This window comes from Thalia democratica, chromosome 3 (assembly GCF_965202585.1).
Source record: "Thalia democratica chromosome 3, ktThaDemo2.hap1.1, whole genome shotgun sequence".
NCBI lineage: Eukaryota > Metazoa > Chordata > Thaliacea > Salpida > Salpidae > Thalia > Thalia democratica.
In genome coordinates this window covers 50,564,705-50,636,793 of record NC_139167.1, presented here as the reverse complement: position 1 = coordinate 50,636,793, position 72,089 = coordinate 50,564,705, and the positions used below count along the sequence as shown (strand labels likewise).

Genomic DNA, 72,089 nt, shown 5'->3' with positions numbered 1-72,089 from the left:
TGAAATATAAATTTTTAGGCTAAATTTATGGTTAATAAAGATATCAAATATTATATAATTTCAGCTTAATATTGGTGCTACATCATTCTAGGTAATAGCTGTAAAAAAGAAAATTTGTACCCTAAAACAAGGGAATTTACCTTCAGGGGTAAATTTACCCAAGGTTCAGAATTGCTGCACTAAGCTCTTTGTCTGGTGATTCAGGTGTCAAGACTACAAAACTAATTTATTTAAAAAGCTTTGTTTAATCATTCTATTTCTTAAAATTTATTTCATACTCGAAACAAACTGAATACACATTAGGTATACAAATTACTCAATTATAATTAAAATAAGCTTTCAGATAAAAAATCCTGAGCCAGAGCTTTAAAAATTAGCTAATAATTAAAAAAAATACTTTCAAAAAAATACATTATAATTTTTTTTTTACACTGTTAGAGATCTTTAATAACAATTAAATTTTGTAAATTGGTTTTAAATAATAGTGAATCGGTCCTATTGATAGATGTGAAAACTCTGGAGTTAACAAGCCCAAGTTCAAGCAATGTGGTTGACACATTTAAAAAATAATGAAACAAAAATTTTAGCTTTAAACATACCACCAATATTTATTACACTAAAAAGAACTTTTTTAATTCCATTAATTATTGAATGCTAGTTAAAAAATAAAATTACTTAGTTTTAAAAAAATAATCAAGTTTAAAAAGCTTACAAACTACCATCTAGAAAACTTTTAAACAAACATATTAGTTATTGAATTGAACTGTAAATGAATCTTTAACTTAGCTTTAATTTGAGTACATCAAAATCTCATAGTTTTAGGACTTATCATTTCTTTTGAGCTGTTGTAACTGGATATGTAGTAATAAGTATTAGTCTTCTGTTTATTGTTTCGGGTAGTTGTTTTAGTATTTGTCGGGGGTGGTTGGAGTTGTAAGAATTGTTTGCCTATTTTTGAACTTATATTTAGACTGAATGGTGGGTTGAAATATATTATGTCTCTTTTTCTTTGTTTTTTATTTCTTTCTGGTAAAGTGGTTTTATCGTATTTTAAGGTGTTTTTATAATTGGCCGAATTTAATGCTTTTTGGTATTCATTTTTTACATTGTTGAAGGATTCTTCGTTATTAGATAGTTTTATTAGTCTTCTGTTTATTGTTTCGGGTAGTTGTTTTAGTATTTGTCGGGGGTGGTTGGAGTTGTAAGAATTGTTTGCCTATTTTTGAACTTATATTTAGACTGAATGGTGGGTTGAAATATATTATGTCTCTTTTTCTTTGTTTTTTATTTCTTTCTGGTAAAGTGGTTTTATCGTATTTTAAGGTGTTTTTATAATTGGCCGAATTTAATGCTTTTTGGTATTCATTTTTTACATTGTTGAAGGATTCTTCGTTATTAGATAGTTTTATTAGTCTTCTGTTTATTGTTTCGGGTAGTTGTTTTAGTATTTGTCGGGGGTGGTTGGAGTTGTAAGAATTGTTTGCCTATTTTTGACCTTATATTTAGACTGAATGGTGGGTTGAAATATATTATGTCTCTTTTTCTTTGTTTTTTATTTCTTTCTGGTAAAGTGGTTTTATCGTATTTTAAGGTGTTTTTATAATTGGCCGAATTTAATGCTTTTTGGTATTCATTTTTTACATTGTTGAAGGATTCTTCGTTATTAGATAGTTTTATTAGTCTTCTGTTTATTGTTTTGGGTAGTTGTTTTAGTATTTGTCGGGGGTGGTTGGAGTTGTAAGAATTGTTTGCCTATTTTTGAACTTATATTTAGACTGAATGGTGGGTTGAAATATATTATGTCTCTTTTTCTTTGTTTTTTATTTCTTTCTGGTAAAGTGGTTTTATCGTATTTTAAGGTGTTTTTATAATTGGCCGAATTTAATGCTTTTTGGTATTCATTTTTTACATTGTTGAAGGATTCTTCGTTATTAGATAGTTTTATTAGTCTTCTGTTTATTGTTTCGGGTAGTTGTTTTAGTATTTGTCGGGGGTGGTTGGAGTTGTAAGAATTGTTTGCCTATTTTTGAACTTATATTTAGACTGAATGGTGGGTTGAAATATATTATGTCTCTTTTTCTTTGTTTTTTATTTCTTTCTGGTAATAAGTATTATATTTTTTAAATAGTTGACAATAATTTAATAAGATCTTAGTATTGGTTTAAGTGTGTAATAAGGGTTTTTGAAAAACACTAACTTAAAGCTTCAAATTATCTTAATTATTATTTTTTTACTTAAAAACACACATTTTACTAAAAAACACTAGATTATCTTAAAAGTTAATCAATGAATCTTAAAAAAATGTCAATTTTATAACAAAGTACAGTGAAGTTTAAAAGATAATATTTTGTGTTTAAGCAAAATGGTTTCAACAAAGTTAAATTTAAAAATAAAGTGTACTCCTATAACCTATAAGCTTTTTCAAGCAAATCATATCACATTAAGGGCATAGTGGGGGTCCGACATTTTTTTTCACTAAAAATAACATTAAATCTTTAATAAAAGCTTAAAATGCAAACTACAAGCCAGTCTTTATAGAATAAAAAAAGTCTTATTTAACTTTGAGATATTGTAATTTTTATAAGAAATATCCAATACAAACATATAGACTGCAAATTTTTTGAGGTCAATTTTCTTGAAAACTACAAAAATCACTAAAAATTTATCTACTCCTTCATTTTTTGAGCTAAAGACCTCTAACTTTTAGGAAATGTTCTTTTTATAATTTAAAAGACTTTTAATGTTGCGATTTAAAATATTAAAAAATAAAAATTAAAAATAAAAAGACAAAAAAATAAGGTTTTTTTCAATAAATATTTATTTTTCAAAATTAGAAAAAATTATGCATTCAGTCTTTTTAAAATTTAATAGTTGACTTTCTGTAAAACTTTAAAGAAGATTGCTTAATAAATGAAGGAGAAATATTTTTAGTTAAATGGTCTTTTTTAGCGTTTTTAGTTTGTGCCTTCCATTAGGAATGTATTGAGGTCACCAACTTTGATCACTTATTTCTAAATAATTACTTTGAATTTTTTCAAGCAGTTAAGAATATCAGATAATTCAGATAAAACTCTATAAAACAAGATCAACTTGTAAAAATCAAGGTGGAGACCCCTATGATCTTAGTATGTAATAGAATTCATTTATTGTTTAGTAATTATATTACACATAAAAAGAAAATTTTGGATACAGAATAAAAAGATGTATGTTTTGATCAAAAACTAAAGAATTGGTTAGTATAAAAGCTTTCCACAAACATTTTTCTATTACTATAAAAAGTGAATCATTTTAAACAACCACAAAGTATTTTCTGTTTTAAAAAACATTAAACTGAGATCTCTACTTCAAGAGAAGAATTAATATAATTTGTTCTTTCAAAATTTTTATCAGTAAACAAAGTTTTGCTTAATGATCTTGTCAGTACTTACATTAAAATCTGGAAATATATGTAAAAACAGTATGTAAACAAAATTCAAAAAAATAAAAACAAATCTTTACCTAAAAAACATAACAAAATCAAAATATTATCTTAAGGTCTCAACACTGTTGAAGCCTAAGCCAGCACAATATTTGTAGTACTTTTATACTTGAAAAAGTTAGATTGTTAAAGCGGACAAAAGGGACAAACTAAATAAATGATGCAAATTCTGTTATTCCTGCCCCCATTTTAAAAAACTACACTTCAAAACTTAATTCCTAAGATGTCTGTAATGTTAGTAATATGCATATTTAAAAAAGATTTTGTGTAGTTACTGTTTTTAGAAAAGTAAAAAAAGTTTTCAAATAGCCTTCAAGCTGAATCTTAAATTTTGATAGTAAGTACAAACAAATACTTTTTTTTTAAATTTCAATAACTACCTCTATTAAGATTTGCTTTAACTTATTATTCTTATACTAAAAAGAACTGTAATTGTTTTTAAAAAGCTTGCAAGATGATAAAAAGAAGCCAACATCCAGATTTTTGTGATATTCTAATTGTTGTTGGCTAATTATTATGCAGAAACTTCTCAAATTTAAGTTTTAATATATATACATTTAACCTTTCAATGATAATTAGATTTTGTTTTGTTTTTCAGAATAAAATATTTTGTAAATCTATTTACAAGCTAGTATTTTCAATGACTTTTAAGCATATTTTCTAGATTTTAATGTAAGAACTGATGAGCTCATTGAGCAAAACTTTGTTTACTAATTAGAATTTTGAAAGACTAAACTACAATCACATAGTATTCAATAAGTTTTAAAAATAGGTAAAGCTCCAAGCTTATTGTTTCTAAATCAAGATATATTTATTATTGAAGTATAAAATACAAATCATAAATTCATATTTACTTCTCATCTAATTTATTTTTCTGAAATCAAAAAGAGGATCTAAATATAAAAGCTATATTTGTAAAAAAATTAAATATTAAGGGCATAGGGGGGTAAACACCTTTTTTTGGTTTATTATCTTATTTTATATAGTATTTACTAAGCTACAAGATGCTTTTTACAGAATTTAAAACTTCAAAATAATTTTAGGAGGCATAAACTAAAACGGCAAACATAGACTATTTCACTTAAAATCTATCTTTTCCTACGTTTTTTGAGATAACTACCTTAAATTTTTAGGAAATGTTCCTTGATATATTAAGAAAATTCTTTCAAAACTGAATTTAAAAATATTAAAATATTATATAAAAAATAAACAAAAAAAAAACAGTTTTTTTTTAGTTTATTGTTATAAAATTTTTATTTTTAAATTTTTTTAAATTCTATTCTAACGGATTTTTTTAAATATTGCAAGGAACATTTCCTAAAAATTTGAGGTAGTTATCTCAAAAAACGTAGGGGGAGATAGATTTTTAGTGATTTCTAGTTATTTGCCGTTTTAGTTTGCGCCTCCCATAAAGTTCCTATTGTTGCCTCCAACTTTGACCGGCTATATCTCAAAAATTATTTTGAATTTTTTAAATCTGTAAAAATCATCTTGTTGCTTAGTGAAAACTATATAAAATAAGAAAAAAAAACCAAAAAAGGGTATTTACCCCCCTATGCTCTAAAGTAGTGGTAAAATGTTTTTTTAATTCAACTTCTTCCTAAGATGTTATCTTTGTTTTTTAGCTAAGAACTGCAAACTTAAAAAAACATTTTATCTACAATTGTTACTTACCTGTATTACACATAGATTTACTACATACATCTACTAATTTGTATTAAACATCTTTATCTGATAATATGAAATTAAATGAAATAAAATACAAAAAATGCTAATAAAAGATTTATTTTATTTTTTACTTATATGTAGTACATTCTAAATGTACAAAAAACTTGACTTCTATAAAGCATACTTTATTAAAAACAATTTAAAAATATTTAACATGCAATACAATTTTGCATTTTAAAGTTTAAATTTACATAACTATTTAGGTATAAGCTCTCAAAGTAGGCTCGTAGGCTATTAAACCTGGAAGAACTTCAAAATTTAGAAAAAAGCCTGAGAGTTTTGAACAATATTTCTACATAAGATAATGAAATTTAGGTAAGATACAAAATATCTCTTATATACAACACAATTTTTCTGTATCGTTTAGAGTTTCACTTATCATAAAACATATTTATACAGGGTGGCCAAATGTTTTTGAGAATTTTCTTCTAGGTTTTCAAAAATACAAGTTTTGGGTCTATTTTTAGTCTTAAATCAAGTTTAAGGTAAAATGCGTCATAAATAGTAGAACAACATTGAAAAGATACTGTAAAGCAACTTTGAATGTATTTTTTAATTAAAAATGTTAATAATAACAAAAATTATCTTATTGGTAGATTTTTGGAGTCAAATCAAACTTTCATTACTATACATGCAATAATTCTTTAAAATTACAGGTTTTTCTAGATTTTAAAATGATTTTTGTTCAAAATTCCAGGTTTTTTATAAATTTCTCATCTCCAGGTTATTTTAGCTTAAAATGTCAAATTCCAGGTTTTTTGGCAACCCTGTTAATAGTATCATTAGTTTATTTTCATTATTTTTATATTATTTAAAATAGTATTTTCAATTTGATTTAATTTTATACTAAAAATTAACAACAAAACTTGAAATTTCAAAAATATTGAAAATATTCAGAAAACTAAAAAAAACATTATCCAGTACCTGAGTACAATAGATTTCTTTGGAAGATGCAAACTAAAAATATAATTCTTCTTCAATATTAAATTAAAATTTCTAAAACTTAACAGTAATTTAGTTACTATTACGTCAGTATTCTGCTGAAGTTTTTTTTTTCTTATGAAATTTTTTATAGTTCTTTTTATATTAAAAAAAAATGAGAAAAGTAGTATATTTTTATTGTTTCTTTAGTTTTATTAATTAAATTTTAAATATTAAAAAAAATTCAAGATAAGATATTTACAAACTGTTTAAGCTTTAATGTCTTCAGCTTAGAAAACAATTAGAATTTTTTAAATAATTTGTTTTAATTTCTGAGAAAACTGATCTAAAATTATATGGAAAACTTTTACAAAATTTACTATGTTTCTTAAACTATTCAAATGTTTCATATTCTATAAATATTATACTGACTTATAGCTTTTATTTATTTTTTTTAATATTGCAGATTTCTTTTAAAATTTTTGAAGTACAACTTCTTAAATAATTAACTACGATCAAGAAAAAATGAAATCCAATAAAGAAAAGTACACTGTGCTGGAAAGATTTAAGGTAATTTTAAACTTAATTTGTATTCTTATAGCTTTTATAAAATGACCATACGTTAAGATATTTAAATTTAAATCTGGGTATATTTTCTACAAAAGTTTAAGCCAAAAACTTCATTTGTTTCAAATTTATTTCAACTAGATTCCACAGTTTACTTTATAATATTTATAAAAAAGGCAAAAATTTTAAGATACCTTTTTTTCAAATGTATCAATACTATTTTTGGCTTAAGTCATAACATTTATTGTTGTTTATCTACTAAAGTAATGTGACCAACTTATATATGTATTTTATTGATAAATTTGGTTTTGAAATAAATAAGTTTTACAGCCTACTTAAAATACATTAATTTTTTGCTAAAACTAATTTTACAGTTTTTGATATGGAAAGGTGGGAAATCAATATAATATATAATTTAAATTGTGTTTTTAGCATAATTATTAATAAACAATAAAATGTTACTAAAAATTTTAATTTAATTATATATTTTTTTATTGTATCACTTTCAAATTTAATTTTCCCAAAAAAGCTTTTTAAAATTTTTAGCCCTTAAAAGATGTTTCCTAGTATTTTGGGCTGTATATAAAAAGTTACCAATATTTTCTGTAGAGCAGAAATTGACAACTTGACATTTTTTAATATTGCAGGTAATTTAATATAATTTTAGTAAAAAAAAAATCTTTAAATGTTTAAATTGTCTTTAAAATAAATTTTATACATAATAATTTTGAGTGAAAAAAATAGTAATAAATAGTCTTTTTAATGCATATTAAAGTTTTGATTTGCAGAACCCTACTGTAGAGTAAACTTAAAGTTTTAATTGTTTGTATCTTATATTTTTCTAAAATTTGGTTGAGAAGCTAAAACTAATAATATTGAGTTCAAATATTTTATAAAACCTTAGTTTTGTAAGTTCTGTTTTAAATCTTTCTATTTAAAAACTTTGAAAGTATAATTATGAAGCAAGGATAATAAGAACAATGTGTAAAAAATATGCTGGTATGCTTAATTTAGTTAAGGCCATAGGGGGGGGGGGTAAACCATGTTTTTTACAAGTTAATCTTAATTTATAGAGTTTTTTCTAAGCTTCAAGATGCTTTATATCGTTTTAAAAAATTCAAATTTTTTTTTGAGATATGACCAGTCAAAGTTGGGCCGCATAATAGGTTCCCTATGGGAAGGGAAAACTAAAACAGCAAAAAAAGACTATTTCATTTAAAATCTATAATCACTAAAAATCTATCTCCTCCTTCATTTTTCAAGCAATCTTCTTCAAACTTTCACAGTCTAATCTTTATACAATAAAAAAAAAACGTTACTTTGGAATTTAAAAAATTTTTGTAAAAATATTTTTTTTTGTAAAAAAAAAACACTTTTTTTTTTAATTTTTGTGATAAAATTTTTTTTTTTTTAAGTTACTAAAATTCTAAAGTAATGTTTTTTATTTTATTATAAGGAACATTTACTGAAAATTTGAAGAAGATTGCTTGAAAAATGAAGGAGGAGAGAGATTTTTAGTGAATTTTTAAATTTAAGAGAAATTTGACCCCAAAAAATTTGCGATCCATACGTTTATATCAGAAAGTTTTTACAAAAAATTAAATATCTCAAAATTTAAATGATATTTTTGAAATCTATAAAAACTGGCTTGTAGTTTGTACTTAAAGCTGTCATATAAAAGCTAAAGTTAATTTTTGTAAAAAAAAATGTTGGACCCCCCCCCCCCCCCTATGGCCTTAAGGGCATATGGGGGTAAACACCATTTTTTGAAATTTGATCTTCTTATTTCAAATAGTTTTTACTAAGCTACAAAATGCTTTTTACAGATTTAAAAATTTCAAAATAATTTTAGAGATATAACCGGTCAAAGTAGGAGGCAACAATAGGATCCTTATTGGAGGCCCAAACTAAAACTACAAACAACTAGAAATCACTAAAAATCTATCTAATCCTACGTTTTTTGAGATAACTACCTCAAACTTTCAGGAAATGTTCCTTGCAATGTTTAGAAAACTCTATTGGAACAAAATCTAAAAAATTGATAAATAAAATTTTTTTAATAAAAAAACAAAAAAAAAACTACCCCACCCCCCTATGCCCTTAATGCAATTTAATTTCTTACTATGGAGCCAAAGCTATTTATTGCCTTAAAAAAGTCTTTCAAAATTTATATTTATAAACATTTTATTTTAAGAAAAATTACTCTAAGGCTAACATTTGTTGTGCATGTTTATACAGCACTCTGCTATACAGTTGTGAAACATATACAATAAATTGCAGGTGAAGAAAAATAATACATTGCACCTATAATGCCTCTGTTGTATCCTTAAAATTAGAAAGAAGCAAAATATCACCACAAGGAAGTTTTGATAATTATTTCAACTAAGTTAGCTTCAGCTAATACCGGCTTTGCTGGTTTGGTCATGTTCTAAGGTTGAGCAAAGAGAAAATTATAAAGTCTTTGTTATTCAGAGAGTTGTTTGTTGGCAAACAAAACCATGAATGTCCAACACTGTGTTTAAAAGACATCTACAAGCACAGCCAAAGGAGCTTGAATTTCAGCATTGATGAGAGGAAGGAGCTTACAAATGACCTCAATAAATGATAGTATATACAAAAAAATACAAGAAAAAAAAAACAATTTAAGAAAGTGAAGCAGACAAAGAAATGAGAATAATAATATATTTTGTCTTGTTTTATTTATTAAATGTTGCTCTACTGTGTTTATAAATGGTTATGCTATATTATATATGGTAAAGTTATTTTTTACTCATGTGCATAGCTGATTTTGGCTGATAATTACATCTTAGCTCTTAATAATAAGAAAAAAAGTAATAGTAAATAAATATACAGAAAGTGAGTAAAAAAATAAAATCTTTAGTTTTTTACGTACTTAAGAAGTTTTTATAAGTCTCAAAAAAAAATCATTACTCTAAAAACTAAAAAAATAATGATATGTTAAAAAAAACACCTTAGTTTCCTGATTTTTACTGACCGTTTATTTTTAAATTTCTCATTTTACTATCAAAAAGTATTCATCATTATTTAGGGTTGCCATTCTACCTAAAACTTTGAACAAAAATTGGGTGGTAAAAACAATGGCGAGTAATTATTATTTTGTTCACTAGAGGATCTTTCAGAACTATTTAAAAATACTTTTCATGACAGTTTGGTAGCTAAAAACTACCAAATGAAATTTTCAAAGCTGTCATATGATTTTAATTTTGTCTTTGTTTCAATATGTAAAAAGTATTTTAATTAAGAAAGAGCAGATTTTATGCATTTTATTAGATGAAAGCTTCAATACACAATTAAAAAAAACTCAGATGGAAATTTTTGTCAAATACTTGAATTATCTGTCCATAGCAAATAGTTTTCATTATATGCTATAAAAGATACAACATAGTCAGAAAGACTGTGAAACATCAAACTCTATTCTATAAAAGTAAATTCAAGAATTCTGATGAAAACATTACAGTGATATCAACATATAAATTGATATTAGAAATTATTTTAAAGAAAAAATGAAAAAAAATTAACACTAGCTTGATATAGTTTTCCTCTAAAACCATCTACTGATTAAAAAACTTGCTAGATATTTTTGCTACTTTTAAATAGATTTCCATTGAGGTTTTTTTTGCAGTTTAGATTGAACCCTGTTAAAATTAACCAAACCAAAAGATTTAAAAAAATCATTATTTACTGAAACTAAATGCCACGCTTCAATCTAGTTCAAACTTAACTGTCAGAACTGTTTTAGTTCTAGCTTTATTTTTTATTACAAAAAAAAATATATTGTATAATGTTTACATTTACAGATTAAAGGTATTTGAAATTTAAGTTGTGTTATAATTTACATTTGATAAGAATATGTAACCGCTAAGTAAGATAATAAATATAGCTAAATAACTTAAGGCTCTTTTTTTGGTCCCATATATCTTGCTTTTTTAATTTTAAATCAACTTAGCTTTCAAAATATTCATGAAATATCTATTGATAAAAAAATATGTTAACACTCTCTTATATTAGAATATATTAAAGTTATATTAATTTCAGACAGGAGCTACTAAAATAAAAATGGACACCAATTCCCAGAAGATAGATGTAAAAGAAGATTTGCAGTAATAAAGGATTAGCTGATGAAAGAAATAAGGAAAATTTTAAAAGATATGGGGATAAATTAGACTGAAAACATAAAAAAGGTCTTCTATGAACTAAGGTATTGGCTTATAGGTCTTTAGAGCTTGTGAATAAAAAATTGCTAAAAAACAAACAAGTTAAAGATAGAGTTACAAGTCTTTAGTTTTAAAATTAATTAGACCTTTTTTATGTTTAAAATAAGTTTTAACCTTGAATTTTTTTTTATGTTACACTTATCTTAAAAACAACCTGTGTAAAATTTAACATGGTTTAAGTAAACTTTCACATTGGTTTTTTGATTTTATGTAATGTTTTGTTATTTTGTAATTTTAAGGTTTTATCAAAAAGTTAAGAAATGCCTTCCTTGATTTTTTTTCAAACTCTTTAATTTTATTCACCTTGTTTTTATGATAATTACCACATTAAAACTATTTTAAGCTAAAAACTTGAAGGCTGCATTTTTAGCTCCAAAGCAGTTTACATTTGGGCTTATTTAAAAAAAGGGTCTGGGTAACAAGCTTTAGAAATAATCTAACCCAACCAAAGTTATTTTTTTTTGTGACCTTTGAACACAACTTGAAACCAGGAAATGTATTTTAAAAACTCCAAAAAACATGCTCTGTAAAGTTATATTTCTGTTAATAATTTTACAAAGTTAATTGTAAAAAAAGAAAATATATATAAATCCTTCATTTAACCTTTCTAAATAAATAATATATACATAAGTTGAAATAAAGAAAAATGAAGAAAATGTTAGTTATTTTTTGTATTATAAAAAATTGTTTATTAGTCTTTGAGATATAAATTTTTTGTTAATATTTTTACCACAAATTTTTGTTATTAATTTTCTCAGAAATTTATAATATCATTACAAACTTTGCTAAATTTTTATTTTTTGAGCTCTACAACTTAATTTTTCAGGAAACATGCCTTAAAAAGTTTAAAATAAATTACAGTATTTGTTTTTTAAATATAAAAAAATAACATGCAATGTGTGTAAAACCAACAAAAAGGCTGGTTTAAAAGAAAAATTTAGTTGAAAATTATTTTTGAAGTAAATTAGTAACAAGTTAAGTATAAAAATTAAATTAAAAAAGTAGATTTTTATTTTTTTTGTTTGCACCTTGCTTAAGAAACCTGTAAAAATCACCCAGTTTCATGCTTATATTTGGCAAGTTAAAATAATGCATGAAAAAATATACACTATTTATAAAAGTAAGTATTTAATTATAAAGTTTGAATCATGTATCAACTTTTTTGTTTTTATTTCTATGTGATAAAACTAAGAATTTTTGTAAAAAAAAAAAACTATGCATACCTATGCTCAACTGTAACTTTTTTTTTTATTAGATCCAGTTCTAGTCTTTTTGTAAAAATGGGTTGTTCAACATTCAATTTTAATCTATGATGAACACAAATGAGTGAATGCAGCTGTGAAACTAAAAATTACAATTTTAAATATATTGTTGTTAAAGTTTGTGCTTGGGTTTTTAAAACTATACTTAATAGTAAATCTAAAGTAAGAACATATCTTAAACAACTATACTAATAGTTAAAAATACTTAACATTTTTATCTATTTTAAAACTGCATTTTCTTATACAGGTGACTTTTTTTTAAACATGCACAAACTTAAAATAGATTAATACATTGAACCTAGCTTTAAATAAAAGATTTTAAGAAGTTAAACCCTACAAAAACAACAAATTTTGAAAAAGTGTGCAGAATTTCCAGAATAAAGATAAAGAATTTTGAATACTGAATAAATGCTTGTCTTAATTTAAAATGTTATGCTTGAGTAGTTGAGGGGCAGTTTGCTATGTTCTGGTTTACCTATGACATGTTGTCAACATATTTAACAGTCACATTTAATTTAGTATAATAATGTTGAAAACCATATATACTATCATTCTTACAAGTTATTTTGTTTCAGTTATTGTACCATCTGTTCTTATACTGTAGTCTTTAATCACGCTACAAGTTAAATTTATTTATTTATACAGGGTTGCCACACACTCAGGGAACTCAGGGAATTTTCAAACTGTAGAAAATCTCAGGGAATCTCAGGGAATTTTGGCATTTTTCTTTTAACTCAGGGAAACTCAGGGAAGTTTTGATTTTTTATCTAAATTTCAGGGAAGTTTTTGAAAATCTCAGGGAATTTTTTTCTAGATCTAGAATGAGGTTTAGTTAATCCAGTTTCAATATTTTGTTCAAAAGTAGTAATTTTTATTATTTAAGTGGTTAATTAGAATTTTTTTAGCCTTGCGGCTAGTTCTTCAATATTCTTAGTATTAACAATGTAGTTTTTTTAAGTTTTAAATTTATATTTACTTAAGTAAAATAAAACAGTTTAGAGAAATGAAAGTTGTTGTTAACTATTCATTGAAAAATTCTAATAAACTTTTTATTTTAGTTACTTATGTAGTTTAAAAAACACTATGTTGTACTATTAGTTCTTATTTTTAAATATTAAAGTTATTTGTTATTTGTTTACATACTTGTTTTCAGTAAAAAAAAATAATGAATACAGATTAGTGTTGTATTACTTTTGTTAAAAAAATAGAGGTTAAATTTTTGTTTATAAATAATAATTTCAAAAGTAGTAGCAGTAATGGTAATTAATTTTTTAGTGTGAATGTTTTAATAAACTTAACAACTTTTTTGCAATGAAAGAATTATTAGCAAGAGGAATAGCTGCTAAGGACAACGCAAATAAACTTGAAAATAAAATTAAAACTATTGATTTAGAAATTGCATACTTAAAAAAACAGTATTAAGATTTTTATATTAGGTAATGTGAAACTGTTTTAAAATCAAAATTATGTTTTCAGTTATTTAAAATAGATTGTGTATGAACATCTAAAAGACATAAAAAAAAAATTATTTTAGATTATTTTGTATCAGTTGTTAGGTATTAAGTTGTACTTTGATATGAGATATTTCTTTAGCTATTTCTTTAAACTTTCTTTTTGCAGGTTTTTTTACAATGATGTTAAGCTTTTAAGTTTTATTTACTGCATTCAGAACAGTTGCTAGGAAAGACATACAAGTCATAATGAAGTTATTATGTATGTCAAACAAATTAGACTTTATTCTTTTATGTAGAAAGTTAACTAACAAGTTTACACAAAGTTGTGCAAAAATTTAGTTTGTAATTTTTAATTGGTTTAAACCTTTTAAGATTGAGTTTTTGAAAACAGTTTTTTTTCATAAATTTAATGCAGAAGCATACACATACAACCTTCCTTTTATTATTAAAGAAGAAAAATGAGAATGAGGTATTAATAATTTATGTTAGAAGAAAAAATTTTTTTTTTAAGATTTGAAAAATACTCAGGGAAATTTAAGGTTACTCAGGGAAATTTTTGATTACTCAGGGAAGATTTTTTAGCTCAAAGAGTGGCAACCCTGTTTATAGCTCAAAATAATTTTAAACTATACAAGATAAATAGGCTCCTTATAAAAGGTGCAATCTAAATTGACCAAAAAGCTTATTTCACTAAAATGTACTTTCTTCTACAGTTTTAAAGCAATTATTTTTAATTTTCTCAGTTTAAATAAAGTATCAGAAATAGTTTCAGTATAACTTTTAAATTGTGCTAAATATATAATAAATATCATTTTTGAAAGTAATTTTATAAAACTAAACTATTCAGCCTATCAAAAATTTATGATCATAAGAAATTTAAGACCACTTTTTTTAGAGGACTATTTTTTCAACACTGTTAAAGTAATAAGTAGTGATCTACCGAACCCAAGATTCGGACTCGGATTCGGCAGACCACTTTAAACTTTTGGATTTTACTTAATTGTTTGTCAAAAGTTATATGAAAGTAAAACTAGTTAATAATTCCACGCTTGAGTGGATAAAAAAATGGGCCTTCTCACTTATAAAAGCATTATCAATTTTGATTAGAGTTTTGCACACAGTATAAAACTATGATATATTGTTTTTGTTAGACTCTCAAATAAAATTAAGTAAATAGTTAAGGCGTTTAATTTCAGCCTTTGGATAACTGCTCTAGTTTATTTATCATATGTTTAGTTTTTTTTATGTTTGCTCGTAGTCATGAACTGCTGCATTATTAAAAAAAAATGCAACATAAATATGTAACATAAAAGCAGATGCTTGAATTCTTTTATCTATATACTTTTTGTTAATTTTTTATTATTTGTTTAACTGATAGTTTTAATTTATGATATATATGTTATAACTTCAAACACTTTAATAATTATTTTAAAAACAATGTTCTAAAAGTAAAAAAAAATATGTTAACAATAAAATCTCAACTAACTTGAAATAAACTGCTGCAACTACTTTCATTATTTATTGTTGAACTCTGAATATCAAGAGAATATTTAGACCTTGCTGCAATTATGAGAAGTAAGGCTCAAAATCAATAATGCAACATTTCATTAAAAAACATTTTCCTAATGATTTATTAAAGGTTTGAAAGCAGCTTATATTTCCGAGTAAGAAGTTTTATAAAATTGTTGCGTGGTTCTTTTGTATAACAGATACTTCACCCATACTATACAGCCTAATTTATATAAAGTAGTCTATAATAGTTTTCAGTAATGATAGCTAAAATTCACTGATACATTATATTAAGTTAGTATAAAAGAATTTAATTTTTATTATGTCTAATTTAAGTATACAAGTACCAAACTGCCTGCAGAGAGTCCTAAGGATAAACGTGCTGGGAAGTCACCCCATCTGCAGGAAAAACATAGGCAAAAAGGTCAGGTTGACAGTCAACCAGACCCAACTGAGACTTTGGATGTTGGTCCACCAACATGCATAGCTCACAAACTTATAATATTTTTTTTATTTGATGTTCAATTTTTTGGAGTAAAAGATTGTTATGAAAACAAATTCTTAAAATGATTAAAGTTATAATCATTCTCTTTACAGGGTTGTCAAAAAACCTGAAACCCTGGAATTTAAAAATTTAGACTTTCAAACCTTGAAAATCTTAAATTTGTGAAATATAAAAAAAAACCTGGAATTCTGAACAAAAACCACTAAAAAACCTGGTTTTTTAACAATTTTTAGATGTTAAGTAGAAACATTTTTATTTGACATTATAAAATCTATCATATAGATATTTTTTTAGCATCATAACATTTTTTTTATAAAAAAAAACAGTTTTAAAGGAGCTTTACAGTATCTTTTGAATTTTTGCATACAATTCAACACATTTTTTAACCTAAAAATAAACTTTAAACTAAAATAGACCCGAAAATAAGTACTTTCGAAAACGTGGAGAAAATTAGCCCAAAAACATTTAGCAACCCTGTCTTTAGCAATAAGTGGAGACCTTTATTTGTTATATATCTTTAAAGACAACAGCTTTAAACAAATGATATTGTAATATTTTAGGCTAATTTTATATTGTTTTTAGTGCAGAAGTATAGTTTACAAAAACCATACATTTTTAAATAATTTATTTGTTATCTTTTATTAATTATAGCAATCAAGGGTTGCTAAACACTCACAGTACTCAGGAAAATATAGGGTATTCTAAAAGTTTAGAAAATCTCTTGAAGTCTGAGAAACTCATGGTAGTTTTTAATTTTTAATAGATACATCAGGGTAGTTTAATATTTTCAAAATTTAATTTTAGGCTAGTATTCACATATATTGAATGAGATTTAGTTGAGTTAGTTTCAATACTTTGTTTTATAACCAATATTGTTAAAAATTTTATTTTTATTGATGCCAAAAAGATGTTAATTTTTTTAAGGGTTTAAAAAGTCTTGAGATGACTCAGGACAGTTTAAGGTCACTCAGGACAGATTTTTTGACTCAAATATATTTTTTATCTGTTCTGACAGTTTTATAAAGCTTATTTTGTTAATTTTTCCATTTCGGAGATCTGTTAGTAGATTTTAGAAATGTTTTATTTATGTTTAAAGTTTTTTTTTTACTTAATGTCAAACATTTATGCCAAGAAAAGTAAATAAATTATCATTAAAATAAGAAAAAAAAAATATTGAAGTAGATTTTTGCTATTTTATAACTCTATATTACTATGCTTATATTTAATTATTTCTATTTTCATTTTGTTAGGAGTGTAAATACCTTCAAATGCTAAAATACAATGTAAGTAGTTTGTTGATTTCATGAAATAAGTTTGACTCACTAGGTCAGTATAAATAAAGCTTGAGCTTTTTGTTAGCATAAGCTTTATAATTAATTGAAGATATATTGGTTTATATTTTGTAATATCATGTTTGCATATTAGTTTAAAATACTGTTTTTTTGTATCCATAAAATGTTTTGTTTATACGAAAACATAATTTCAGAACAAAACTATTACGACCTATATTATCAGCTTTATCAAAATATAGTTTACACAACATAGAAATTAAATTACTATTTAGAATTAAGATTTAGTTGATTTTAATTTTATAATACTATCATATTATTATTCTATAGTTATTTTTGTTTTACAGTATTATTAATGCCTTCAATAGTTTGGCAATATTTTACTATAAGATAAGAAAATAACTCCGTCGCAGTATGCAAAATCTGCGAAGCTAAGATAAAAAAGAAAATAACAAGTATAAGTCCTATATTACCTCTTCAAGCACAATCATTTGAAAACTCACACAGTGAGAGTTACAAAAAGTATCAAAGTGAATCTTTAGACAAAGATAGAATTTTTACTGCACCTGAACCTCCGAAAAAGAAGGCTTAAAGCTATCAGGCAAACTAGTCTTGATGGTTATAAGTCTATGAAACTCTGGGACATTAAGGATTTAAAAGCAAATAAAGTTTATAAATATCATTAAAATATTTAGACTTGGATTCGGCCGAAATCAAATTTCAAAATTGAGATTCGGACATGGTCGAATTTTAATTTGAAAATAAGATTCGGGTTTGGACTCGGCCGAATCCTATTTTGAAAATAAGACTCGGATTCAGATTCGGCTGAATCCGAAATTTTTGAACTCGGTAGATCACTATAAAAAAGCTGTATCTATCATTTTTATTTCAAATATAAGTCTAAAAATATTTGATATATTTTTAAACTTAATAAAAGAAAAATTATATTACTATTCAAATAAACTTTTTTTTCATATAATAGAAGTGTTTAGTGTAATGAAGTATTAGCTTTCAATACTTCATTACACTAAACATTTCTATTATATGCTATAGCTTCATGAAGTAATAGCTTTTAAGAAAATGTATATGTTTGTTTTGTTTTCATCAATTTTAATTGATAATCTTAGTTAAGCAGAAAATACTAGTTGAAAAACTATTTAAAACATGCTAATTTGTACTGCACAGTAGTTTTTTGTGTTGTCTGGCATAGTCTAAAATAAAAATGTAAAACACTTTAACAAAAATCTATCTAACAGGAATATATATAAATAATTGATGCATGGTCGAATCAGAATTAAAACTACAGCTCAGAAGGCTGAAGAAGAGCGGCTGAGGATGGCAGGAAAAGTTAAAAAGCTCAAGTTTGCAATGTCAATAGTTTTTGAAAAGGTTTCTACTGAACATTACGATGAGTTGGGAATGAAAACAACCGCAAAAGTTCTAGCACACAATTCGGATTTTTATTCTTTCTGGAATTACAGGAGAAGGTATTTTGACAGGCTTAAAAAAAGTGAAAGTTGTGATGAAAAACAGTTTGAACAAGAGCTGTTGAATGAGTTAGAGTTCACAACAGAAAGGCTGCTCCAAAACCCCAAATCTTACCCTACTTGGCATCATAGATGTTTTATTTGTTCCCTTTTTACTAAATGCAACTGGCGGAAAGAACTTGATCTTTGTGATCAGTATTTAAGTAAAGATGAGCGTAACTTCCATTGCTGGGATTACAGGAGGTTTGTTACCTCTCACATGTCTGACAACGATTTGAAAAATAATGAGCTTCAAAAAACATTAGAGTTGATCAGTGAAAATTTTTCAAATTACTCTTCGTGGCACTACAGAAGTAAGTTGCTTGAGAATGATATTAAAAACGAAACAGTAATGCAAGCTGAGTTTGACAATGTGCAAAACGCGTATTTTGTTGACCCAAGCGACCAAGCTGCTTGGATTTATCATACGTGGCTGGTTAACAACAAACTCAAATTTAAAAATGTACTGCTCAGTGTTAATACTATTGAAGGAAAAGTTTATTTTACATTAAGTGAAAAATTAACTAGCAAGAATGTAACAGATTTTGTTTTTCTTGGAGATGGTGAAAAACTAGATGTAACATTTGATAAAATTAAGAAAATCAATACTTTTAACAAGAACTTTTTGTATGCAGTTGATAAAGACATATTTTCCACTCACAAAATGTGTTCAATTTGTAACAAAAATCAAAGCTCCATCTCATTAAATTTGAAGTTTGGAATTTGGAACGTGTACATGCAGAACAAAGAAGTGAACGAAGCTTCCAAAGAGTTTTTGTTCGAGCAAGTTGAACTCCTAGAAGAGCTGCTAGAGGAAAACCCAAATCACAAGCGGGTCATGCTGAACTTGGTCAACGTCCTGCAAAAGCTTGAGCCAAAAAGCAAACGCGTCGGTGAGTTGATACAGAGCCTCGGTGAAGTCGACAGTAAGAGGAACAATTATTACAAAGACCAATACAGTAAATACAACATTGAACTGAGGTTGAGCAGCATCAGCAACAAATGCGATTCGTTCAGCCTTAAAAATTGCAGCATGACCAATCTTTTTCATGGCAACTTGATGATTAATGTAGTCCACCTCGATGTTAGTAATAACAAGCTGAAAGAACTGAACGAAAAGTTTTCAGTTCTTTATAACATGAAGACTATTGTAGCAATTGATAATCTAATAACTTGTGTAAGAGGACTGTATTGCTTGACAGGACTCACTTCAGTTAATTTGTGTGGGAATTTAATCAGTGATAAAAGTAAGATTTTAAAACTTAAGCAGACTTGTCCAGGGTTAGAAGTATTGAATTATACTGAAAACCCTTTAGTTTAATATATATTCTCAAAATTAATTTATTACTTGTCGAACTTATATAAATAAAGTAAAAAAATTATGAACAAAAAGCTTATTCAAAAATTCTATCAGCTTAAAGCAATTTATTAATGTTTGGATGAAAACCAGGATATTATCAACTTACTCTAAAAAATTTTTTAATACATTTTCATTTACTTGTGAAAAACATCTTAAGAAATTACAAACAGTGAATTTAAACTGAATTTACTGTAAGTTTTTTATTTAATACTTATAATTTGAAACTTTTATATTTTCCAGTATTAAATTAAATAAAATTTAATGTTTCTGTTAGCTTAAAAGTTCATAAAAAAGTTTACTAGGCCAAACTTTATAATTTATTTCTCAGAAAAATTGAATTATAACCTTTAATTTAGTTGTTAATATTTTTTTATGGTTGTTTTGGGAAAATGTATGTTTTTTAAATCTTTAATTGTGTAAAAGTTAAACTGTGTTTTTTAACTTGAAAATTTAAAATTGTGTAAAGACATTTTTAATTCTTTTTGTGTAATATTTACGAAATTACTTTACTTCTAGAAAAAATATAAATGTTTCTTGATTTTTTCACATAGCTTTATTAGAAAATCTAAGATACTCTTATGTATTTTAATGCGTGTTGTCTTATCTAAGATTGAAAATGTAAAGTTGAGTAAAAACAGACAATAAACTTGTCCATATCTTTTCAATGTTAAAAGTTATGACAACTTTCTATCTAAGTATTTTATTCTTTTAAATTTATTAGAAGTGTCACCATTTAAGCTAGATACTAATTTTTATTGAGCGTTTAGCATTTATGTGCTAATAACTAAAAAAATGTTAATATTAAAGTCAAAGTTTAATTAATATAGTGTTAGTAAAGCACTAACAAGTATTTTCATACAAAACTAAAGGGTAAACTATATTGATAAATTTGAAGTTTTGATAACAATTTTACTTTTGAAAAACCGTTTTTTTCATCCATATTATTTAAGAAAAGTTTAAATTGTGTTAACAACTTTTTATTCTCATGTTTTACTTTTTTAAATTAGTTTTTAGCCTTGTTGATTTTTAACATGTATAAACATAAATGCAATTAATTTAATAACCTATATCTTTAAAACTATAATATTCATATTGTTGTTAATGAATACGACCAACTAAAACAATTTTAGTAATGACTTTCAATTTGAAACTATGTGTTTGTTGTTTTTCTTTAACACAAGTTTACATATAAAAAAACGCTTTAAAATTATTTTTCTCAATAAAAATTTCAAACTCGTACATATTGTCCTATAACTAAAGCTAATATAGTAGTACAATTTTATTACACGCCCACTAGTTGGTTATCTATTAAACTGACAAAAACAGATTATTTGCATTCTTTCAAGTATATTTTAGCAATCTTGTATTTATTGTTAATGTTTTCTTTGTATCTTTATAAAAACAATTTTTGCTGATACTAACACAATTGTGTCAAAACTCTTTTTTTTTTTAATTTTGTCCTTCTATTATTTTGCATGATTTTTATCCTACAGCAATCTTTAACAATGGAGTACAAGCAACTGGGCGATTCAATTCACAAGGCTTACGAGCGTATAGCGCCTCACGTGTTCAAAACCCCGTTGATGCATTCGCCCCAGCTGTCGAAAAAGTATGGTTGCCAGGTGCATCTCAAGCTCGAGTCAGAACAGAAAACAGGTGACATAACTGTTTGTTTAAAACTATTGTCGCCCTTTAGAAATATTTAAAACTATTTCGAAAAGATTTGATATTAATTGCTTGCGTAGCAGATTGTTTGTATATTAATTTAATTATATTTGCAGGCTCGTTCAAAATTCGCGGTGCCTTCAACAAGCTGCTCACCTACCTGGAAGAAAACGGAGGTCACGGGGGGAACCCCCAAACTTTTGTCACCGCGTCCACGGGCAACCATGGAATGGGCGCTGCCCTCGCCTTTACCACCCTCCAGCAGAAGGGTGTCGTTTTCGTCCCCAAAAACGTCGACCCAGCCAAAGAGAAAACCCTCCGGCTGTATGACGTCATGCTCGAAAAGTACGGCACGGACTGCGTGGAGACTGAAATGAAAGCTCGCAGTTTTTCCGACGACAACAAAATGGTCTTCATATCGCCGTACGCCGATTACGACGTCATAAAGGGGCAGGGCACGATCGCCAAGGAAGTTCTGGCCGACCTGCCGCAGCTCGACGCCATCTTCGTGACGGTCGGTGGCGGCGGCATGATAAGCGGGATCGCCGCCTTCCTCAAGAGCGTCAAGCCGGAAGTGGACGTCGTCGGCTGCCTGCCTCTGAACTCGCCCGTCATGTACGAGTCTGTCAAAGCGGGAAAAATTATCGACATGGAGTGCCGGGACACGCTCTCGGACGCCTCCGCCGGCGGAATCGAGGCGGGCAGCCCCACCTTCGACATCTGCCGCCGCCTGGTGGACAGGTGGGTAACGGTGACCGAGGAGGAGATAGGCAGGTCCATGTACGAGCTGCTCGACACCCACCACAAGGTGGTCGAGGGTTCCGCCGGCGTCGCCATGGCTTCCGTGGCCAAGACGTGTGAGGATTACAAAGGGAAGAACGTGGCGGTGGTCATATGCGGCGCCAACTTGTCCATGAGTAATTTGAAGAAGGTGATAAAAATTGGTGAAAAGGGCAAAAAGTAAATAAATTATTTCATCAATCTAAAGGTTAAGTTTATTTTAAACTGAATTTTATGTTTTTAGCATTAAAATACTTGTAGTTGAAGAGTGTGTGCTCTTATAGCTTTTTTTCAGTGCTTAATCAAGTTTTCATACATCATTTATTCCTGCTTTGCTTCTTTAAAAGTTTAATTTTTTATTTAGTTCTTGCAATCATAGTAAACCCTAGCTAATTATTTGACTTAAAACAGTTTCAAAAAGCTCTCTTTATTTAAATCATTTATTTTAATTATACTCTTTATTTTGTAATTTATTCAAGTTATATTTTATATCTACTTAGTTATTTTAATATGGTTTGAACAAAACTTAAATTTTAAATAATTAACATTGTATAATTAAAGGTTTCTATTATTCGTTTAATGTATTAAAAAAAAAGTAGAACAATATAAAAAAAAGTTAATAATAAATAAATTTTTAACGAATTTATAATAATTGTGTGTTTATTCAGGGTTGCCACTTTACCTGGAATCCTGGAAAAACCTGGAATTTGACTATTTAGGCAAAAAAAACCTGGAAATAAGAAATTTTGGAAAAAACCTGGAATTTTGAACAAAAAACCTGGAATTTTTAAGATTTTTATCATGTTCAGTAGTAAAACTTCGGTTTGACTCAAAAAATTTACCATACAGATAAAAAAATCTTGTCATCACCAAAAATTTTTTTATTAAAAAATTCATTATAAGTAGCTTTACAGTATCTTTTCAACCTTTTTATACTGTTGAACACAGTTTCTTACCTTAATTTAACTTTACACTAAAAAATAGACCCAAAAATATGTACTTTTAAAAACCTGGAAGAAATTTGAAAAACCTGGAAAGATTTTGAAAAAACGAGTGGCAACCCTGTTGTGTGTTTATTGCAATATGTACTAAAACATTTTTAGTCAATAATTATACTTAAAAAGCATCATAGATCACTATTTACTTATTTAGTTTTGCTAGATTTTTACTTTCCGTGGGTAAAACTATGCTTTCAACCCTTCAAAAATATTCAACTTAAACAAAGATAAAACATATATATAGTTGTCAATTAAGTTGAGCCTAAAATAAGGGTGTAATAATAAAGTTGCATTTTTTACAATCGAAGTTTCTAAGCTGTAGCATTTAAACTTAAAATATTGAAAAAAAAAACGAAAATATAGATTATAATAATTGTCAGTATAAAACACAACAAAGTTTTAAATTTAACCTGAATTTATAAAACTATAGTTATTATCAGTTAAAAGTGATCATATTTTACTAATATATCAGTTATTAATTTCAGTCATCCCTGCTAGAATCTTAGTATACATTTTATATATAATTATAAATAAATAACACTGAATATTCTTGACCAATATATCTTATAATGATGACAACAAAGTTGTATGTGTTAATTTTTATCAAATTTGTCTGTTTAACACGGTTTTCTAATCAAAGTAAATTGTTTTTAAATTAAAACTTTGACTGTAACTTGAAAAACTGTAAAATAATCATTCTAAGTTATTTTAATATTTTTAAATTTATTCATCCTTTAACAATGTATATTTTTAAACATTAAAACACATCCTCTAAAATAAGTTAAATAATCAAACATTACTATTGCGTTTCTATAGAATTCAATTTATTTTATAATTATTACTTCAAGTTTATTTATTGCAGATTGTCTAAGCGAAAACTATGCTAGTCATCTCCTTTCTGGCAATCCTAATTTTTTTAATCGATTAAATTACAATTAGACAGAACTTATGTTTGAACGACCAAATACTATAAAAATGACTTAACAAAAATACTATTTTTGTAGATGTTAACTTCATTTACTAATAACTGTAAAAATTATCTGTTCAATTTTGCTGTTCAAAAGACTGAATGTAGATGTATAGGCTAGAAGTTTGAGATCAATTCTAAATTTGTATTTTACCCATGTTTAACTTAATGAAAAACAAGATAATAAATGTGTAAAAATTCTAACTTGTTATCTAATCACCTTGCTTTAAAGCAAAAAGATAGAAAAGGTAAATGATTGCCATTCAAGAAAAATCTGCGAAAGTCTATCAGGCCAAAGCTTGAACTTACGTGTGTTGTGAAACAAACTCAACTTAGCTTTTAGGTTTGATCGAAATGGTATTATCAAACCTTTACGTTAACTTAATAATTTTTTAGGAACATCTTTCACTAAGATATTTATACCAAATATATTTTAACATGTTTGTTTTTTGGCTGCTTTAAATTTTTTGTCAATACTAATCTACAACCCACAAAACAGTAACTCGCCATATATCTCTTAAATATGTGATAATTTCTAACGATTATATATAAGCAAAATTAAAAGTTCTAAAATTAAAGTTTGTATAGTATTCTTGGGTGCACGACTATTTAAGTTTGGACAATACAATTTTTTTTTTCAAATGTAAAACAGCTACAACTAAAAAAGTATATTTTTTTTAAATACGTATGTAGGTCTTATTAAAATCAACTAACTAATTTATATTTTTGCAGAATTATAAATATAGTTTGAAATACGGCTAAAATAATTTGTAAAATATTGTAATTTATATTTATCTCAAAAATAATTAAAATTTTGCAAAAAAAAATTGGATATTAATAAGGAGTAAGTTTCAATTATGCACGAATGGACACTACTACACGAAGAGTTACTTTTGCACGAAGGGAGGGACATTTTAGCACGGTGTCAATTTTGCATAATAGGTCACTTTTGCACGAGTTGGAACTTTTTATTTTTACTATCACGGTTACCCTCGGTCGGTAACTTTTTTTAAATTTTCTGTTTTTATTATGAGTTTATTTCCATCAGTAGTTTTTAATAGCTATTTCATTTCTTTTTACTATCACTGTTACCCCTTACACTTGGTAGGTGACTTTTTTTCTTTTTATTAATTTAGTTTAAAATTTTTTGTTGGTAATAATTTTATTAGTTTTTTTTTTAATTTTTATTATCACTGTTACCCATAACCCTCGGTCGGTAACTTATTTTTTGTTTTTTATTAAATTATCTTTTTGTTTTTCTCTTTTATTTTTAATAACTTTTCTTTTATTTTTTTTATCTCGTGCAAAGATGACCCTTTGTTCAAAAGTGAGCCTCTGTGCAAAAGTGACCCTTCGTGCAAAGAGCCTTCATGCAAAAATGTCTTTTCGTGCAAAATTATCTTCGTGCATATCTGTTCCTATTAATAAGACTTACATTAGGATGCTTATTAATACGGCGCACTTTAATTTTTCAGCTAATTTTTTTTTTATGCTTAGCGAATACCACAAATACACCATGTGCAAAATTTTAGATGATTTGAAGAAACTTTCAACTTATAGGAATTAAACTTTCTGAAAACTACCCCAATACAAACTGTATGGGACCCAAAAAATGTGACCTAAGAGTTTTCAGCTGGAATTAGTTTTTTTACAAGTGGCAACTATCACAAAAACATACAGTGCACAATTTAAAAAGGTTTTATGGAGGCCCTTCTTAACTTTAATTACTTTTTGTAAGTTTATTTAATTTACAGTTTTTTTTTAATCCACCTCAATTGACACAGGTAAAAAAAAAATCCAGCTAAAAACAGTTTGGGTCCATGCAGTTTGCATTGGGGCGGTTTTCAGAAAATTGAATTACTCCAAGGTGAAAGTTTCTTCAAATCATCTTAAAATTTTGCACATGGTGTTTTTGTGGTATTTGCTAAGTGTAAAAAATTCTAGCTAAAAACTCAAAGGTCGCTGTATTTATAAGCGCCCTAAGCCTAACCTACATGTGTATTTTTTTAATTGTTTAATATATAATACTTTTTTAAATATGTTCTCTTAAACATTTTTTAAGAATTTAAACTTTCATGTAACCAACATTCTCATAACTTGTTCATTAGTAAGTAGATTTAGAGCTAATATATTTAAAAAATATTATCTTTAGTCAACCAAAAGACTTAAGATATACTATTAAATTTGACATTTAATGTTTATTTTAAGTTAAACTATGTAAAAATCATAACAATTCAAAATTGCACAGTAATACTGTTTAATCAATCAATGCCTATATCGGATACAAATAGTCTTCTCCAATATCTTACTAATAAAAAGCTCAATTTCACTAATCTTCAATAGTATAAATGGCATTTAATGACTTTTATAGAAACACTAATAAAACTATATAAAAAGTAGTATAATTAGCAAAACTAAGCCAAGTTAAGAGTCTCAAAGAAAGTTGTGTAACTTCATACACTGTTATGAACAATAAAGTCGATCATAAATGATTCAACATGTCTTACCTGAAAAATACTTCGTACACAATATATAGTGTATTTACACGATAAAAAATCAACGCTCAAAGGACTTTGTGTATATATATGTGTATAGAAAGATTTTTTGGTCATCGAGCTACACACTAACTGTTTTCTTTATCTTTTTTGTGTAATAAGAAAAAAGAGAAAAAATAATCAATATTAAGAAAAACCAATTTTACAAAAATTAAATATATAAGAAGAAAAAAAAAGCGCATTAAAAGAGAAACAAAACACAGTAAGATATTATATTCAGAATAACTTATAGTCAAAAAAGTAAATAAATAATGGCATTTAAAGGAAGAATAAGTTTTGGCTTAGAACAATAATTTAGGTTTATTGAATTATTTTAAAAAAACTTTTACAACTGTAAAAATATATCTAAACCTTTAAGTTCAACTATAACATGATAAACTACTTTTTGAAACAACAGAAGAAACAAATTAATTTTTTAATACTATAATTTTATTTAACGAAGAAAACAAGTACAAAAAAGCTAAGATGTTATTTATCTATTTATTTACAAACATTAATTTAGTTAGTTATTTAACCATTTTAAAGCAATTGTATCAGATGACGTTAAATGATGGACATGACGTTAAAATGTATCCAAGTGGTGTATAACCGAAAGGTTTTTTGTGCACCAGGTCCTAGGACCAAATATTTTAAGCGCTTTTTTTGTCGTTCAATAAACAGTTTATTCCTACCTATATTGAACCTATATAATAGAAATACTAACATATTAAATGAAATGTTAACAGTAATCCAAATATAATTAAATATATTAGTATATGCTAAAGCCTAGACTCGATCAGTGTCATCAGAACCTAACTAACACACTTAGCATGAATTATCTTTAGGTGCAGTAGTTATTGGGGGTGCACAACAATTCAAATTCGGACAATTCAAACTCCGACAATTCAAATTCTTTAAAAAAAATCAAAAAACCTTTACTCAAAAAGTAAGGTATACTTTAAAAAAAAAATGTGTGTATGTATGTTTTGTTAATATCTACAAACACTTTTTTAATTTTTGCAAAATTTTAAATATTTATTGAGATATGAATAAAATAAGCTTAAAAAAATAGTTATTTTTAGAAAATTTATAGCCACGAATGAAGTCGAGTTGAGTTTCAATAACATAATGTTCTGTCAAATTGATGGAGTTGCAATGGGATCCCCTCTAGGACCGACATTAGCAAATATCCTTATGGGATATATTGAGTATAAAGTGATACCCAAATTCATAACTAAGCACCCAAACACCAAATATATGAGGTATGTTGATGACTGTTTCATAATAACAACTAGTGAAGAAGAAAAAAAAAATTTTATTCCTAGAACTAAACAAAGCACACTAATCCATTAAGTTTACCAAAGAATCTGAAACAAGTAACCAATTAGCTTTTCTCGATTTTCTGATTTTTAAGAAAGATGGAAAATTCACAACTACAGTATACAGAAAGCCTACTTTCAACAACAACTACTTAAACTTCCAATCATTTTGTAGTAAACGTAGAAAAGTTGGTTTGATGAAGACTCTATACAGTAGAGCACAAAAAATCTGCTCACCAGAATACTTATCCGATGAAGTTAACAATATAAAGTCAATTCTTAAACTCAGTGGGTATCCCGAAATGCTGGTAAACCGAGTAATTTAGTCACAATCTACCAATTCAAATATAGCCAAACCTTATGGACCGGATAAATGCCCAATATTGTTAAAACTTCCATATATTGGTGATGAATCGAAACTAATTTAGAAGAAAATAGTGGATATAACAAGTAAAACATATCATGCGGTAAATCCTAGGGTTCTATTCATGTCAAAACCAATACTTCAACGTTCGGGAAAAGACCTAATGACACCTCAAGAAAAGAGTCTTGTAGTTTACAAGTTTAAATGCTGCTGTGACAGCAGCTACATTGGTCAAACTTCTCGACACCTCACAACTAGAATAAAGGAACATGTTCCCAAGTGTTTCACTTCATATATTAAAGACGAAAAAGACGAAAAGAGTATTGCAGTAAAAAATGCAATAAAGAAATCTGCGATAGCAGAACACCTTGTGAATAATCCAAGTTGTGGAAAAAAGTTTGCATTATCTAATTTCAGTGTAATGCGACAATGTTCAAATTCATTGGAATTAATTAGACTTGAAGCCATTTTAATACATTTAAACAAACCAAATTTATGCAAAAAAAAAGAATTGATTACACCCTAGCCTTATTTAGTTAAGACCATTTTGTGTTGATTTTTAAAGTTTTGTTGATTACATTTTCGTTAATTACATTTACGTTTACTTAATTGATCAATTAATTAATTTGTAAAAAAAAAAATTTTTGTATATATACTTGTTTATTTTTTTGTTTCAATTGTAGTTTCCCTGAAGAGAATTTGACGAAATATATTGGAATGAAAAAATTTGAGTGTTCTTTTATTCATTAAAAAATTTATTAGATCTAAAAAAATATTTAAAATTGTGCAAAATATAAAAAAATGGCCTGTAGATATTAATAAGACCTACAAACGTATTTTTTTGATTTTATCAAAAGCTCTTTACTTTTTGAGAGATGGTCTCTTAAATATTTTTTTAAGAACTTTAATTATCGGAATTTGAGTTGTCCGAACTCGAATTGTCATGTAACCAGTTATTGGTACTATCTTAAAACATGTAAAAATAATATCATCGTTTTAACCTTTTTATACTTTATCCATCCTTTTAGTAAAAAGTCTCTCAGGTCGGTCTCACTAAATGAGCCTAATGTTTTAAGTTATTACCAATTACTCCACATTTTACTTTCCTGATATCCTAGAAAATTGTGCCTATGTCTATTACTGCTTGGTAAGAATAAGTTTCTTTGAGAAATTCTTGTTGAATTCTTAAATACTTTACTTAAATGGTAAAAAATAATGTACGAGTTTATACATAAAGACGCCTAGCTAATATTGAAACAAATTTTCAAGATTTAATATTCTTTCTGTTGTTTTTAAGTTTTTTACTTATTTAATGTCTTTTGTAATAAATACAACTAAGAGTTTTATTCGTAAGTAAATGTTGTTTATTGAACGATAAAAAAAGTGCTCAAAAAGTTTGGTCTAAGGACCTGGTGTACAAAGGATCATTTCGATTATCGAGTCGTACATCACATGCTTATAAAGTTTCTTACGAGCTATTACACATAGTTTTTTTTATCATTTAAATCTTTACTAATGAACAATCAGTTAAACGAAAAGAAAAATTAAAGAAAATAAAACTAAACAAAAATTAACTGAATTTTGTGTTTAATAATTTACTATGAATCTTGTTTAGTAACATAAGAACTAAAAAATGTATGTAACTTAAAATTAGCTTTTAAAAGAAGATAAACAACACTAATAACAAACCTGTGAATATATTAGATATGTTCTTAATACTGTGAATACTTGAATTATAGGTTACAACTTCTTTAAAGAAAGTAAAATGTAATACGCAGAAAAAATTTTACGAAAGTTTTTTTTCAAAGTATTTTGTGCTAAAAAGGTAATTTTTATTTTATTTAATAATTTAACTTGAACAGTAAAAGCAATTTTACATTTGAATAGTTAAATAAACTATTAAATTTTTTTTTTAGAATTTTAAAGAAGTGTTTTTTACAATAACTGAACTTAACTTTTATAAATGAAAATATGAAGATAAGTACTGTGAAATTTATGCTTTTATTGAGAAAAAAAAAAACAATAATAATTTTAACAATAATGATATTAACAACAACAAATTTCCTTCTATTTTAAAATACACTTTTTTCCCCTTTTTTGAATACTTGTCCAAGTCTAGAACTGTAATAATAGAAAGCAAGCAACATTTGCAAACAATTTTGCTTCCTTAAAAAAAAAGAAACTTTTAACTTAAGTTTGCTTGATACAGTCTCTTAGCTTACTATTTAAATACTTTATTTTCTGCTAAAGTAAAAGTATCTGTAACTATTTTTTACATTTTCATGCTAAAAAAAAGTTTGTAAGCATAAAAAAAAATAGTTTGTAAATAATCTGAAATAAATTCAAAACTGTAATCTTAGAAAATAATCTTAATAAATAACTAGACAGAAAATGCTAAAATCTAGACTAAACAATCGTTACTGTAACCAAATAAATCAGATTTCAAATAAAAAAAAAGAAGAAAAAAATTTGGATATTAAATGACAAACACTATTAACTCCTTAAACAAAAGTAAATAGACGAGTAGGAATGATCACTAATGACCTTGGGGATCACTATTTAAAAGATCATTTTTAAGTTCATCCTGGAACTTTCCAAAATTACTTATATTTTTTAAACATAATGGTAGCTTAATCCATAACTTACTTCCTTGGTAGGATAGCGATTTATGACCTTTTTTGCTGTTGAATCTAGGTAGGAAAAAATTGTTTCTGAAGACCTCGTATGATAGTTATGGACATTTTATACACTTTTATAGTAATTTTTAAAGTTATCTGGTAACAAGTTATTGTTAAACTTAAACATAAACAGACCTATTTCATATAGATACAGGCTTTCAACATCTAATATTTTTTTCTGATTTTTTAATTCTCTAACACTGTCATCATATTCTTTATAATGTATGCATCTAAGTGCTCTGTTTATGAGAATATTGACTTCAATGAGTCTTTTTTTTTGCTTTACTCTAGCACGATAACCGTATCAAGTTAGCTAAAAGTTAAATACAAGACTGGACATCACGTTAAAAGGTATCCGTGGTGTGCGACTCGATAACCGAAAGGTTCTTAGTGCACCAGTTCCTAGGACCAAATATTTTGAGCGTCTTTTTTTTCTGGTTATGCTGTAATAAGTTACCGCTTTCCTTTTTGGACCTAAGTGGTATAATCAACTGCAAACTACAAAATTAATTGATTTTTTTAGTTAGTGTGTTATCAACACCATTGCTTCATACTCATATGGCTTTTAAAAAAAATTGAATACAATACTTCAATCAGTTGCAGAATAATTTTGTTATACAAAGCTTAGATATTTTAAATGTAAACGATTTCGTATTATTTGTTTAATGATTAAGTCCACAGAACAAAAATATTAATTTATACACCAGAAGAAGTTTTGCGAATACGAAGCAATCAACTGTACTTTTTTTTTCTTGACCAAGAGTTGTCAGCTTTTCAAAAACAGCTGATCAGATCTACTTAAGAAATCTTCAAGGACCAAACATGTAAGAAAAACTCTTTGCGGGTCGCCGTAACTTTGAAAATTTATACTAAAAACTGTTTCACTAGTTCAACTAAAAGTTGCTTACAAACTAAAAATACAGTAAGTCTTCTCTTTACGGGCCGAATCTTTTGCGGACTGAAACTAAACATGGCCTTTAAAATAAAGGATTTTATTTGCTTCCTCAATAGAAACATACTTTTTTTTAAACTTTACCATATGAAAACGTACAATAAGGCTCTTTATTTAACATTTACACTTTACTCGTGCTCTACTATTGCATAATTTATAGCTTTTTTTAATAATAATTTTTTACTGATTACAATAGCTGTTTTAAAATAAATGCGTACCGCGAGGGAATCGTTTCTATACAGTGCGGCCCGCGAGCAACTTTTTCTAGTAAAACAGTTCCGCGACTTAAAAAAGGCTGCCCATCCCTGGTTTATTTAACATATTACTATAAAAATGTTATTATGACGTATGGACTTCGGTTTAAAAGTGTAATTCAACAAAAAATAATTGATTAGTAAAAAAAGTTGTTTGCCTTAAGAAAGAATTTAAATTTAACTTATTACACTGTCTTGTTACAAAGCCAAACGCAAATTTTTATCATGTATATGAATAAACCTATACAGCCTGAGCAAAAGGCAAACTTTCAGACAGATCAAGAAGAATGCAAAAGAAGTGGTTACATTTTGTCTCAAAAGTTTTTAGGAAAGGGAGCTTATGCCAGAGTTTATGCTGGTATGCCTACTAAAGAAACATGGAGAAATAACTATAAGTTAAAAGCATTGAGCCCAAATGACCATAATTTTAATGTTTGTTTAAGTGTCTCTTCTTTATAACAACCTTACTCACTAAATTTACTGCTATATTTTAGAAATGGTACTGACAGTATAAAAAAACAAAACAAACAATAGTCAATTATATTTTTAGTTGTATTTTAAGAACTCTTAGCATAATTTGAAAATTTAAACTATATAATAAATATCGTTTATTTAAATCTAGGTTGCTATCAAGATTTTCGATGTTGATTCTGCACCAGAAACTTATATGAATAAGTTTTTACCAAGAGAAATTTCTACTATGAGCAAATGTTGTGGACACACCAATGTTGTAAGTTGTAACTTTAGTTTTTATTTAATTAACTACAGAATAGATAAAATTACTAGAAAAATGTAAAAATCAAAAGTATTGTTTTATAAGAAATTAAACTAAAAATTTCCTTAAAAGCTCAAAAGAAACTTATGAATTTAAAAAACACAATACTTTCGAATGAGCAATATGTATTTAGTAAGTATAAAAAAACTAGCGTGAACTTAAAAATGTTTTTTTCAAACTATTTAATGTCGCGTTAAGACTTAAAATTAAACTTATAAAAATTTTATAAATTGTCAGATCAAGCTTCTTGACATATTTGCAACACGAAGAAAAGTCTATATGGTAATGGAGTTTGCGAAAAACGGCGACTTATTAAGATATATAAATGGAAAGTTCACTCGCAAGACTTCATGTGGCAAACGTAAGGAATTGAGCGAAGACACTGCAAGGAGAATTTTTAAAGAAATAATGGCTGCCGTGCACCACATTCACTCTTTAGGTGTAGTCCATAGGTTAACAGCTTTTTGTTTTACATTTTACAGAAAGTTTGGCGTTTTGTTTTTGATTACCATTACTAGTAAAAACAAATCAAAAATATGATTTAAAGTTGTTTTTCCTTATAATAAACAAAATTTTATTTTAATATGACGAAAATTGTAAAATGAAAAAAATAAATGATGTTGTCTACTTCAATTCCAAAAATGTGTATAATAAGTGTAAAGTTTGTGAATGTTTGTTTAAGCTTACAGAGCTTGCAGAGTTTAAGAGTTTAAATACTTTAGTTGTTGTAGAGGATTTTTTATTTAAAGAAATGGAGATCAAATTAAACTTTTGAAATTGACGTTTTTCTAAAAATAAAGAGAGGTAACTTATCATTCTGCTCAAAGCAAGTTTATTTCTAATATTTTTACTCAGTAGTGTAACTTTTAACAAAGCATTAATGTATTTTTAAAAATTAACAACAAATGGAGTGTAAAATAAAATTTCAGAGATCTGAAGTGCGAAAACATACTGATAGGAGAGGACGAGCAGGCGAAGATAAGCGACTTCGGTTTTGCGGTTGGCAACTACAAAGACACGGATCTGCTGAAGACGCACTGTGGAAGCTACGTGTATGCCGCCCCCGAACTTCTCAGGAAGAAGAAGTACTACGGCAAGGAAGTAGACATGTGGAGTTTGTTAGTTTTTTCAGCAGTTGAAAGTTTTAAGGTTAAAATTTGATCTTTTTTGTTTTTTTATTATGAATTACAAAGCGTTCTATGTCAAATAACTGAAACTTAACCAATGATTCTTCCTAAAGCCCGTTTTTAAAGTGTAATAAAAAACGTACGATTCTTTCTACTAGCGAGTATAAGAAACATTAAACAGTATGAAAAATGCAGATAATTTTGTGTAACTAAAACATTTTTAAAGCCGGTGAAATCAAAAAATAAGTAAGGTTTTAAATTGATTTTTTTTTTCAATCCAATAAAACGGTTAATTTAATTACGTTAAAAATCTTCTTAAAGCTAATCAAGTTGAGAACTTTGATTTTTTTGATTGAAAGCAAATAACAGTATTAGTTTTTTTATAAAACTTAGAAACTGTACCTTAAATGGTATTTGACTTTTTTATTTTTTGTAAAAGAAAAGTATTTGATTTATATATTTTATAATGTATATTTTATATTAAATTTCAGACAAAATTTATAGTTAACGTCTTATATGTAAATATTAATAAAAACAAAAAAGTTGTAAAAACTGTGGGTAAGTAATAAACATTTTTTTAAAATTTGTTTTTGTCTTAATTTTTAAAATGAACGCGCACTTTTTGGGCAAGATTGTATTAAAGCTATACAATTATTTGCTAAAAATTTTAAAGTTAAGTACAACAAGTATAACTTACTACAGGGGAGTAATTTTGTTTGCACTCATACACGGAGGTCTACCATTCAAAGGAAAAAAAGCAAACGATGTTTTACACTCGATGAGAGGAAAAATTCTTTTCAAAACAACAATATCTTCAGGTTTAATACTTTATAAATAAAAAATTTAAGTGAAGTAAAAAAGAATTGTAAGCTTAACTATTGTTGTCATTGTTGTCATTGATAAGTTTTTACTATATTATTTAATTTTAAAATAAACGACTTATTTATTTCATAATACTATTACAATAAAATATTTTGAACCATGTTTGAAATAATACGTTTTTTAAGAGTGCAAAGACTTGATAAGGTGCTTGTTGAAAGTGAATCCTCTCGAAAGGATGAACGCCTTCCAAGTTTTCCACCATCCCTGGATGATTGCAAAAGATGATGGCTCATCCAGCAGTAGTGATGTTGAAAATTTTCAAGTCGGTATAAGTATATTTACTAATAAATTAAAAAACAAACAGCAACTTTTCAAAAACACTGAAGTGTTATAATTATCTTTGAAACTTGCTAATTTTGACGTAATGCATTGATAAAAAACTATTTAAACGGCTTTGCTACACTTTAACTTTGTTGGAAGTCTAATAGGTGTCCTGGACATGACGTTAAACTGTTCTGGTGTATGACTCGATAACCGAAAGGTTTTTTCGTGCACCAGGTCCTTGGACCAAACTTTTTGAGCGTTTTTTTGTCGTTCAATAAATAATAATTGTTAGTTGTTGGTAGTAATGCTATTTTTTTAAAGGATTTTATGGTGAGACAAACAAAAGTTCAAGAAAATTTAGTTAACTGGCAGATGAGTCTTTATGACCCAATTTTTTCAAAAACTAGTGAGTTTAAACGATTATTTTAATAAATTTTGTACACTAGCAGCCATTTTTACATTAGTTTTATTTTAACTTTTACAAAAGTTTTGTTGTACATTTTTAACTTTTAAGGTTACAATTATAGTTCTTAACTTGTGAATAATGAGAGTAATATAACTTCAAACTGATTCTATTTGAATAAGATTTTTAACAACTGAAAATATTATTTAAAATTTTTAAACTAGTGAAACATTGTTTTGATAATAAAAATCAAAATTTTGTATTAACTTTTGTTAACGAAGGATAAAAATTACTTAAAAAAAACGTTAAACTAAGCCTTTTTTTAAAGTTGAAAAACTTTTATATCATTATGAATATCTTTAAGTAATAAACTTATACTTTTATCTTTTTATTGTAGCCAAGTTTGATGACCCAGTGTACGTGAAGCAGTACTTGAAGAGCACTATCATGAAGGAAGACCAGCACCAACGTGCGCAGGCCAGACTGTACAAGAGCGGTCAAAACAAAACTGCACTGCCCATATTGGAAGCGGGAGAAACTGGGAATCAGCAAAGAAAAAGTTTGGAATTCAACGCGGAAGAAAAACCTGTGAAGCGAGCGGATGGTGAAACGCCGGTTTACTTATCACGAATGTGGCAGAAAAAAACCGTCACTTTCAAAAAAGAAGTCGATCAAGTGGCTGATTTTGATGACAAAAAAGCTGCCGAGGCTAAGAGTTCTGAAAGTTGCAATGACAATATAAAGATAATGGCGGCTAAAAGGCAGTCTTTGAAGTTGAAGAATAAGCAGAATAACAAAATGAATGCTGAAGATAACGGTTAATTTAAATTTTTCAAATAGAAGTATGTTAATTTTTTAAGTATAACATTTATTAAACCTGAATTCACTGAATAAAAAAGTTATTTATAACTTTGACTTTATTTCTATTTTTTGAAAAGTAAAAACAATCTTCATTAGACTTGATTGCTGCTGCGAATCTTCAACCAATAAAAACCACGCTTAAAACTTCGACAAGAAAAAAAACCTACTTTGATCGTTTCGTCACCGACAAAATCTTGGAGCAAAACAGAAACGACCCGTTGAACGGCAAAAAGCTCACTTACTTCGACCGCTTTGTGAAACACAATCTTGACGACGAAGAGGAAGTTTTCCAAGAAGAACCCAAAGAAGAAGAGCCTGAAGAAGAACCGGTTCCAGAACCAGAACCTGTTGTGAAACCAGTCCTTTTGCCTGCCCCCCTTCTCAACTCACCGAGGCCCCGCCGAAAGAAAAATTTCTGTCCGCTACCCAAGGCTTTCAACGTGCCGCTGCCAAGCACAGGCGTCAGCAACCCGTCTAATAATGATGGTCTAGGTAAATTTTGTAAAAATTTGACTCGAAAAAATGGTGCTAATACAAAGAAAACTGCTTTTGGTAGCAGTAACAAATAAAAAAGTAAATGTTCGAGTAATGTTAGTTATTTTTTGTCACCGTCTTCAGAAATATTAGTGATGCTTATTTTAAATTTTTAAGTATTAGTTTAAAAATTTACTCAAACCAAGTATATATTATTTGATATTTAATAATCATTATAAATTTTAAAGATTTTGTTTCTAAAACATTGTAATTATAAATTGTAAATTTTAATTGACAATAGGTAAACATGATGTAAAAAGTAAAACATTATAACTAAAATGAAAATTACTTTAATGGACATTTAAAATTCATTCAAATGAGTTATGAAAAAAAAACCTACTATAAATTCTAAAGGCACATTGCAACGGTATTTTAAATACAACAAGGACACCAATAAAATACGCTCCTTGAATCTAAGCAAAAGTGCATACCTTACGTGAAATGCGTACCATACAGTTTTGAAACAAACTTTACCGTTTCCAACCCAAATAATAGTTGATATCTACTGATTTTTATAAAAATAAAAACAATTCTAAGTTATGTTATTGGTAAAAAGGTTATTTTTTGTAGTTTTATTATATGTAAATCATACTAAGTTCATAATCTTGTTTATATAGTTCATTCGTTTTTTACAAATATCATAAAATAAAAACTTCAGCAAAAATGTTGTTTCGACTTATTTTCGAGGTGCGTGCGTACCATTATACGTTTGCGTACCTTTTAAAATGAGTTCCTTATCGATATTCTTATTGTTGATAACTTTTGTAGATAACCTTATACTGTGCTTATAAAAAATCATAGCAGATCTGATCGATTAAACTATTTAGAAGCTTATTAAACTTAGATACCTTGCATCAGATCTAAGTTTAATACTAACTTAATTTATACAACTAATAAAATCTATTTAAATAATATTTAAGTCTGCATTAGACTTAAACTTAGATAACCTTCAAAACGTTTTAAAGTTATTTATATTTTTATATAATTCTAAACAATTTGTAACATATTTTTTCATGCTTATAAAAGTAATATTATTAGTTTGTTTTTTTGGCTGCTTCCGCAGCAATAAGGAACATATCTGTCTATTTAAACAAAAACATTTTAAAGTCAAAACTCTTGCAAGTGTTTTTGCTTAACCTTAAAAACAAAAGTTTGTTTTGTCCGTATGTGAATAAAAATCTAAAACGTTATTGTCTTTAACTTTTATTAGCGTTACGTTTATACACTAACACTTTAAGTTTATTAGCACAAGCTAGTTTAATCTTTAAAATAATTTAGTAACTAAATCTAATTTAGACAATTTATTATATTAAGTTAAAATTTCACTAAACAAATTAACAAGATTACACTTAATCTACATTTTATATTTTTTACGTCTTTTTCTTCAACTGTACTCTTAAAAACTTTGGTTCTGTTTTTTTTTACTTGTGTCACAAAAAATAGTTTAACAAACGTTTACGTTTAGAAGAAAATTATTTTCATAAGTATTTTACTGTTGACAACTGTTTAAGTTTGGTAAATTTTATTTTACGTAATACTTACGTTGTTTGTTTCAAGAAATAAAATCTTCACTTGTTTATTATTAGAATATCTTATAAATGAATTGGTATACTTATTGAATCATAAGCCAACAATTATTCAACTTATTATATACATATAACACCATAGAAATTCATTATTATACAGTACATAAATAAATCAATAAGGTTCATGCAAAAGGTATGGTTTCTATTAAGAAAAAAATAGAAAGTATTACTTTTTTTAAATAAATTTGTAGGAGAGATCATATATTTGTAACATTAGCAAGAGTAAAATAGATTAATTCTTTTGCTAATTTTTTTAGTTTGTTTTTGACTTATGTTAAGTTAATTTCATTAAATATAGAGCACATTCAAAATAAATTTGGCTAGACCGCTGGTAATCTTAAGCTTTTTAACTAGTTTAGTGAAAATATTTTCAACATAGCCGCCAAAAATATAACATTTTAGAGTAGTAATAAGTTTTCATTTTTACAACGCTTTTAGACATATATTCATTTTTGTTGAAATGCTTTTAATTTAACTTAAACTACATTTTTAATTGATCATAAAAATCATTTATCTGAATTTTTTAAGACTGTATAAACTTTTAGTTGTACAGTCAATTTATTCTTGACTAAAAAGTATTTAATACAACATTTAGTATTTTATTAATATATTAAAGTATAAATTATAACAAATATTCAGTCTTAGAAATTCTTTGCAATAAAAGCTGTAAAGTATCTTTATAGGTTTTTAACAAAAAGTCTAAAATAGATTTATATTTAACCTAAAACTTTGCATTCTTACTAAAGTATAGTAAATCATATCAAATAAAAACAAAAAGTGTTAAATTTGTGATTTTACTAAGGGTTAACTTGAAGCAAAACTATAAGTTTCATAGAGAAAATAGTTGATATTATTTTTCTCCTAAAATGTTTAAGATTGTTAATCGAATTCTATCTATTTAGATTTTTTACAGCCAAAATTTATCTAAAAAACCAAAATTTTATTTCCTATTTCAGCAAGTAATCAGAACACAAAAATCAGCAAGTTAAGTGAAGAAACTCAAGCTATATCTAAATACATCCCAGAAGATGATAATTCGTTAGAAGAAGAAGAAAGTATTAAGGTTATTTTTGAAAATTTACCAAGCTATGAAGAATCTAAAATTGCTGCTGCCAGTCAACTAGTTTTGAAGGCGAACAGAAAGGTTCCTAGTTATTCATCGAAAATGTGGGCAAAAAACTATGGGCCCGAAATCTCTAACAAATATTTAAAACCATTTATAAAAAGCAAAGAAAGTTTTGAAACAAAAGACAAAACGATTGGGTTTGAAGAGCAAAATACAAAACAGAATAAAAACTTTTTTATGAATCAATATCACGATGAATCTTCAACAAATATAGATGAATTTCGGCACGGTAAGTAGATGAAGTTTATAGGTTTAGTAGATCAGTTAACATTAATCCTTTTTACTTGTAAAAATATCACCTTACACTACGAACAGTACACTAAAGTAATCAAACATAAAAAATATTAGAACCACTTAAGTTTGTTTTTACCTTATATTTCCCTCTTTATATATTTATTTGCATATTGAAATACAAAATATTGTATACTGTTGTTGAAAATAGTTAAAGAAATAAACTGTTCGCAGCCAATCTTAAATGTTTATACTTTTTGATAAAAAATATTTAATTAAGTTTTATAACTTTTTTAATATGGTTTAAAATGTTTGTTTTATTAGTTTAAGTAAATTTTATTTCAAAAACTAGGTTACTAAAACTTTTTTCCACTTGGCTAATTTTATAAAGCTCTAAAAAATGCACTGATTAGTATTCACATCTAGATACAGAAAATATCCAGTCATTTGCAACTCCTATGAAAACCGTGAAAAAGAGAACTTATTTTCAGCGTTTTGTTTTAGACAAAATGAAAGAAGAAGAAGTGAAAAACGGCAGAAAACTTACATACTTTGAACGTTTTGCAAAGTACTGAATGGTGTAATAAAGTTAAAAAAACTAAATTAATTTCATTTATTTAAAGTAACACAAAGCAACATTCATCCTGTAACAAAAAGTAGATCAATAGTATTATAGTTTATTGAACGACAAAAAAGCGGTCAAAGTATTTGGTTCTAGGAAATGGTGCACGAAAAGCCTTTCGGTTATCGAGTCGCACACCTTTTCGACACCTTTTAACGTCTTGTCCAGGACAGGATATTTTTATATAAAATACATTAAAATCATTGTTAAAAATATTGTAGACTTTATACTTTTTTCAGTGGACTAATACTGACCAAGTTTGATGGTACAGCTTAGCTACTTTTTAGTATAAACTGTTTATTGTGGCTATTTAAACATTTATTTTAGCTTGTAAATTTTCAAAATGTTTACACAAAATTTCACTGTAATTTAAAAAAACTTGTTAAAAAACAAATAATAAACTGGCCTTCTGTTGATGTATGTACAACTTGATTTCTTTAAAATATATAGTTGTGTATACAGAAATAAATTCATCGTGACATTACAAATACTATACTTTATAATTTTGTTCTTTTTTATTAGAACATGCGTATTTTTTTTGTTTCTTAACTTTGATGTATTTCAACCAAGTACTACTTTCAAAACGATATTATAATTTCTTAACTAGTTGCCTTTTTAAAATTATTTACAAGATAAATAACTAAAAAAAAGTAAAATAACTAATAGTTACAGTATATATGTAAAACAAAAATTTAAGTTTCACGTCAACTGTTGATATAAAATATCAATAAACATTTCTATAAAGCAATTTGTTTCCAAAACTTTCGTGACTAAAACTAGTTGTCTGTTACTGAATAGTTTTTAAACTGTGTAGGTTGAGGTTTAAAAACTAATAGCAAAGTTTATGTTTTTTTTCTAAACCTATGTGAAATCCTAATTTAAGCTTTATATTTCAAATAGTAAAATAAAGATTATTTCTCAGTTTATATTTCAGAAGGTAGTTTACTTTAAAAAAACTCATCAAAGCTCATACTAGCTTTAAAACAAATGCTACTAGTTTACTAAATGGAATGCTACTAGAAGGAAAACTTAAAGAAAGTGGACGTAAATTTACGTTTATTTTCATTATACTAAAGAGGCAAAAGTTTTCATTTTTACAGATTTTGACTACTTTAATTAGTAATTTTCTAATATTGCTTGACTTCTAAGTTTTAGTTATACGACTAGTAATAAACTGTTGTTCTTTTAACGGTAGCTTTAAAGAATGTTTTCAACGTACTCCTAATTTTTCGATCTACCATAGTTACCAATAAGTTTTTTTTTTTCTAATGTATAAATAAGAAATATACAATGTATAAAAAAAGACAAAAAGCCGTCTATACATCAGTTTGATAGAGGCTTCAAGAACAAGGTTTTTTTTAAGCTTTCTTTACTTATTTTTGATTGAGCTACTGATACAATACTTTCTTCGTGCTTAGGCTCTTATTTGAAAAAAATCAAAGCTCCCTTGTTTAACAAAGTTATATTTAGCCATAAAATGTTCAAAGTTAGATATAAACATATTTTATTTAAGTGTTTCAAATGTAAGGCCTAAAGTTTATTTAATATTCAATACTATAAAAATAAGATTTCTAACGTATAATTTTTATTGTTGAACTTTTTAACATAAAACATCTTAATTTATAAACGCCACCTTATAAAGTAGTAGTAAGATTTTTTTTTTCTTTACAATTTGCAAAGAAAAAAACATTGTAAAATCGTTTAAAAGTTAAAAATATAACAGAATTTTACAAATGACAAATCTATATAGTCTCATTTAAGTAGTCAAATTAAACATTATCAAATTTTAGTTTGTACAAATAAAAATAATAGGAACTCAGTTGCTAAAGTTTGATTTTTATTCATTACTTCATTCTATTTAGCAAAACAGACATGATGCAACTGTAGTGTTTGTTTCTAAAAATAAAACAATCGTTACAAAATTGTAAAATGTTTAAAAGTAATGTAGGTTCAAAAGTTTTATAAAGTGCAAGTAGGCAAACTTTTATTTTGACTTTCTTTATACTTTTTAATTCAAGTCTTTTTACTGAAAACACATTTGCAAATTTTTAGATATTTTGATAATGCAAATCAACTATTGATTCGTATAACTTGAAACATTAGAATACTTGACCACTCTTTAATAGCTTATTAAGAAATGTAGTAAATGCTTGTGTTGTATAAATTATCTTAAAAAAACCTTTAAATAAAAAAAATTCTATTCTTTTTAACTTTTATTACTTAATAGTTTTTATTTAAACTAACAAAAACTATAAATTTTTAACTGCCATTTCATAGTATACTCAACAGCTTTCTTTAGTTTCCTTAGTAAGCACTGACAACGAAAGTAAAAAATTCTTTTTTTGTAGAATTTATTGATGCGTAACGATCTGAAGTAAGCTCGTTTACTACAGCTTTAAGGTGATCCTAGTTTTCAGTTCAAAACTTTTTTATAATATATTTTTTTTTATATAAAAAAAATTTTTTTTTTCTAAAACTTAAAATGTTTAATGTATTCAGTTAACCATATTGTATGTTCTTTTACAAACAAATTATAATTCTAGTTATTAGGTTTTTTAATTAATAGTAAAATTAATTAAATAATAACTAAAACTTTTATAAGTTTACTTTTTAGATCTTATTTGTGTTTATTTTATCTAAAAAAGTTCTAATTTTTTTAAAACTTATACCAGTGCGACAAATCAAGAAGTTTTGTTTAGTTATTATATTTTTAACGAAAGAAATTTATATTCTCAATACAAAAAAACGTGCAGCTTTTATAGCTTAACGCTTAGCGCATGATCATGTTATTGAGAAGTTTGTTTTTGAAATGCTTTACAAGAAAATCACTTTCGAGGTTAAGAGCAAAGATTTTTCAAAGAACTTTCTTTTTTTAACTTAAACTTTTGTTTTTTAGATACTCTATCATAACCATGAATACATTTGTTTTTAAGTATGCGTTTTTACTTCTCAGCCTAGACAGTTTTTATGTATCAACATTTTCATTGAACAAAAGCTTAAAAGAAGAAAGTACATTATCATATACAAAACAAAAAGAAAATGGAAAAAACATAAGTTTCACTAATCAAAATCAAACAACTTTAATTACAAAGATCACAAAACAAGAAAATTACACTACTCATACATTATTAGTTAGAAAACTACGAAATGTAGCAAATACAAAAATTGCTAAAACCACAGAAGAAAGAAATATTCTTAAAGATACTAATACTTTATCAGGTAAAAATAATATTGATTTTACTTTGAAATAATACATAATTTTTTATTTTCTTTCTGTTTATTAAATCAAAGTTATTAATTAGAGTCTAGTTTTAAACGTTTTTTGTTGATGTTATAGTTTTTATTTTCAGATAGTAAAAAGAACAAGTCAAAATTGTGGTGGGTTTCCATTTTAGTAACAGGTGTTTTGTTTACACTTTTAGGAGTTCTGCTCTGTTGTCAGAACTTTTGTTCACACTGTTTACCTGCAGGGTGAGTTTGACTGGTTTAAATTGTTTTAAAAAGTATTTATATGATTGTTACAGATTTATTGAATATGAGTTTGAAAATATCAACTACCGAAAATTTTTCTAAAAAGTGTTAAACAAGTTTATTTTTTAAATTAACAACTGTAATCAGATCAAATTTTATTACACAACTTCAAGCTTTTTTTGCAGTAAAAACTTCTTTTACGTTGTAAAAAACTTTTTGAACTAAAGCTTGTTTTAAGTAAGTAAATAACACATACTTTCAAAGTTTTGTGTTTAAAATAGATTTTAAAAAAATTAAAAAAAAAATTTAACGATGTTTAACTTTGAATAGCTTTTATCATAAGCATCTATTCTGAGCAGTAAAATTTGAAAAATCTATCCTATAGTAATGACAATTTTTAAATATGATATAAAGTTTTTTTAAGTATTTACCAACAACTCAATTAATTAATAAGTAAAGTAGTTTAAAGACATCTACAAAAACTAGTTAGATACTTTCAAAATTTTAAATCGTTTTATCTAATTTCCATTTGTCTCATGTTTTTTACTTAATTCGCTTGAGTTTTGAAATAATTATTAAGATTTTCAATTGTTCAAAGTTGTTACAACAATCAAACATGTATACACATTTTTTAAAAACATTATAAAAATTTTTGTCCATAACTGATTTTTCTTTTTGATAATTTATAACATTATCATTATTTTAAACTAAAAAACTTTTATTTGAAGAAACTAGCGTTGTTTGTTGAAATGAAATATAAAAGGCTTGCCAAAACATGCAGCCCTGAAAACTCAAAATGAGAAGTTTTTTTTGTGTGAAAAATATAATTAATAGTCAACAGTGATCTTTACAATGTCGATCAAAACTAACCTTTGTCATTAAAATTTATTTTTTCAAAGTGTTTTAAATTTTACAACTGTTAAGATTAAAATAAAATTTCAGGTGTCGTAACACAAGAAGAAGTAGTATAAGTTATCCCAATGTAAGTGAAGTAGGTGCTAATTTCTAATCCATTTTGATGATAACAAAGTATGGAACTTATAAGTCTCGTTACACTTAAACCAATAATGATTATCTGCTGTTAACTTTTGTTTTAAATAAAAAAAATTCAAAAACTTAATTATGAGTTGGAGTAAACTTAACTTAATAAATAAAGCTGAAGTTTGTGCAAAGTTTTCTATTATTTTACACAACTTTGGACAAAAAAAAGATTAATTTACACAAAAGTAAAAATTTAATAGTTATTAATTTTTCTTTACCCAAAATAATTTTTGAAAATTTTTCTGAAAAACTTTGTCAAGACTAAAAAGTCTGATTTTTATAAACGTAATAAATGTTTTAAGACATGTCGGAAGTACTTTTTTATAGTTTTATTTCTTTTATAGTTTAAAAATCAAAACTGTAGTTATTTTATTTATTCTCTAAAGTTTATGTATTTAAAAAAATCATATGTGTGTATAAAGATGTAGGTAATCTAGTATTGGTTTTTATATAAAATTTAAATTAAAAAAATTAACTTGTACGACTAGTCAATGTTGAGTTTTTTTGTGTATCTCTGTGTCTTCCACAAAATTATTCTTAAAGATGAAAAGTCATTAGCAATATTGTTAATGTATTAAACTATAATTTCAAATTAGTAAGCAGTAAAATAAGCACTTAAACTCATTTAAGTTATCTCTGTGCATTTCATTTGCAGTTTCTGAAGTTTAATACATTTAAATTTTTAATTTTAAACTTATACAAAATACAACTAATTGACTTTTAGTAAAAACCAATGTTTTGTTGAAGCAAAATAATAAAAAAAAATTTGGTTATAACGCTTTTTTTGCTGTAATCTTCAAGAAAAATTAAAGTTTTTTATCACTTTAAAAATGTTTTTTTTAATTTTAATTTCATAAAAGTTTTAATTTTGGAACTTTATCATGAAAAACCTGTTTTTTTTATTGATTAGAACAAGGAGTACAAAACACAATTTTGCAAGTTTTGCAAGTTATGTACTTAAGTACTAATTCTGTTTTATAAAAGTCTTAAGGTTCAAACGCTAAAACTTTACTCTTTTAACAAAAATGTATATTTTAAAACAACAATATTATGCAAACTTATTCTTTTTATGCTAAAAATTTTTAAAGTTTATGTTTTTATTAAATGTCTCTAAAGTTGATAATAGTCGGTTGTTATTAGTAAAAAATATAAACTAAAATATAATATATATATAGCTAAAAATACTTAACACGAACTTAAATTGGATTATTTGATAATCTAGTACTAACTTGACTCAGTTATTCTTAAAATAATTGTAACTCGGTTAGATTATATTTTCCTTCTAAAACCTTCTAAAACAAAATTTATTAAATTAGGTTTTAAAAAAAGGTAAAAATTAAATGAAAACCAAACACCTAAATAAAAATTTTAGATTTTTGTAGTTTAATTTAGACTATAAAGCAAAGTTTTATCTGAAAAAGGTGCGTATAATAAAATATTTTAAGTTATATATAGCAGGTATATTACTTTTACTAAACTTTTCATAAGTGATTATAAAAAAAACTTTAGCTTGAATTAAGTTTTATTAGATCAAAAAATACCAAAGTTAAAGAAAAATGCAAAACAAGTCTAGTCCTTATTTTATTATCTTTACATTTGTACTAGTTATTTTTGAGATCAAATCTCATTAATATTCTTAGAATATTTAATTTTTAAATGAATCAACAAGAAAGTTCCAATTTCCGTTCTCTTAATCTATTTTTAAAAAGTTTATTTATTTTTAAATTTCTTTATCTTTTAAACAATAATAAACATAAAGTTCTAAAGATATTTTGTTATCAATATTTTTATACATTTGATTAAACTACCTTCAAAATAAAGTTTCTTTATTTATCTGTATTTAAAAATAAGAGGTTATTTTGCGAAATTGAATATTTTGACATTTTTTATTTTATTAACAAACTAAACAAAAAAACTTACTTGATAGATCTAGTTGTTTCTAATTGGTATCTCAAAAAACTAAACCGCTCCATACTGAAAAAAAGTTTCGTTTAAGTTTGTTGAACAAAAGTTTTCATCCGTCGAAAAAGTTAGAAACAAAACTTCGGTTACAGGACGGAATTTTTAAACAGTCAAACATCGTTTGACTGTTAAAACTATTGTTATATAGGCATCAAATATTAGAACTGGAGATTGAAATACTTGACTAAGTTGTTCACAATCTCACATATAACATTCAAAGTTAAACAAAAACAGTTAATCTGAACAAATATTAAGGTCAGGTACTTTGTATACAAGATACTGAAAACAGTTTTGTTGGTATAGAAAGGTTTACAGCAAAGACCGGCGTCCTTTTATGAGTCGCTAGCATATTTATGTAGAAAAATTAGTTCACGGGCGTAGAAAAAGTCTTCCACGAAACGCAGTAACTTAATATGATTGTTGTAACTTGTAACCAACAAAAAATACTTTTTTAAACCAAAAGTGTGATAAAGTATACAACATTACAATATTATTAACACAATTAAAGTAATAGTAGCTTTTCCAATTAGAAGTTATTAAAATAGAAGTATAATTGCAAAATTAAAATAAAATGTTTTATAGCTTTTATACCGCAGTATAAATTAATTAATTATGATTTTAACTGAAAAGTATACCGCAATTTTTTTTTATTTTTGTTGGTTGCAAGCGGACCGAAGTTTACCGATTTTTGCTTTTCAGTGGTAATTTATGAAACATATTTAATAAGAAAAAAAATTAAAATGGTTCTTAGAAATTTTTCACAATTGCTAATCAAAACTTAACTAAAATTTAAAAACTTAAATAAACTAAATTTTATAAATTCATTACGTAACCTAGTTTATAAAAATTTATGGTTTACCAAATTTTAAATAACTAATATTATAAAGTTAAAGATGTTTTATGACTGATTTATGGTTTACCTAAAGTTAGCAAATATTTATAAACTTACAAACAAGTATTTAAATATTAAATTTAAATTTACACTAAAAGCCAGTTCTTATAAAATATAAATTTTAAGTCTCTGTTTCATTCATTTAATTTAAAAAAATCTTATTACTAGCTCGTAAACAGTTTTTTTAGTGTGTTAAAGTTAGCGTGAGATTTTTTGAGAAAAGCTTTTAATAATAGTATCCTTTTTTGTTTAATTTTTTTCAATTTTACGTCTCGACTAGTTTTTGTATACAAATATACTATTTGTAAGTTTTTACTTTTAAATCTCTTTAATTGTTTAACTATAAATAAACCAATATGTGGAAATTTAAAAGACCTTAGGCTATAAGTAGTAAAGCACAATGCAATAATTTTAGGTACTTGCTAGTTTCTAATTGTGTACTTTTATATTAAATTGATGTAAACGGTCAGAAAAAAAAAGTAAGTACATTTTTTTCTTTTTCTTTAATTTAAATTTTTTTTTTGTTGTACTCTGTAAACTTGTATTTTCTATGCTATTAGTTCAGTAGTTTATTTTAAACTTTTTTTTTCAATTTTTCAATATCATTTGTATTTTGAAATTTAGCATAAATAAGAGTAACATCAAAAAAATGTTTTATAGCGTTTTAATAAATAGCATTAAATTATACTACTAAATGCTTAAAAATGAATTGTACTTTAAAGCTAGCAAATTATTTAAAAAAAAAACTTTTGTATATATATATATAAACACAAATTAGGTTCAGTTTAAGTTTGTACTAAATAATATTTTCTGTAGTTGTTAAGCTAGTTTTGAGACGTAATTAAACTTTGAAATAACAAGTAAACACTAGGAGAAAAACATGCTTTTTTGTAATATCTGGTACTTTCATAAAATGCTTCTTTTTTATATTTTACGTACTAAAACAACTAGTCTTATATTTTTTTAAAAGTGAAATTATTTCCAAATATAAGTAGATTGCTTTGTGGTAGCTAGATTATTGTTTTGTATGTATTTTGTGAAATAAACAATTACAATATATAACATTTTTCACACATGATTTTGTTTTTTGTTGCATTACTACAAACTTTTCTCAATTTTCAAAATTAATGATGCATAAAACCGAAGATTTTAGTACTATTGTATTTATTTTAAAAAAATGTTCTTTTTTTATTTTTTTAAAGCCTTTTTTTGTTAGCTTACAATAAATATACTATATTAAATTAGCTTTAAAAACTAATCATTTATAAAAGCTACCCTGATCAATTTTTTCAAAAGTTAAACTAATAATTTGTTGATGATAAATGCACTCACCTTCATCGGATGGACCCTTCTCAACGGCTCCCTGATGTTTTTCGGGGTTTTGAACATACGGAACCCGAAAACAAACGAAATCGACACCTTTGTGTATCCTATTGTCAATAATTACGGCGGAAACTTAAATTGCCCTTGCAACGGTACAAACAAAGATGGTCCGTCACCGATCAGTGTAACTGAAGTAACAACAGGACCAACCATAGCTATAAAACCAACCAAGCCCGAAGATGGTGATAGTTATCAAACAACAGCAGAGCCGACAACAACAGCTCCAAATACCACGACTCTTTTGCAAACTACAGCAGCTCCAACTAACAAGTATGGCGAATGCGGGTTCCGTAACTCTAAAGGTCGTCCTAGGGCATCTACTGAAAGAGGTTTAGGCTCTTTTTTATTGCTTTTTAGTTTTAACTAGGTTTAAAACTGAATTTTGACTATAGTCTCTAAAATTTAGATAGTTTTTGTTTTTTATTATAATCTTTAGCGTTTTTATCACAATCAAGTTTTTAGTTGGTCTTTTTTTTAAAGTTTTTAAAAAAATATTTTCTAAACCAATATTCGGCAGGCATTTTTTGAGCGCAGGCCGCAGTTTGCTGACCCCTGGTCTAAAATTTTGAAATATTATTTAGACATTTACTGGTAAAACTTTAACGTAAAATTATTATTTTAATATTAAATAAAATTCATCTATGGAAAAAATCAATTTAGTAACTAATCTAATGATTTATTTTCTAATGTTTTTTTACTAATAAGGCATTATAATTAAAAGCTAAAACTTGTATTAAGTTTAAAATAAAAAACTTATGTATATGCCAAAATATTAGCTAAATACACTAAAATATTTTCATATTAAAAACTAATAATCTTTAAAATTACAACATATACTATAAGCAAACAAAAAGTAATGATACCAAAATTATGTTTTTGTTGTTTTATAATCAGCTAACATAAACTAAGTTTAATAACAGGAAAAAAAATCTATAGAATTCTTAGACATCCTAACTATAAAAAATATATTTATGACTTTTTATAAATACTAACTTAAATAGGTTTATACTTTTTTATTAAACTATAAAGCTAAACTTTTTTTTTTACCTTAATATTTATATAAAATTAATATACCAAAATAGATTTGTTTCCTTAAATTTTACCTGTTATTAGTAAATAAAAAAAACATCATTATATACAAGTTATATAACTTTTAAAAACATTTTTTTACTACTAATTACCAGTTTAGAGTAGTGCCATATACATAAGGACTTGGTAATTAAAACTTAAAAGTTAACCTATAAACTTGTTTATACATTAGTAAACTAAGTTTTTGAGTTGAAATAAAATTGTTTTGTCTTTCGAAAACTTATTAATACTTTTTATCAAAACGGTAAGTAACTAGCTATAATATAATTAAAAAATACCGAAATCAAGTTTGAAGACTATTTTGTGATAGTGTTAAGGTACTTGAAAACTAAATAGATATACAAATTCCAATAAAGATACATTTTTCAACAAGTCAAATAGTAAAGCTAACTCTGTTTTGAATACTTTACAGTTTACTATTTTATTTAAAGAGGTCTCAATTTTTTGTCACCGAAACCTGTGTGTAAATAAAATATTTAATTACCACATATCTATTTGAATACTTTATATCTAAAATGTGTATGATTTAATTTATTTTTTAATTCAATTACTGTTATTACTTTTAAACAATACTAATTGTATATCAGTTTGTATGTATTAAACGTCTTTTTCTTAAAATTTTCCTTATACTTCAAGACTTTAATATAAACATCTATTCGATCATTTTAGAAACATAATTAAAACTTCAGTGAACTTACGAGTTTCAAAAACCATGCAAAAATAACTAGGCTTTATTTAAAAAGGTTCTTTTTTTTCACAGCCAGACGTGAAGAAGATGCTTATGAAACAGGAGTTGCAGAAATGAGAATTTTGGGTGAGTAATTTTACACTTTTATAACAAAGTTACTTTGTAAGTATCTAAACTCTTTCAAATGTTAATCTTAAACAAAGAATATAAACCATTTACTTTTATAAGAGGATTTAGATCAAATACTATATTATTTAAAGTATATTTAAAATTAACAAACTTAAAAAATGCACAACTATAAAATATTCTAAACATAAACTAATATAGCTTTTTTTAACTGCTGGTTAAAAAAAAAAAAATTCGGCTATATAAGAATGTATTAGTAGAAATAAACATCAAAATATGTTTACAGGCGGAACACAAACATTAGATGGAGAGTGGCCATGGATGACCCTGTTATACGAAACAGAAAATGGAATTGTGGACGGATTTATTTGCGCGGCAACGTTGATAGACACTAGGTGGCTGGTCACAGCGGCTCATTGCATAAGAACGTCAGTTTTTACATTCGTGTTTTTTTTTTCATCTTAATGGCTAAAGTGTATTTTACTAGTACTATTTATATGTTATAAAACACTTTTACATAACTATTTTTTACATTTGTTTACAATCAAAGAGAATGTTTTAATAATTTTTTTAATAAATAAAATTTTGCAAAACATGTTGATGATTAAGTTAACTTACTTAGTTGTAGTGGTATTAATGATACTTATAAAAAGAAATAAATAAGGCTTAATACTTTTCAGTTTACATTCATAATAAAAATTCACTTTTATTTATCAAATTTGAAAAATTTGAAATTTTAATTAAGTCAATTTAAGTTTAAAAACAATTTCAGTTTACTATTTATATTTACTGAAAACGGTTATTTTTTTACACATAAAAAGATTTTTTTTAATGTTTTGTCAATCAACTATGTTTGTTAATGTCTAAAAACATCATTTAACTATGTACATCTACTCGCTTAATTAACATATTTTAACATTTAACTATTTATTTTTTTTTAACTTTAAAACGAAAATTTATTCAGGCAGAATTCTCAACTATACTCAGCAAACTTTGGACAGCACATAAAATCTAAATCATCTGGTTTTGAGTTTACAAGAGGAATTGAAGAAATTATTGTCCACCCCGATTACAACACTATAACGCTCAATTCTGACATTGCACTGCTTAAGGTTTTTTTCTCTAATAATTGCTAGTTTAAATTAATTACAATCATTTCTAAAATTAAAACAAATATATATATACTTTTTGGAAACACTGCTGTAATAGAAATATTTTCAAGTGTCAAGTTTCAAAATTTATATTAACTAAACTAAATTAAAGTTAATAGTTTAGAACAACCTCAATGACAAAATAATTAAGTTTTTGAAGTTAACGGTTATCTAATATTTTTGAGCCATAGTAACTTTAAAACATAAACTTTTTTTCAAACTTTGTTGTTGATACAGTTGAATTAAGAAAAAAATGTTAGTTATGTTATTTATAAGTCCATCTTTAAGTTTTGTCTTAAGTTAATGTATTTGTTTTTCTTTAATCAACGTCAACTTTTTGTTGAAGTGAGTTTTTCAAATCTTTGAGTAGGCAGATATCTTGTTAGATATATAGTTTTATCCCTTTGAAAGTTAGTTTTTTTGTATTTTTACTAGATAAATATCTTTTTTATCGATAAAAAAAGTGTTTAATATATTTTATCCATCAATGTTTTTAATACTAATAAAGACACATAGGATAGTTTAAACTTTAATGCATTGTGGTTAAATAATTTCGGTTATAAATGTTAAAAACTAATTTAACAAAATTACTAGAGTTTTAATTTTCAATGAAACTATTTTTCTTTATGCATACAGTAAAGGTACAAACAATAGTTTTAAATCGTACCAATTTTTTGTGAAACTATGAAACTAAGCGTTAAGAACTTTTTTCCAATAAAAAATAGTGTTTACTAATGCTTTTGATTCTTTAAATATTAACTAAACCTGAGTTTCACTTTGTAAAATATAAAAACAAAGCCCAAGATACATATTGTTTATTAACTGATAAAAAAACGCTCAAAAAGTTTGGTCAAAGGACCTGGTGTTTGTTTTGTTTTATATCAAAAGATTTGAAGCTAAAAACATTATAAGAAATAATCTTTCTTATCATTTAAAGCTAGATGAGGAAGTGGTTTACTCGGAGTTTATAAGACCTGCTTGCATAGCTGCTCCTGATACGCCATCTTGGGATACAAAGAGGTACAAATGCACTGTGCTTGGGTGGGGAGATACAGGTAACTTTTTAATGTTAAAATATCTGTTTGTTTACCTTTATTTGTGATATTGATAAAACTTCAACCTTTTTATTTTTAAAATTACTAATCAATTTTAAATAGATATATCTGACTCTAGTTTAGTAATAAAGATACAAAAGTAATCCGTGGTGTTTTTGTTTAGTATTTTAATTTACACCATGTTTATATGCATATGCTTTTAGTCGTTGGTTCTTTAATTTAAAGTATATTTGCTTGTTTTAAAGTTTAATATAAAAGTTTTCAAGGTGTTTAGATAATTCATTTCTTTAAAATTTTTATAGTCGTACCGTAAAAATATCATAACCTATTTTTTATGCGTAAATTATTTATTAGAAAACACTGGTTTAAATCATGTTTTATTATCAAACAAATTTATTAATGCACACTAAAAATATGTAATGTAATGCGAATGTAATAAAAAGTTACTCTAACACGTATAAAAATAGCTGTAAATATACTTTTTATTAAAATAACAATGATAGTATAATACCAATTAATACATATAAAACAAAAACTAGTCAATTAATTTGTTTAAAGTAAACCAAAAACAACTTCTTTAAATTTTATTCTATTTTAAGTTTTTGTTTAGAAAAGTTATAATGTCCAATGTCTACGCTCTTCTTTAGTTTTCATCCATTAAGTTCTTTATTAGCACTTTTTTAATCATTTATGTAAAAGTTTTTTAATAACTTTGATACATATTGAAAAAATGACTGTGTGGTTTTTATTTTTTTACGTTTAAAGTTCTACTTATAAACAAAAATCCAGATTAATAAAAAAGTTTTTCTATAATAAAAACTTTTTATTGTGTGTAATTAGTTGCTGCTTAGGTTAGAAACTTAATAAGTATAAATAGCTTATAAATTTTCTGATATTTCACAATATAAATGATATTTTTTTAAACACTTCTTATTATTTAAATTATGCTAAGTAACTAATTTTACTATTGAGGTGTGTTTTAAAATATAGGTCATTTATAAATGTCAAACACTATCAGGTTTATTTAAAATTTTAGGATCTGTTAGTATTAAATATGTTAGATTTGTGAAATCTTTTATAATACAAGTAAAAATTAGTTACAAATACACATTTGATGGTTAGCTAGCTGCTGTATTATTGTTTTATTATTTACGCTGTTGAACTGTTTTTATTGTTATATCAACATGAACTATTTATCAAACTCATTGAATTTTGTAATAGAATATTTATATTCTACGTTTTAGTTATTTTTCTAACAATATGTTATTTTTAATAGTTTTTTCTAAAGATAACTTTAAAAGTTATAAAATGATTTTTCTTATGTATAGTATTAAATTGCTTTGTGTTTACCATTATTTTTATATTATGCTATATTACATAAAATCTTTCATACTTCATCTGATCATAAAATGAGACGTTTGATCTGGTTATAATTTAAAATTAAGTTACTATTGTACTAAGCTGTTTATCCCAATTATTGTTTAAAAAAATAAACGCAGCCTTTTTTTTAACTGCAAAATTTCTAACCAAACCATATACTCTCGTCTCTAAAATTTATTCAATAAAACAAAATTTAACAACTACTTATTTTACTACTTAGATAATCGCCTGCTACACACTTGATATCTAAAGATGTTTTAGAGATTATTATCTGCAAAACAGTAAAAATTATAATTCAAGCTGTAACTCTAAATACAAATTTTATTTTTATTCATACTCCATACTGAACAGGGGACGGTCAACTTTCGGATATTTTGCTTCAGCTGAACGTCGAGGTGCTGATTCCGAGCCACTGCGTCGATCTGACCATGCTGGACGGGGGCAAGGACTACTCGCACGGGTACGTGGTGGAGGGGGACCCGAAGATATGTGCGGGTGGCATCCAAGGTCAGGACACGTGCAGCGTGAGTTATTGATTGTAACTAGTTCTACTTCGTTTGCCTTAACACTATGAAAAGTTATATTAAAGTAAATCAGTTTGTATATTACTTTAGTTTTCTGCTTAAATTTTAAAATACCTGTGGTTTTTTAGGAAATTTTTGTTGGTGAATTTAGTAAAACAATAATACGCATAGGCAGTAATTTTCTTAATTGTTGTATTTATACTTTTAAAAAGTTATAATTGTGTTAATGTTTTTTTTTTCGAATTTAAGCTTAAAGTACAAAACAAGTTAAGATTTATAAATTACTTTATAAATCTAACTAAAGCCTTTCTAATTTTAATAATTTAAGTTTTAAAAAGGTTTACATCAGGCTTTTATATCCGGTAATAAACTCTTCTGGAATTTCAAAATCATTATTTACAGTGTAACATCAAATACTACTTTATCATCAAAACTTTTAGAATTTTAAACAATAAAATTAAATCAAAATTTCTTAAAAACAAAAGGGTGATAGCGGAGGTCCATTAATCTGCGTGGACTTGACGACGAAAAGCTACTTCCTGCACGGAATAACATCTTACGGCACCAATCCTTGCGGTCAACCTGCCAAACCCGGTGTATACACTAAAGTTGGTTTTTGAAGTTGCTGAATGAGTTTCTATCAAAATATGAATAAATTTTTGTATAATTCGCATTTTGAATTAAGTGAGAATTGAAGTTTTGATACTTCAACACGCAAGTAATATTAAAAATAAAATTTTAATGTTTAAATGTAAAAAAAAAACGTTTGTTATATCATAAGGTTTTTAAAATTTTTATTCTACTACTTGTATACTTTAATATTTTTATTACGATTTTATAAGGAAATATAAGCATTTAAAAATTGTAGGTTTCAAGTTTTACAGACTGGATTCAAGAAATTATTTAGAAAATCTGCTGCCGAAAAACTGCAAATCTTTTTTTCTTCTATTTCCATCGATTATTGATTTATTGCTGCTAAATTTTAAACAAATGTTAAGTGTGTTTTAAGACGTATCTAATATATTTAAATATTTTTACATTGTTTATCTCTTAAGCGTCATTTCATTTAATTTTTTTCTTGTAGTTAACAATAATAAAAAAAATATGTTTTTAGTTTCTTTATAGTTTTAACGTTTTTAATGTTTTTTTGTTAGGTTCTTTTTATCTTATTTATCAAGAAAGCATGCAAATTCCAAAGTTTTGTTCACTATCTACCTAAAACTGCATCATTGTTCTGAATGTGTGTGATTTTTTTTTTAAACAAAACAGTTAAAACTCACACAAAGTTAAATCTATTAATAAATGCAAACAAATTCATTAAAAATTTAAGTTAACTAAGTGCAGTATTACGTAATTTAAAACTTTCAACTGAGTTACAATAAGTTTGATAATATTATGAACAGAGTATTTTTTCTACAACTTCCGCAATCAAAATTTACTTTAAAGTAAAAGTTAGTAAGCAATAAATATGCTGATTGTTGTTTTCTTTGCGTTATTTGTTTCAAATTTAGCTGTAAAATATCCATTTGGACACCTAAATCCTTTTGGGAGTCACAAAAAACCAAATATTTTAACAACTGAGTTAGACTGTAAGTACATAGATCTGTATTATGTTTAGTTTTAGTAGCAAAAACAACTTCAATTGTTTTTTTTTCAAATATTTTTTGTTTTGCTAAATAAAGTTAGGTATTAGTGACTATAAAAAAGTTTTGAACAGTTCTACGATACATTCCATATTTTCAAAATATTTTATGAACTAATTTTTATCTTATTTTAAAGTTCTAACTTATAATTCAATTTTTTTATTTATCTATAAAAAACAGTTCACAACGTTTAAGTATATTATATGCTTTTGGTTTTAAGAAAACAAATAAAGAGATCTCAACTACTGGAGGAGAAATAATGAACTTATTCTTTAAGTTTATATTTATACGTTTAAGTTTATCTTAAAAGAAGTTTTTCAAAATAAGAACTATGAAAAAATATCAGGTTATAAGTTATCTCTTTTACTCTGTATATCAGCATTATTAAGTTTATTACAATATTTTTCATAAAAATCTGAAAAAAAAAAGTTATTAAGGTTTAATACATGACAACTGCATGGTAAAACTACAACTTTTAGTTGGAAAACTTAGTTTAAAGATTTTTTTTTTTCATTATTAAATAATGTAATTAAATTGAACATAAAAACTGATGAATTTTTATTTTTGCTATAAACTTACTTTTGTTATGATAAACTATATTGGAAAAATTTTTAAACTTGTTTCTATTAACTAATATTTCTATTTTTAACTATTTTATTGTATGAAGCCAACTTTAGTTTACTTTTTTCTAGAAGATTTGTTTGTTTTCATAGAAAAAAAACCATTTAAAACTATTATAATTACAAACTTTAAATTTACATTCATCTATAACGAATGTACAAGTTTTACCAAACTACTCACATATTTTACCAACACTTAGTTTGAAAAGAGTCCCATTTATATTGAAAATTAATTTCTGTAAATAAACTAAAGTATTTTTTGACTTAAATATATAAAATACGAACTTTATTTTATTTTAGAATATATTAGTTAAACTTTTGCTACTTATTAGCTCTACAAGTTTTTTTTTTATGATTTTAAGATATATAAAAGGAATTAAGTTTTATAACATTAAATGTGAAACAAAATTTCTTTTTAACCTTGTTAATCGAAACCCGCTAGTCAACACATTTACAAAAAAAAAGAGTTTAATTATCTTTTAACTGTACATACATAATTAGAAAAATAGTTTGATCTTTAATCAATTTTATTTCAAAAAGTTTAAAAATAAGTTGAAGCTTTTGAATGAAAACTTTGTTTGTAAAATATCTAGTATGCTAAACTTACAATTTTCTTATAACAAATTTTTATCTAAAAATATTGCTTTTATAAATTACCGTAGGTATAATTATAAAGTATAGTAGCTTATTACGAGATCCTTATTACTAAGTATAACCTAAGCTATAAGGTTATGTAATGTTTAGTTTCTTTATTTATTATGAACAAATTTTTAAAATTGCACATGTACAACTCGAGTTCAGTATTTAGCGCCTAAAACGTAAGGTTTGCTTATAAACTATTAAGTTCGATTACAAAATCAGATGTGCCGCAGCCAGAACAGTTTTACAATGATCACGTGACGAGACGAGTGCCGGTGGTTTTGAGAGGAGCAGCGAAACGTTCGCGCGCCTACCGAGCATGGACACCTCAGTACATCAAGGAAAACTTTGGTGACATTGTTGTGAGAATGGAAGCTAGGTATATACTGCTACTACTTTTGTAAATTTAAGTCAAACTATGTTTTAACCTTGTACTAACTTTGCTCAAAAAAAAACTCTAAGTACATACTAAATTGTCTGAAAATTGATTATAAACACGATTGAAAAAAACAAAAGTTGAAACTTTGAATTAATTGTTTTAGTTTGTTCTTTTATAACTCCTCAAAACTGTATAATTTAGACACGTTGTTAGTTTTTTATATTCCAAATGAGTTACGAACAGGCACGAAGCGGACAATAAAATGCCGGTGACGGAAGCTGGTATCGGAAGGGGTTATATCGGCTCGTTTGTCGACAACTATGACGATTTGAACGCTTACATAATCTCACAAATTCCAATGAAAATGGAAAAAGATATCGTCATACCGCCTTGTCTCAGGTGCGGATACTTTTCAAACAGATTACAAGTAGGTCCACAAATCAATAAGTGTAAATAATCTTATACAAGTATTACTTATATGGAAAGTTAGTTTTCTTTGTTAAGTACATTTAATCATCATACTAAATGCTACAAAACTGTTGAGTTGTTCTAAAATATCTTTAAGATTTAATATCAATCATTTTAAGTTTTTATATTTTTTCATAAATTTTTTCAAAAGATGCTGATATTCCTTGGTAGTTTTTTATATTAGTTTACTAAACATGATAAGCTAAACACAGGAAATTAATTTGTTTATCACTGCAAAAGGAGGGAAAACGAAGCTACATAGAGATCCATACAGCAACATCCACTGTGTTTTAAATGGAACTAAAGACTGGATAATTGTCAACGATGAAAATGTACTTGTAAAGTTATAATGTAATGTTTAAAATGAATTGATAACATATTCATCAAAAACTTATTGTTTTTAGATAATAGTTTTTATCAAAAACGCCTTAGAAGGATATAAGAAATTATTTTTTTTACTGTATAATTTTTAATTATCATCTATAACAAAAAAATCCTTAATCGAATATTTGAAGAGATAAAAATTTAGAAAAATACAAAGATAAAGTCTAAATTTAGATACAAAACGACTTTCATATTTGTTTGCATGCATTAATCTAATTAGACTTGAATAATTAATAAATGTTATAGACTGAGCAAATAGTCTCATAGATAAAACAAAGTTCATTTTTATTTTTAATTACAGCAAGTTTTAAAATAACAATAAAAGTAAACTAATCATAGACTATATTATTTACCATGTTATATAAAAACTTTATTCAAAAAAAAAATTATTTAAATAGGTTTGTTTTTTTTTTATTCTAGTTCATCTAAATTTTTTGAAATGTACACTTATTTAAATAGGTTTGTTTTTTTTTTATTCTAGTTCATCTAAATTTTTTGAAATGTACACTTATAATTAGTGTAACTTATTGTTGAGTAGTAAGGTGATAATAGCTTGTTTTTATTTAAACTTAAATGTATATGTATAATTGATTCGTAGCACAAGCATTTAGAAACTATTATTGCTTCTTTTTTTTTAGTTTTAAATTTTAAACTTCATTTCAAAGCTAAAAGTAAACATTATTTTGTTATATTTGGCACATTCAGTTCAAAAGCCTTTATATTTAATTTATAAACTTTTTCACAGAGTAAGTATGTACACCAAAGTCCGGAGTCTGAGAACGAATTTGGAGGATCGTCATTGATTAATGTAGACAAAGTTAACCTAGTCAAGCATTATAAAATTTCGAAACTTAATTACTCTCAAGTAACCTTAAACGCTGGAGATTGTATCTATATGCCTTCAAGTAAGCTTATAAGAATATTTGATCTAATAAGTACTTTAGAACTATTTTTAAACAGATATGTCGATTGACAAATAATAGTTTAGTCTGACATAAAATAAATTGATGCTCATGAAAATGATCTGAGGAGCTGTTATATAAAATAATCTTTAGGTCATCGAGTTCTACACCAATTTTGTACCGAAAGTAGTAAAAAGAACTTTTTGATTGATAGCACAAAGCTTTTAATAAGAATCTTAAAAAAATTAATGCAGTTTTTAAAATTTTTCTTATCTAGAAAAATACAAATATTACTAAAGTATCTGAAGTTAAAGAAAAGTTTATAACAGCTGTATAACTTAGTTTTTCAAATGTATTGTAATTTAAACAGGTTATTGGCATCAGGTAAGAGTGAATGGAAAATTCAATGTCGCATACTCAATATGGTTTAGTGCGCACTATGAGTATTTTGACTGGAAGTATCAAAAGTTAGAACTTCCTAGCTGGAAATGTTGTCAACAAATGAGTTTTGATTACGTTTCTGTCAGTAAAGCAAACTTAATCTGGAGATACAACAGTAGTTTGTCAACTAACATTTTACACGGAAAAATGGATATTTATGTGTTAAGGTATTTTTATGTAATGACGTACTTTGACAACGTTAAACTATCTACCTTATTTCAAAAAACCTTGTAGTCTTTTAAATAGTATTTTTTATTGAACGACAAAAAGTTTGGTTCAAGGACCCGGTGTACAAAAAACGCTTTATATGTTTTACAAATATTTGATATAATGTGTTTTATAAATTTATCGAACATCTGACTTATTTTTGTTCTTACTACAAGTAAATTTTAATGGTGGTTTTTTTTTTAAGAAGGTATTCATTTGTGTAAGATAAACTTTTTTAGATTTTTTTCAACTAGTTAAAATTTTATTAATTAATTGTTACTTTAAAAAATTAAACTAGTTTTTAGTTTATAATTGAAAAAGTTAAAATTAAACAATTCTAAACTATAAAGTTAATATCACTTTACTTTTTTACTTCATTTTAAAACATATTTAAAGTAAAAATCAATAGTAACATAATAACTTATTTCTATAAGTATGCTTTGTTATAATAAAACCGACCTAGAATTTTTATGTTGTTATATTCAATCATATAGGTACATACTTTTAACCTATACAAATGAAAACAACATAATTAACATTGAAAAATTCTGTGATGAAATAGTTCGTTCCAAATTTGAAACCGTTGCAACCAATCTTAGAAAAAAAGTAAATATAAAATATTTTTCTTTAAAAATGTTAATTGTATGCAAGCGTTTATACTCAAAATAGTAACACTTAATTCAAACAATTTCGCCACTTAAAGCTATTTAATAAAAATGTATTAATTATTATGAGTATCTTTTACCTGAGAAAGTTTTATGATAACAAAGTACTCATACTTAGCTATCACTGTAATTTATTAAGTTTTTTTACACGTTTTTATCAATTTTACGACATTCTAACAACAAATTCTTTTAAAATAAATGCCAAAACTACTTTTTAAAATTATTTTTTGCAATTCCAAATGTCATAATGTTAATGCTAATCACATATCATACAACTAACTTTTAACTTAAACAATGTGCACTGTTTTTAGCTTTTAACATTTTCACTTATTTTATTACTTTTACACTAGTTTTTTTTAACAGTTTACATCTGTACTATTTGGAATTGTCGGAAAAATTAAAAATATAACAAGTGATGACGTGTACAATATTTCGGAACTAAATTTGAAAACATTACACCTAACGTTAGAAAAGAACGACCCTAGCAACACAGCAAACTTTGAATATTCGTATATAGATAGAAACGACATAGAGTTTGTTTATGTTGAAAAGTAAAATTTTGACTTAAATATATATTGTTTAATGAACGATAAAAAAGCGCACGAAAAGTTTGGCCAAAGGACCTGGTGTACGAAAAAACCTTTCGATTATCGAGTCGTACACCACCTACTCTACAAACCTCTTTTACAATTTCTAATAAAAAATAATTATCTAAGCTTTTAAACCTTAAGAAATAAAAGAATAAATAAATGAAAGAATAGAAAAAAATAAACGAAAATTAACTAAGTTATGTGTACTTAAGATTTTTTTTATAATATACTCAAAAACTTGTCTAATATGTCCTGGACAAGACATTAAAAAGTATCCGTGGTGTGCGACTCGATAACCGTAAGGTTCTTCGTGCACCAGGTCCTAAGACCAAATATTTTGAGCGTTTTTTTTTATCGTTTGATAATAAGATATTAATGAAAATACAGTCTAAGCCTTAAACATAAAAAAACTGAAGTAGGTAACATTTTTAGACTCAAAAAGTAACTCTAACTTGATTTATAAAACGAGATAAATAATACTAATAGCAGACATGAAAACACTTGAAAAATAGGTAACAACTTTTTGAAAGAAGATAGAATTATAACAAGCTGATATACTTTTACGTTTAACTTTATTCGTATTTTTTGCTAAAATTTCAACTTTTCTTTTTGTAATAATTGATTGAGATACTTAAATAAGTTTATATTTGAACAAATAGAAACATATTATAACTTTTATTACTTTATAAACTTGTGAATTTAACCATAAACTCAAGTTAAGGTTTATAAATAATAACATAAAAATAAGTACTGTAAAATGTATACCCTATCTATGCACTTAATAAGAAAAAAAAACAATAACATTGAAACATAATAATGACAAAAAAAATCTTCCTTTAATATATTTTTTGAATACTTTTCTAAGCCCAAAAATGTAACTATAAAAATGCAGATGGTATTAGCAAACATTAAAAAAAGACTTTTTTAGGTTTCCTCAGAAAATTAGATTAGTTTATTTAGTAAACTTGAAGCAATAACCTCAGCTTACCATTTATTTATATGCTTAACTCTCTTTTGAAAAGTACATATATCACTTAATTTTTATATAGGCAAACTAGAGAAATATATATATATAAAGAACTTTGTAAATGTTCTAAAGTTAGTTCAAAATAGTAATCTAAATAAACAATCTAAAAAATAGCCAGACCGAAAATGCTGAAATTTAGACTGAACTACTGTTATTGTAACCAAACATTGTTTATTGAACGATAAAAAAAGCGCTCAAAAAGTTTGGTCTAAGGACCTGGTATACAAAGGAACCTTTCGGTTATCGAGTCGTACATCTCTTAAAACAAATCAACTTTTGAATTAAAGTACTGGGTATTAGATGACTAATACTATCAACTCTCTACACAAAAGTAAATAAACAAGTAGCAATGATCACTAATGACTTTGATAATCACTATTTAATAAACAATTTTAAGTCATTCTGGAACTTCCCAAAATGACTTAGATTTTTAAAACATAATGATAGCTCAGTCCATAATTTACTACCTTTGTAAGCTAGCATTTTGTGACCCTTCTTGTTGTTGAACCTAGGTAGGAACTAATTTGTTTCTGAAGACCTTGTATGATAATTATTAATATTTTATTAACTTTTAAAGTAATCATTAGAGCTAGCTGGTAACAAACTATTGTTAAATTTAAACATAATTATACCTACTTCGTATTTCTAAATTTCAAAGTATAGAGACATATAGTGTGAACTATTGAAACTAAATTTAAAGCTATAGGCGTGCTTTTAAGTATAAAATATACAATTAATAACACTTAAGTTTTTGTAAGGATTAAAAATGTTATTTGATATTTTGTAAATTTTAAGTTAAAACGAAAGCAATTTATTGTAGATTTTTTTTTTAATGGTATTCAATATATAAAATTTAAGTATGTTATTACAACATTCTAGAGACTTAATAAAGAAAAAGTTGAAAAATATAAGCAATATACCGAAAAGAATCTTTGTTAATCTTTATGCAAAGAAATTAGGAGGTACTAAAACTGTCGCAAAAAAGGTAAATACTTTTAAATTCAAAGTAAAAACTTCTAAGTTCAATTCTTGAATTTATGATTTAATATTCTAGTTAAAGAGTTTTTATTTAACTTAAGCTATGTTTTTAAAGACATAACCTAAACTTATTAATTCGTTTTATATATTTTTAATATCAGAAAATTACATTAGTACTTAAAGAAATTTAATTATAAATGTCTATCAGTTATGACTTAAGTAAAATAACTTTTGATGTTATCATCTTTTATTGTTTCTTAAAATATGTCTAGTTCCTAAGGTTTGATTATAGATAAAAAAAATTTTCCAAATTTTCAACTTTTTAATTTTTTTCTATCCGTACTAAATGATTATTTATAATTTTTTTATATTTTTTTTCTACCTACAACAAGTTTTTACCTAGAAAACCTTATTTATAGTTTGTTATAAAACAAAAGCTTAATATTTTAGTATTAAGATTGTTTTTTTTTTCGTTTAGTAGTATAAAACCATTATTAGTAAACTTAGAATTTAGGCTGATAAAAAATTTTACAACTAAAGTAAAAATACAAATTTAGTAAAATTTATCATTTTCTGAACTTAATTTAAAAAAATTTAAATGTAGACTACATTGTATTCTTTTATCTAACATAAGTAAAACTATTACAATGTACAAAAGATCTTCGATCTACTTTCAACCGATGGATACATCACCTCAGAAAGCTTCACAGAACACTGGTTGAAAGTGAGAAAAATGTTTAACAATCCTCTATTGGATCACGATCCAACAATTGAGCATCAGTGGTACAATCGATTAAGATCTCTCGGAACAAATCTTTATTAAATTATGTTTATTTGTAGCATTTATGATTCATTAAAAATATTTAAGAACAAAAAAAGAACTATATTTTTTACAAAAAAAAAGTTTTTTTTATAGTCTATAGCACTAAGCCTTTTTTTAATATTTAATATACTGATATAAATAGATAACTCTTAATCAATAGCTTTTTTTTTATTTACCTATTTAAAACTGTAATTAAATTAGTATTATTTCTGAGCATGAACTAAAACGTTTCATTTAACATTTGTCTTAAAAAAATTTGGCTTTAAAATTCAAACTTATTATCAAAAACAGCATCAAAAGATCCAGATCGTGAGTTAAAAACCATTTAATTAAATTTGTTGAATAAACTAGATAAATAACAAATATTTAAAAACAAAGAAAAACATCTAATTAGAATTTTTTTTTCAAGACATATTGCTTAAACTTTACATACTATAACATTCTAAACACAAAAATTTTAGCCGTATTTCAACTTTTATATACGTAAACATTTTTAGCAAGTATTAGTCGTATTATAAGAACGAACTTTTTTTATGTAAAATTGCTTATAACAAAAATTGAAGTTTATTTGATAACTTGTTTTAAACTCAAAAGTATGTTAAACTTAAACTCTTTCTCTCAAAAGTAAAAATGTATAAATATATTTGAAATTTACTTAAACTTTTGTAACATTTATCACATTGAAACAAAGTATATTTTACATTTTAAAAACGCTCAACTAGACTTTTAATAAATCTGTTTTATAATTTTTTTTAGTAGCGTTAAGGTTGATTAGAATAAAAGCCTTGGATTTTATAAAATTTTAACGCATCTTTCTTTTATTAAAACTTACGTTAAAAGGTTTCCGTGGTCTGCGACTCGATAACCAAAAAGTTTTTTCGTTCACCATGTCTTATAACCAAGTATTTTGACCGTTTATTTTGCCGTTTAACAAACTATATATAAAATTAACATAAAACTTTAGTTTTCTTAAATTTTAGACTTAAAAGCAGTTTTAAGCATTCGGTATTACAATAAAGGCATATTAGGTGTAAGTAATTTTAATTTAACAAAAGTTAGTAGTTTTTACAATACTATAAAACTAGCTATTTTTTAAGTGTATTAATGTATAAGTTTACCTTGATAATTGTGTTTTTGAAATTAAAAATAAGCCAATTTGAAAAACGTTCTACTTAAAAAGTACCAAACTGTAGAATTTTTTAATTTTTTTTTAGTTGTTATTTTTAAAAGATATTTCATAACAAAAGCAGTTCTAAATAAATATAAATTAAAAAATAAGTTTACCAATTTATTAATTGTACCAAAAAATGTTCTAAAGTGTTTTTCTAGTTTACTGAGTGAAAATTTTTTGGACAAAAAACAAGAAAACTTAATCTTATTTAACAACAATACCCGAAATAAAGTTATTGATTTTCCACTAGCACATTATAACAATTTATAAAAAGTATACTGCTTTAGTTTTTTTAAACAGTGTTAGTACATGTATTTATCTTTTTGAAAATGTACCAGTTAAAAATTTTTGATAGAAAAAGTATTTTTAAACATATAGCAAAATTTAGCTCATAAATGTTTAAACAAATTTAAAAGATTTGAAACATTTTTGGTGTAGTTAAACTAAGAGCAGTTTGTAACCAAATCTACATAGAAAAAACACTATACTGCTATTTTATCAAGTTAGTTTAATTCTTTTGTAACTTTTCATAGCTTTTTTAGTGTTTTTATAATAGTTGTGAATACTGACTAATTTTAATTACAACAAGACATTGTTATAATACAATTAATAATAACAAATTATTAAAAAAATGTATATTGTGTTTAAAACTGTTCATTTCTAATCTGCATTTATAATTTATTTTTTAATTTTTCCCATTCGATCATTTTTTAGATGTATTTCATTTAAAACCATTCCTAATAATTTAAGCAGTTCAGATAATTCCTTTTTAAATCAAAATAAAAAGAGTTTAAAATACTAAACTTAAGTTGCCAAAAATTAGTAAAGAATACAAATTTGAGCCTAAGGCCAAGAACTAACTAACTTACCTACATAAATACTTTAAACCAGGGTTTCCCAAAGTGGGCGATATCGCCCTTCTTGTGGCTATTTTAGTAAGTCGGGGGCGATAATTTGTAAGGGGGCGAAAGGGTGGGCGATAACTAGTAAGGGGGCGAAAAGGAGGCGATTTAAAAAATTTGGGCTGTCATAAAATTTTTACTTTATATCTTGATATTTTACTAATTTTAGCTTGCTATTTAAATATTTGACCCTGAGGTAAAACCTAAACAAAAAAGTTTATTTTGTTTATGTAAAATATAGAAAAAAAAAAAGAAGTGCTTATGGCTCCTACTTTTAAATAAATTTCATATTTTCATTCATATGTTTTCTTATATAACAGTTACATAGATCATCGACGATCGAAATCCCTCTCACCATTTTAAAACCTGACATATATGTTATTTGGGATCATAAATGGTTTGTAAAAATCTATGTTATCTATTATTAACTACCACATCATTATATATTCAAATTGTTTTTGATAAGTCACTAAGTTAGACTAAAAAATAAAACTAAACAGGGTTGCCAATTTACCTAGAAACCTAAAAAAACCTGGAATTTGACAATTTAGGCAACAAAAAATCTGGAATTTTTAACAACTTTAACACATTAATTAGTAAAATTTCGATTTGACACAAAAATACAATTATTTAGATAAAAACATAGATCCCTTCGAGGCAGATCTTTTTGAAGTAAACGACTTACAGAAAATCTTCTTAGACTTATAAACAGACCTTGAACTTAAAGTAAATTTTTCCAAAGAATGATATAAAAGCTTTTGGACTTAACAAAAACTAAGGCAAAAGTATCAAATTATTTGAGAGGAATTTAGATTATTGTTTATAGCTTTTCCGTCTAGCTATGTTGTTGAGAAAGCTTTCAGTTCAGTTATCAACATCTTGAGCAAAAGATCTAATATAGATATTTGTAAAGGAGGTGACTTGAGGCTTTATTTTACTAATTGAGAGTCAGATTAGAAAAACATGCAAGCATTTATGAACCTCATCCTTCACATTATATTAGACTTCAGTAGCAGACACTGTTTTATGAAAGTTTTTCTATTTTTTCTGATCTTTTAAAATATTTTTTACTAAACCTGGTTTGTATCGTGTTTGAGTAATTTTTTCATAATAACACTTATCAAGTTATTTATTCTACAACAAGTTTGCACAATGCCTAATAAACATTAATTACGGTAGACTCACTCTTGAGTTCGCACTTTTTACCCAAAAAAAGTGCAAATTTATATTTTCTTAAATTTAACTTAAATAAAGTCTATTACTAAATAAGTATTAATAAAAAAGGTAAAATATAATTTTAGATAGCTTATATAGATCTTTTTTTTAATGAATGTTTGTTTTATGTTTTAGTGGATTTCATGCTTATTCATAAAATTATTGCATATAATATATTGAAGTTAGTCATTTTGTAAAAAAAATGGTATAATTCTTATGTTTGTACTTTTTAATTTTGTTCAAAGTGCGAAATCAAGCGGAAGTCTAATGTATTTATTAAATGGTTTGTGTTTTAAAGTTCTTAGTAGTTTTATTTTGACCTGGTTAATTTTGTAGTTTATATTTGTCGTTTTACATTACACTTAAAGTTTTTTATAGCATAGTGATTAAAACATTTGTTTGAAAGACATTCATTTGACAGATTTCTGTTATTACTTGTTTAATCTGTATAAATTAAAAAAAAAACTTGATAACCATTTAAGTTTTTATTTCAAAAAAGATTTTTTTGATTTTAAAAGAGTATAGATTTGAGGTCTCTATTTGAAATGACTTCAAGTTTTTCATGTAAAAGGTTCTTAAACTCAATTTCATTTTCTAATTTGATTTATTATTGTTGAAAAATCTATATATTAAGGAATTTAAAACTATTAATTCGACTGTTTTTTTTTTTGTTTTATCTTAATTCAAAATATATTAGCAATTAGAATGTGTTTTTTATTTAAATAGTTCAACACTAGCTTTTAATTTTTCACTATTTTCCTTTGTTAAATTATTATAGGCTAACAGCTAGAATAATTTTTTTAAGTAGAACTAAATAAGCCATCAAAAAGACTGCTACAGTTACAAAACAAAATGTTAACCTAATAAAAAGTTTTTTTTTTATTTGATTACTTTCTGTTCACAGAATTAATTGTAAAACATTTGATTTTTTTTGAATTTAAATTAAGAAAAATAAATTAAATTATTAATAAATCAAAATAAAAAGAGTTTAAAATACTAAACTTAAGTTGCCAAAAATTAGTAAAGAATACAAATTTGAGCCTAAGGCCAAGAACTAACTAACTTACCTACATAAATACTTTAAACCAGGGTTTCCCAAAGTGGGCGATATCGCCCTTCTTGTGGCTATTTTAGTAAGTCGGGGGCGATAATTTGTAAGGGGGCGAAAGGGTGGGCGATAACTAGTAAGGGGGCGAAAAGGAGGCGATTTAAAAAATTTGGGCTGTCATAAAATTTTTACTTTATATCTTGATATTTTACTAATTTTAGCTTGCTATTTAAATATTTGACCCTGAGGTAAAACCTAAACAAAAAAGTTTATTTTGTTTATGTAAAATATAGAAAAAAAAAAAGAAGTGCTTATGGCTCCTACTTTTAAATAAATTTCATATTTTCATTCATATGTTTTCTTATATAACAGTTACATAGATCATCGACGATCGAAATCCCTCTCACCATTTTAAAACCTGACATATATGTTATTTGGGATCATAAATGGTTTGTAAAAATCTATGTTATCTATTATTAACTACCACATCATTATATATTCAAATTGTTTTTGATAAGTCACTAAGTTAGACTAAAAAATAAAACTAAACAGGGTTGCCAATTTACCTAGAAACCTAAAAAAACCTGGAATTTGACAATTTAGGCAACAAAAAATCTGGAATTTTTAACAACTTTAACACATTAATTAGTAAAATTTCGATTTGACACAAAAATACAATTATTTAGATAAAAACATAGATCCCTTCGAGGCAGATCTTTTTGAAGTAAACGACTTACAGAAAATCTTCTTAGACTTATAAACAGACCTTGAACTTAAAGTAAATTTTTCCAAAGAATGATATAAAAGCTTTTGGACTTAACAAAAACTAAGGCAAAAGTATCAAATTATTTGAGAGGAATTTAGATTATTGTTTATAGCTTTTCCGTCTAGCTATGTTGTTGAGAAAGCTTTCAGTTCAGTTATCAACATCTTGAGCAAAAGATCTAATATAGATATTTGTAAAGGAGGTGACTTGAGGCTTTATTTTACTAATTGAGAGTCAGATTAGAAAAACATGCAAGCATTTATGAACCTCATCCTTCACATTATATTAGACTTCAGTAGCAGACACTGTTTTATGAAAGTTTTTCTATTTTTTCTGATCTTTTAAAATATTTTTTACTAAACCTGGTTTGTATCGTGTTTGAGTAATTTTTTCATAATAACACTTATCAAGTTATTTATTCTACAACAAGTTTGCACAATGCCTAATAAACATTAATTACGGTAGACTCACTCTTGAGTTCGCACTTTTTACCCAAAAAAAGTGCAAATTTATATTTTCTTAAATTTAACTTAAATAAAGTCTATTACTAAATAAGTATTAATAAAAAAGGTAAAATATAATTTTAGATAGCTTATATAGATCTTTTTTTTAATGAATGTTTGTTTTATGTTTTAGTGGATTTCATGCTTATTCATAAAATTATTGCATATAATATATTGAAGTTAGTCATTTTGTAAAAAAAATGGTATAATTCTTATGTTTGTACTTTTTAATTTTGTTCAAAGTGCGAAATCAAGCGGAAGTCTAATGTATTTATTAAATGGTTTGTGTTTTAAAGTTCTTAGTAGTTTTATTTTGACCTGGTTAATTTTGTAGTTTATATTTGTCGTTTTACATTACACTTAAAGTTTTTTATAGCATAGTGATTAAAACATTTGTTTGAAAGACATTCATTTGACAGATTTCTGTTATTACTTGTTTAATCTGTATAAATTAAAAAAAAAACTTGATAACCATTTAAGTTTTTATTTCAAAAAAGATTTTTTTGATTTTAAAAGAGTATAGATTTGAGGTCTCTATTTGAAATGACTTCAAGTTTTTCATGTAAAAGGTTCTTAAACTCAATTTCATTTTCTAATTTGATTTATTATTGTTGAAAAATCTATATATTAAGGAATTTAAAACTATTAATTCGACTGTTTTTTTTTTTGTTTTATCTTAATTCAAAATATATTAGCAATTAGAATGTGTTTTTTATTTAAATAGTTCAACACTAGCTTTTAATTTTTCACTATTTTCCTTTGTTAAATTATTATAGGCTAACAGCTAGAATAATTTTTTTAAGTAGAACTAAATAAGCCATCAAAAAGACTGCTACAGTTACAAAACAAAATGTTAACCTAATAAAAAGTTTTTTTTTTATTTGATTACTTTCTGTTCACAGAATTAATTGTAAAACATTTGATTTTTTTTGAATTTAAATTAAGAAAAATAAATTGTTAGAATTAAGATTTAGATTCCTAAATGTTATTCCAAGTCAAATACTATTTCATGGTGTTCTACTACGAAACGTATGGTTTAAAAAGTTTAAAATTAAATTTTTAACTTTACAACTAACTTGCTTATGATATATCTTAGCATAAAAATTTATTATTTTAATGCATTAACTGAAGCTGTTGATGAAACCAATTTTCAAGTGAGATAATTAACCAGTCGGTCAAACTTCCTCAAACTACATCAGA

General features: G+C 25.6%; 4 protein-coding genes and 1 long non-coding RNA gene across 6 annotated transcripts; all 5 read left to right on the top strand.

The window, feature by feature from the left end:
* The first annotated feature begins 18,208 nt into the window (after positions 1-18,208).
* LOC145831440 (geranylgeranyl transferase type-2 subunit alpha-like) lies at positions 18,209-19,930 on the top strand. The gene has a single exon (XM_082938697.1). It carries the CDS (start codon positions 18,224-18,226, stop codon positions 19,793-19,795), a length of 1,572 nt encoding a protein of 523 aa, XP_082794823.1. The 5' UTR covers positions 18,209-18,223; the 3' UTR covers positions 19,796-19,930.
* Positions 19,931-20,272: 342 nt separating this feature from the next.
* LOC145831511 (L-threonine ammonia-lyase-like) lies at positions 20,273-24,294 on the top strand. 2 transcript variants are annotated; one of them, XM_082938789.1, is made up of 3 exons: positions 20,273-21,490; positions 21,616-22,487; positions 24,140-24,294. In XM_082938789.1, exons 1-2 carry the CDS (start codon positions 21,310-21,312, stop codon positions 22,461-22,463), a joined length of 1,029 nt encoding a protein of 342 aa, XP_082794915.1. In that variant the 5' UTR covers positions 20,273-21,309; the 3' UTR covers positions 22,464-22,487; positions 24,140-24,294. The 2 variants fall into 2 exon arrangements, with proteins under 2 accessions (XP_082794915.1, XP_082794914.1); XM_082938788.1 differs by lacking the exon at positions 24,140-24,294 and having other exon boundaries at positions 21,616-22,658.
* A 19,389-nt stretch (positions 24,295-43,683) lies between these two features.
* On the top strand, positions 43,684-45,334 carry LOC145832038 (uncharacterized). The gene is made up of 3 exons (XR_014369715.1): positions 43,684-43,975; positions 44,107-44,227; positions 45,170-45,334. It is a non-coding gene; the product is annotated as an uncharacterized LOC145832038 (long non-coding RNA).
* A 4,088-nt stretch (positions 45,335-49,422) lies between these two features.
* Positions 49,423-56,570, top strand: LOC145831801 (serine protease 30-like). Its single transcript, XM_082939143.1, has 8 exons — positions 49,423-49,834; positions 51,355-51,408; positions 51,695-51,836; positions 52,373-52,520; positions 53,497-53,614; positions 55,346-55,518; positions 56,004-56,126; positions 56,387-56,570. The coding sequence occupies exons 1-8, from the start codon at positions 49,438-49,440 to the stop codon at positions 56,423-56,425; spliced, it is 1,194 nt and encodes a 397-aa protein (XP_082795269.1). The 5' UTR covers positions 49,423-49,437; the 3' UTR covers positions 56,426-56,570.
* Positions 56,571-56,986: 416 nt separating this feature from the next.
* LOC145832361 (uncharacterized) lies at positions 56,987-65,339 on the top strand. Its single transcript, XM_082939679.1, has 10 exons — positions 56,987-57,107; positions 58,643-58,799; positions 59,043-59,226; positions 59,480-59,599; positions 60,397-60,556; positions 60,924-61,161; positions 61,696-61,807; positions 62,230-62,399; positions 64,363-64,468; positions 65,120-65,339. The coding sequence occupies exons 1-10, from the start codon at positions 56,987-56,989 to the stop codon at positions 65,282-65,284; spliced, it is 1,533 nt and encodes a 510-aa protein (XP_082795805.1). The 3' UTR covers positions 65,285-65,339.
* The last annotated feature ends 6,750 nt before the right edge of the window (positions 65,340-72,089 follow it).

Bases quoted from the DNA above. Each gene is read 5' to 3' on its own strand.
- LOC145831440 (XM_082938697.1), top strand. From the start codon at position 18,224: ATGCATGGTCGAATCAGAATTAAAACTACAGCTCAGAAGGCTGAAGAA.
- LOC145832361 (XM_082939679.1), top strand. From the start codon at position 56,987: ATGCTGATTGTTGTTTTCTTTGCGTTATTTGTTTCAAATTTAGCTGTA. The intron at 58,800-59,042 runs GTATATACTGCT...AGTTACGAACAG, and splicing joins GTTGTGAGAATGGAAGCTAG to GCACGAAGCGGACAATAAAA. The intron at 62,400-64,362 runs GTTTGTTTATGT...ACAACATTCTAG, and splicing joins ATAGATAGAAACGACATAGA to AGACTTAATAAAGAAAAAGT.
- LOC145831511 (XM_082938789.1), top strand. From the start codon at position 21,310: ATGATTTTTATCCTACAGCAATCTTTAACAATGGAGTACAAGCAACTG. The intron at 21,491-21,615 runs GTGACATAACTG...TTATATTTGCAG, and splicing joins CGAGTCAGAACAGAAAACAG to GCTCGTTCAAAATTCGCGGT.
- LOC145831801 (XM_082939143.1), top strand. From the start codon at position 49,438: ATGATAAATGCACTCACCTTCATCGGATGGACCCTTCTCAACGGCTCC. The intron at 52,521-53,496 runs GTTTTTTTCTCT...TATCATTTAAAG, and splicing joins CTGACATTGCACTGCTTAAG to CTAGATGAGGAAGTGGTTTA. The intron at 56,127-56,386 runs GTTGGTTTTTGA...TAAAAATTGTAG, and splicing joins AACCCGGTGTATACACTAAA to GTTTCAAGTTTTACAGACTG.